A 72,089-nucleotide genomic window follows, 5' to 3' on the forward strand; every position below is an offset into this window, starting at 1 on the left:
CCCCCCCGTGAAGATCCTCCAGTTGGCCGTGGCCGTGCCCATGCCCGTGCCCGTGGCCGTGCCCGTGCCCGTGGGCAGCCCAGAAGGAGCACTCGGCAACGTCATTAAGTTGCAGGGGTACTTTTTTTTTTATGATTTTGTTTATTATACTGTACTTATGATTTGGTTTATGTGTGTGAATGATGTGTGAATGTGGGGGGTGGCATTCCTGATGAAATAAGGGTGTCACCCTCAGTTTTGGTGGAGTAGGGATCCCCAGGACCAGGGAGAAGTCATCCCAGGTTCCTGAATGGTGTATGAATGCACAGTGACATAATTGGAGCCGTGGCGTGGCGTTACTGCTCCCAAGTACCAAAGGGGGGGGGGGGTACTTGGATCTAATCCAATTCGATGTGCATGTGATGTGTCTGTGCTAGGGACCACATTGGTGTGCATTCATGCATTCTCATTGTGAGATAATTAATGTGCGTTTTCTGTGAAAAAATACACATTCTCATTGTGATATAATTAATGTGCATTTACTGATCAAAGATACATTCTCTGTGTGACATTATTCATGTGCATTTACTGTGCAAACATACATTTTCATTGTGACATTTCTGTGCGTTTTTGGTGAATCAAAAAAATTTAATTGTGACATGATTTATGTGCATTTACTCTGAAAAGATGCCTTCTGTAAGGCGTCTCCTGATTGCTGTGCCCTCAGCAGACCGGGTAGAGTGGGTTAGGGGGGGATTGCCTGGGTGGGGGGTCAGGTCAGCACATAAGTCAATATGCAGTCCCCTTCTCATGGCAAAGTTGTGGAGTATACAACATGCCCCAATTATTTGGCACACAAAGTCTGGGGAATACAACAATGTACCCCCAGTCTTGTCCAGGCATCTGAAGCGGGACTTCAGAAGCCCAAATGTGCGTTCCACAACTGCCCGGGTGCGAATGTGCGCCTGGTTGTAGCGTTGCTCTCCTGGGGTTTGGGGGTTCCTGAAGGGAGTCATCAGGTGGGGTCCCAGGGCATATCCAGAGTCACCTGTAAGGGAAAAGACAGGAGGATGTTAGTCATGCATGTGCCCCTTGTGATGTCTGCATCATGGGGGGGGACATACCTGACACCAATGTCACTCACCAATCAGCCAGCTGTCTCCATACACGTTCATCTGCAAATCTCGGGAGATGTTGGTCTGCCGGAAAATAAAACTGTCATGGCACGAACCAGGAAATTTAGCACAAACGTGCCAGATGAGGCCATGGGCATCTACAATCACCTGCACATTTATAGAATGCCAGCCTTTTCGATTCCGGAACAGGTGCTCAGTCTCATGGGGGGGCTGTAGTGCCACATGTGTACAGTCTATCGCCCCGATGGTCCGTGGGAACCCATCCATTTCATAAAAGTCCGTCATGGTTTGCAGACGCTGGTCCTCCTGGGTGGGCTTTTGGAACTGATTGGCCATGCGCCGCAGTATTGCAGGGACCACACCTGCTCATAGAGGACTGGACCATCCCAGACAGACCTCCAGATGCGCGCTGGAAAGACCCAGTGGCCAGAAAATGTAATGTTGCCATTACTTTTTGGAGAGGTGGCAGGGCATGGGATCGTTGGGTTGGGGTGGTGAGATCATCCTTCAGGATTTTTGTGAGCCCCAGGATGTCTTCCCTGTTAAATCTGTAGTTGCCATACACCTCTGAAGCAGGCATGGCAAACAGATCTCGCCGTGGGCGGTAAACCCTCTCCTGTGCCCCCCTCCTCCTCCGTGCCCTCCTCCTTCTTTGTGCCTGTAAAGTGGCGAGTGCCGTTACAACCATTGATGGCCCGGGCATTTTGGCAGTCAGATTGTTGTCCTGCAGAGATGTGTTGTCAGCTCTACCTCTATTCAGTTGCTTGAGCAGACCCTTACACGGCATGTGTAAAATTAGGTCTGCTTTTATAAAGTGTAAATTTGCGCAGGGAAACTAACAGGTGCGCACAGGGCGTAATCTACGGCGCACACACTTAATTTTGTGGATCGCCCTATCTCCCTCATTTGCATCTTTGCCTATCAAAAACAGCGGCGTGACTAGCGTAATTTGCGTCCGGGGATGCGCAGGTGTAATTATTTTAGGTAGGATGGAAAACCCGGATTTTAAGGCGTAACTCGTTTTGAGGATCGGGCGCAAAGATACGCGCCGTGTCTCCTCATTTGTCTGGGGGGGGAAGGTCCCTAGAATAGCCTTGCGTAAGCTCCAGCTCCCCCTGTCCTCAGGGGGATTGGCCTTGCCCTCTTTTAAAAAATATTACTGGGCGGCGGTGCTGGTCACCGTGCGCTGGTGGTTCAAACAGACTAGGTCCAATCCCGCTGTGAATCTCGAAGCTGCTGCCTTGGGCTCATACGCCGCCCTCACGAATCTGGTCTACAGGGGGCCCAGGGCCTCTCCACAGGTTACCCTCCCAATGCGCACCACAGTCCAGGTGTGGGATGAAGTTGCGGCCGCTATGGCGGCCCCTGGCTCCATCTCGCCCCATGCTCCCCTTTGGGGCAACCCGAGGCTCTCACATTTCAGATCTATCCCGGACCCCAGCGTCTGGGCAGGATATGGAATAATTAAAATTCAGCATATCATGCCTGCTGGAACGCTGCTCTCATTTCCGGAGCTACGAGCGGCATTCGGACTTCCGTCACGGATGTTGTTCAGATATCTGCAACTGAGACACGCGGCCCAGGCACAGTTCTCCAGGACAACTTTGGTAGAACCACATAGGATAGAGAGGTTCCTTATCTCCCGGGGGATTGACAGGATAGTCTCATCCACCTACCTCCGACTCACGTGTGAAGACTCAGGAGGGGAGTCCCCCCTTCTCAGAGTGTGGAGAGTAGACATCCCGGGTCTCTCGGATGATGACTGGGAGACTGCGCTGACACATTATATTCCAACAGTCATATCTGCTGGGGACAGATTCATCCAGCTGAAATTTTTACACAGGGCCTACTAAACCCCCCAGCGGCTTGCCCGGATATACCGCACCCAATCGGACCAGTGTCCGAAATGCCAGGGAGAGACGGGAACGTTTTATCATGTGGTGTGGGATTGCCCGGTGATCCGGGGTTACTGGGAGGAGGTGGCGGGCAAAATTGCTGCCGCCACTGGCCTCCGAGTGCCACTGGACCCTAAGGTTCTTCTCCTGGGTATCACGGAAGTGGTCACACAGTCTACACACGCTGGTCTACAACTGTTCTACCTTAGTTTCTACGCCAGGAAGGCACTTTTGCGCCAGTGGAGACTAACGGCCCCCCCAACGGTGGCTCAGTGGCTTGCCCTGGTAGACTCCGTGTTACCTCTCTTCAAGCTGACATACATGGGGCGGAAGTGCCCCCAGAAATTTGACAAGGTCTGGGGTTCGTGGGTGGCGGCTGGGTCCACCTCTGTGCGGTAGTGTGGCTGACGACACCCTTAGACCTGTGACGCCCTACATGACCGAATGCCTGCCCTTATTGCCGTGTCCAACCCCACGCGCTACCCCCTACATGCTGAGAGTGCCCTGCCCTTGGACGGGGACCCCGGGGTCACGAATCGCTAAATGCCATTGATCCACAATGAAAGACTACCACAAACTCTCTCCTCTGTACCACTATAGGGACTTGCGCCTCGCCCCCCCCCCCCCCCCCCGCTCCGGGGGGAAAATGACTATTACCCTGCACTACACATGAGCAATCTTCATTTTATCCGACCTCCCGACCTAGACCCGGCTGGGTCTCATTCCAGTGTCATACTCTGTACCTAAGTTAGTAATCATAATGTATTGTACTTCCTGAAATACTGAATTTTGCTGTACCACAGTTCTGTTAAGCTGTTAATCTAAAACTCTGCATTGTCCTGTCTCAAATGCTTCCTTTTGTATCAATAAAAACATTTCTGTTAAAAAAAAAAAGATACGCGCCGTGTAAATTTAGAAAACTCTGGTTAAGTCGGCGCATCTGCTTTGAGGATTTGGCCCTTAATTTCCACATCTGATATCAACTTCTTGTTATCTGAAATACGTGGATCAAACAGAGATTTTATTTTCTAGTTTGCTATTATACCTTTACTCTTTTTTGTTCCTTCAGTGATTTTTTTTTTTGGAGATTGCCTGCTCCTCCAGATGCTTTTCCTGTCATTTCTTCCTAAGAATCCTCAGAAGAAGAGTCCTCCTCTGTACCCTCTTCCTCAGACTCCTCCTCCTCAGCATCTTCAGATCCCTCTTCCTCAGACTCCTCCTCTACATCCTCAGACTCCTCCTCCTCAGCATTGTCTTTTCCAGACTTCTTCCCCTTTGCATCCTCTTCCTCAGACTCCTCCTCTTCCGTATCCTCGTCTTCATCCTCGTCTTCAGACTCCTCCTCCTCAGCATCCTCTTCTTCAGATTCATCCTCCCCAGCATCCTCTTCCTGAAATGCCTCCACCTCAGCATCCTCTTCTTCAGATTCATCCTCCTCAGCATCCTCTTCCTCAAACTCTTCCTCCTCAGCATCTTCTTCAGACTCGTCCTCCTCAGCATCCTCTTCCTCAAACTCGTCCTCAGCATCTTCTTCCTCAAACTCCTCCTCCTCAGCATCCTCTTCTTCAGACTCATCCTCCTCAGCAGCCTCTTCCTCAAACGCCTTCACCTTAGCATCCTTTTTTTCAGACTCGCCCTCCTCAGTATCTTGTTCCTCAAAATTCGTCCTTCTCGGTAGAGATGCCCTGCCGGTTTGCCCGGCGGTCGTTTTGTGGCAAACTTTGCGTGTTCGCAGCCCGCCAAACCGGCGGACATCTGGCGATGTTCGCGGCGGTCCACCATGTTACATGGGTAAGAACTTCGACCTATGACACATCCATCAGGTGGTGCACTGTGTGTTAGGACTCAGGAATCTGCTGTGGCAGAGAGTGTTTGTGCCTTACCAGAAGCAGCCTCGGGACAGTTCTCATACCATGTAGCAGGAACAGCCTTCAGGCAAAAAGGAGCCGGTGTTCTGACGAGAAATACCCCCTGTCGAATAATGCCCGCCCTATAAGGAGCGGCCGAAAGGCGGCGAACATTGGAATACGCTCCTGATGCTCGTGCAAGGCTCTAAAGGGGTGTAAACTGTTGTAGCAGAATTGGTTGTATGCAGAGCACACCGCCATTCTGCCTGTGCTAGTAAGCACACACTTCATCTTATTGAAATAATCCATCTTTAAGCTAAAAGGTTCACTCACCATGCATTCGGTCTGCCATTCATTCAATAACCAAGCACCACCATCTTGTTCTCAGTTCAGTATCATCCTTAGGCTGCCCAGCTCCTCACGGCTCCTTTTATTCTCACAAACAGGAAGTGATCGCTGCACCAGCTAATCACCTTCCCCATGGGAGTGGTCATCACCAGTGCTGGGACAAGGCCATTTGGTGCCCAGGACGAAGATGGCAAAGTGCGTGCCCCCCCCGTTTTTAAGAAAGAATCTGGTGGCAATTGATGGGGCAAACTGGCAGCACACTGGCGGCAATTGATGAGCACACTGGCGGCAATTGATGGGCACACTGGCAGCAATTGATGGGGCAAACTGGCAACAATTGATGGTTACAGTGGCTGTGTGTGTTGGCACAGTGGCTGCGTTTGATTGGCACAGTGGCTGTGTGTGATGGGCACAGTGGCTGCATGTGATGGGCACATTGGCTGCGTGTGATGGGCACAGTGGCTGTGTTTTATGGGCACAGTGGCGACAATTGATGGCACAGTGGCTGTGTTTGATGGCACAGTGGCTGTGTTTGATGGGCACAGTGGCTGCGTGTGATGGGCACAGTGGCTGCGTGTGATGGGCACAGTGGCGACAATTAATGGCAGTGGCTGCGTGTGTTGGCACAGTGGCTGCGTGTGATGGGCACAGTGGCTGCATGTGATGGGCACAGTGGCTGCATTTGATGGGCACAGTGGCGACAATTGATGGCACAGTGGCTGCGTGTGTTGACACAGTGGCTGCATGTGATGGCACAGTGGCTGCGTTTGGTGGCATAGTGAGGCTGCAATTGATAAAAAAAAAAATTCCGCTAGTCAGAGAAGGCAACTAGGCAAGCATGGCTCAAAAACATTTTTTTGTGCTGGTCACCTCAGTCAGCCACAATCCCCCCCCCCCCCCAATACAGCCATAATTATTTTCTCTAACATGCTGGTTCCTAGGCACTGTGACTGTAGGCAGGCTGGCTCCTCGTGACTAGTCATTGCAGTTGCAAGCTCAGCAGCGCCGACACAGCTCCCTGTGTCTCCGGCCGTGACGTCACGCCGCTCACGCCGCTGGAATGGACCAACTTACTCCTCCATAGGGGGAGTAAACAAACAGAAAAGGGAGCCAGGAGGTGACGGTCGGAGGGTCCCAGATGCAGGAGGCACACAATTTGTACAGTGCCACTGCCGCTGCCCGCGCTGACTAGTCTATGATGACACACAGACACAAGTGTACTGTGGCTGCCTGTGTGTCAGAACTGCGCCCCCCTCCTATACAAAATGGTAGTGCCCAGGGCACTCGGCCTCTCCGCCCCTGCCTTGTACCGGCCCTGGTCATCACAGAATGTCCCCTCCACACAGCAAACACCATATACGGACATCCCTCTAACAGGATGTCCTATACAATGAATACAATACATGAATACAATGCTGGCTAAAGTCTTATGGGCGTGTCCAGGCAGGGAATGCATGTATGCTCCTAGCAAAGTCGTATTGCTTTTAAAACATGGACGCCTTCCCTGACTCTGAAAACTCTCACATGCTCTCATATTACCGCTGATAGGAATTTTTATTTTGCGCCATTCCATAGAATAACGCATATTCAGATTATACCATTATTGTAGGTGGACTGGAGGCGTGCGCTACGAATCCCGACCATGCTGATCAGACACAGCAGAGACAAGAGCGCACATCCGCCTATAACCACTATTGTCCTTGCAGAGTGAGCATATCCCCTCCTCAACGATCGTCCGTGCTAATGCACAGAGGGCCCCTCGCCGGCAGACACATGCCCACGCCGCAAACATCACACTCCAACCTCAAGACATTTTCTACTACCAGACGGGATTCAACCAGTCTCAGACTGCCCCAGTCAGCTCTTTAGAGCGGGTTGCGGAAGTACTAAACACTGGGTGACACTATGACAATACATATTAAATACATCTTGAAATTTCCACAACAAAACTCAAACACATCTCCTAAACTAATATATCTCTGCTATTGTACCTACACGTGTTAAGTGTAGGAAGAATAACAGAGATATATTTGTTTAGGAATTGTGTTTGAGTTTCGTTACAAATTCTGTCCTCTTCTTAACAGCACTGCCCATCATTACAACATACGCCCCCTTCTGTTGTCATCCGCCCCTCACATGTGCCCATCATGAACAAATCTGCCCCTTGCAAACTTGCACAAGCATCGGGAGCGTGTGGCACTAGTCGGCTATAGTGCGCAGGCGCCGTCTACAGCTGATCGTCAATTTGGATGTTTGGAGGCTTTCGGCGGCTAGGTACTGTGCCAGCGCATGCGCAGTACCGGGCAGCATTATTCGACAGGGGGCATTTATCGACAGGACACCGGAGACAGAGTCGGGGGGAGCGGGGCTGGGAGGCAGAGCTGGCAGTCTAAGGTATGGATGACTGCTTGCCTCTAAGCGGGACCTGGAATCGGGGCTGGGGGGCGGAGCTGGCGGTCCGAGGTACGGACGACTGCTTTCCTCTTGCAAAATTGTGGATACAGTGTGCACCAGGCTGGTGGGGTGATGGTAGAAAAACCGTCCCTCCTATTCAGGAGTAGATACATGTGACAGGGAAGCCGCACGGGCCCCCTGCAGCATGGGGCCAGGTTGCAATTGAGACTCTTGCTCCCCCTATAGTTACACCCCTGGTAGTCTTAAAAGACACATTCCAGCTAATACTTTTTAAGCAGTTACAGCAACAGTTTTTTTCCTTAAGAGTAAAGGTTTTACATGAATAAATAAAAGCTGTCTATTAAAAGCACCCAGTTTAGTGGTAAACAGTGTGCCTCAAACCTCTGACTGCCACTTTTGCTGGACAGCTTGGTCTGTTAAAGGTTCTGCTTCTGTCCTTGATGCCAACATCTCAACTGTGGGTACCCTGCCATGACAGCTTGTGGCCCCACAGCCGGGTGCCCACTGCACATGTGCGAGCCGTGTTGTGCATTATGAATGGTCCCGCAAATTTCAGGGACCCGTGACGTGTCCCAGAAGACTCCGGGGAGGGAGGGGGAGAGGAGAACTTCCGCAATATCACAATAGTGCGAATGGGCCCTCTGCATTCGTTAAATGCACTAGATATCTTCAACTACACACAGTGGGCCAGATTCACAAAAGAGATACGACGGCGTATCTCCTGATACGCCGTTGTATCTCCTGATACGCCGTTGTATCTCCTGATACGCCGTTGTATCTCCTGATACGCCGTCGTATCTCTGTTTCTATCTATCTTACGCATAGATATCCATAAGATCCAACAGGTGTAATTGTTTTACACTGTCGGATCTTAGGATGCAGTACCGCGGCCGCCGCTGGGGGGAGTTTGCGTCGTAAACCAGCGGCGGGTATGCAAATTAGGAGTTACAGCGTTCCACGACGGATTTTCGCATTCGCTACGTCGCCGCTAGTCTAGTTTCCCGTCGCAAAGTTAGTCGTCGTTTTTGGTGCCCTAACTTTAGTCAGCAAACGTATTGCTGTCTAAAGTATGGCCGTCGTTCCCGCGTCGAAATTTAAAAATGAACGTCGTTTGCGTAAGCCGTCTGGGAATACGGAATTACGCTCCGCGCGTCGCCGCTCGAAAAAATGACGTCACTCTGCACAAAGCACGACGGGAATTGCGAAACGGAGCATGCGCAGTAGGTCCGGCGCGGGAGCGCGCCTAATTTAAATGGCACACGCCCATTTGAATTGGCCCGCCTTGCGCCGGACGTCTTTACGATACACCGCCGCAAGTTTCCAGGTAAGTGCTTTGTGGATCGGGCACTAAATCTGAAAACTTGCGGCGGTGTAACGTAAACGGGTTACGTTACGCTGTGCCGCAGCTACGTGAATCTGGCCCAGTGTAAGTACCTGAATTTGACTGTTATCAACCTCTTGCAATTCCCTGTATATCAGCGCTCAGACTATGAGAAGGAGAAGCAGCACAAGTGTCCAAACAGATGTTCTTCATGTGTTATGTGCTAAGAAGGAACATGCCGATAAGCAGTGAGAGCAGAGTGACAGAGGGATAAACTCATCAGTTTGCTTCTTCTCCTTTCACTGTCCAGCCAAAGGGTAGGGGAAGGTTACTGTTAATTAACTGTGGCAGAGAAAAATCAGGTCTCCTGCCCTGCCAGAGAGGGCTGTGCTGTGCTTAGTGACAGATCTGTGTAAATCTCAGGACTGAATAGACAGAAAATGCAAATCTTTTGCTTCTGCATATGTATAATGTATATTTAATAGGTAAACAAAATCTAATCTGAGCAACCGAATTAGTGCTTACAGCAATTAAATCAGTGGTAAGATCCTAGTTACTCAAGTAATTTGTTTTGCTGCTCATACTGTAATAATGTGTTTTCCACTTTCACCAATATGTAATGTATCAACTAGTGCTGTGCAAAAAAAAATACAATGAAGTAAAAATAAAATGATCATGAAACAATAATATGATGTTTCTTCTATCAATGACTCCTCAATGTGATAGATGCAATCAATACTAATGGATACAGTGATTATATTGAACAAAAAAAACATAAATACAAGTCCTTGATATATACCATAAATAAAAGTCCTTGATATGTACTAATTTGTGTAATACAGTCTTGTGTTTCTTCTCTTGTTATATCAATGAGCGAGTTCCATCACCACTAACATACTGCACTTATGTTGTAAAAAACATAAAAAACAATATACAACTCCTTAGGATCTGCAAAGGCTTTATATAGTGTCTTCCCACACTCCTTATCCGTAACTCCCAGTGAGTATCAACACCATTTACCCTCTGTGCTTACCTCAATATATTGACCTATTGTGTATAAATAGGTCTCCATGCACATTCCTCTTTAAGGGGTCTCATCCACCTTCTCAGGATGCCCCTAGGATTACCACCTGGACACCTCCTCCTCTCACACTGATACAGACCACGGCTATCCACAGACTGATCCACTCAAGGAAATAAGAGCTCAACACAGTGTTTTAACATTATAAAACAGATGCTACTTTATTAAAATTCATATGCAATCCACTCACATAATAAGTGCACTAAAACCAGAAGTGCACCACCTTAAAAGCACCTGTATCTTGATACATGCCCCCCCCCATTATTTAGAAACCTCAAGGATTTACCCTTTGAAATAGTCACGAGGACGGTGACGAAACATATCAGGGTGGGACCTAGTGAGGTCATTCCCTTACCCGAAAGTAGCCACTGACTTACACCGAATGGTGATGCTGATGTTCCTACCTTAAAGCAGGCATGTATCTAAATGTATACAAGTGCTTTTAAGGTGGTGCACTGCTGGTTTTAGTGTAGTTAACCAGCAATGTACCACCTCATATCTATCAGCTTTCAAATGTAAAATTTTTTGGGGAGAGACTATGCTAATTGAAGTGTAGGGGGTGGTGAGGGATGATGTGGTCATTTTTAATAGTTCTGGTACAACAATCTTTGACATTACAATGATAATATACAGAGATAAGATATTGAAAATACAATGGGGTAGATTCAGGTACCTGCTCTTCTACTTACGGCGGCGCAGCGTATCGTATTTACGCTACGCCGCCGTAACTTACAGGAGCAGGTGGAGTATTCACAAAGCACTTGCTCCGTAAGTTGCGGCGGCATAGCGTAAATGGGGCCGGCGTAAGCGCGCGTAATTCAAATGTGAAAGGGGGGCGTGTTTTATGTAAATGTATGATGACCTAACGTGATTGACGTTTTGTACGGACGGCACATGCGCCGTCCGTGTACATATCCCAGTGTGCATTGCTTCCAAGTACGGCGCAACCACGTATTGGTTTCGACGTGAACGTAAATTACGTCCAGCCCTATTCGCGAACGACTTACGCAAACAACGTAAACAATTCAAATTTCAAAGCGGGAACGACGTCCATACTTAACATTGACTGCGCCTCCTATTAGCAGGAGCAACCTTACGCAGAAAAAGCCTTACGCAAACGACGTAAAAAACTACCGCCAGGCGCACGTACGTTTGTGAATCGGAGTATCTAGGTAATTTGCATATTCTACGCCGAAAACAACGGAAGCACCCCTAGCGGCCAACGTAATATTGCACACAATTCTACGCCGCCGCATTGAAGTTACGTCGGCGGAGGAAGCCTATTTTTTTAGCGTATCTGCCTTTGAGAATCGGCGTAATGATACGCCGGCGCAGATTTAAAATTACGGCGGCGTATCTGGAGATACGCCGCCGTAATAGCTACCTGAATCTGCCCCAATATGTTATATAGAAGAAATATCATGATTGTATAATAGAAATATCATTTTACATATATATATATATATATATATATATATATATATATATATATATATATATATATATATATATATATATATATAATTATTAAGAAGAATAAATACATTACATTCTTTCTTTCACACAAATTTCATAGGCATTCACACATCTGCTCTGCGATTTTTATGTTCATACTGATAACTATTTTTAAATCAGCTGCTTTGATTTGCTCAAATATAATGGTAATTATAACATAGTACCTACTGATACTGCATTTCAGCACTCCCTATATGTAGTGGCTGCATATGTCTTCTGTTTTCAGGCTCTTTTTTAAAGTTAGTAAACATTCATCTTGTTCCTGCCAGAAATTCAGTTGCATAATTTCCATTGCACTAAACTTAAACCTCAGCTCTCCTTCCTCTGTGGACTACAGAACATTTCTCTCCCGAGTTATGGAGAAGAGGAGTGGGGGAGGTGTATGGCAGTCTTGTCCTAGTGATGGTGAACCTTGGCACCCCAGATGTTGTGGAAGTACATTTCCCATGATGCTCAACTACACTGCAGAGTGCATGAGCATCATGGGAAATGTAGTTCCAAAACATCTGGGGTGTCAAGGTTCGCCATTACTGTCCTAGGGTGACAATGCTGCATCTTCATTGTTACAGTATATTGAGTGAGCATTGTCTCCCCAGGAAATTAAGTGTTACTGGCAGGATCGCCTAGTGAAAATACAGGAAAGAAGCCTGAAAAACAAAAAAAAAACTACTGCAGCCACCTTATCTAATAATTGGCGAGCTGCAATATATTACAATTTTGCTTTTGGGCTTAGATAGCCTTTAAAATGCATTTTTACTTTATAGTTAATATTGTTTTCATAATAGTCAAGGAAAAAATAGAAAGAAAGATTTCAAGGTTCATTACAACTTAATGGCTTCTCAATTACCCCTGATTCCCTCCTGATATCTTGATGCAACCGTTCCAAACGCGTAGTGCAGCATTGAGGGGCTCAGTGAAAGTAGCAGTAAAGGTGTAAATGTGTTTAATTTGGTTACAAAACTCATAAAAGGAGATCTGACCAGACTCGTAATCCAGATATATCCTCAGTTTATCGCTGGATATGCTGGTAGGCAGTTCAATCCATTTGCTGTTGTGTATAACCGAATACCAATCGGCACTTCTACGCAAGCACCAGGACTTGTTATTACATTCAGTCTGTGCTTGGTATCCTCCTCGGTCTATACTAGGGTAGCACATCCCGATACTCCAATATTCCGACCCACCAACATCCACTTCCCAGTAATGTCGTCCTGACGAGAAACTTTGACTGCTTAATACCTGTGTGTAATCCTGAAACCTCTCAGTTTTTTTGGGGCGATTCTGGTTTGGTGAATAGGATGCACTTTTCATGTCATCTGATATATGTAGATCATTATGAGCCGTGTTTACATCTAGTAATATATCTGCAGGTTCCTGTAGTTGGAAACATACCGTTAATTCTGTTAGATGGGATACGCCCGTATGTATAACGTGTGAGATCCAAGTTGTATCCAGATCCGCTCCATCATTGGAGAGTTCCTCTGGCCTCCCCCTGTTCTCATTATCTCTGTGATTGGTGTCACACAAGTCACCCAAGTCTGATTCCTGTAGGATAGTCACCAAATCGGACATGTTACACAGCTCCTGGTCAATATCACGCATCTTCCTGGAGAGCTTCCCCTTTTTTATCATCAGCTGATCGATCATATCGGACACCAAGACCAAGACCCGCTCTGCATTTATGGAGATCTCTTTCAGGACCTTCTTTTCCAGGTCTTCCAGCTGTCTTCTGAGGTCTCTGAACAGGGTACTGACTTTTTCTGTTTCACCGGCTGCTTTTTCCTCTACTTTCCTCTTACGATCCTGCAGACTTTGAATTCTATTTTCCATCTCCTCTCTGTCTGTCATGAGATTCTGAAGAGCATTTTTTTGTCTTGCCTTCTTCTTTTCGGAGGCTTCATCCAGTGACTCCATTTGGTGCCCCTGATGTGAATCCTCGGAGCACTTTTTACAGATACAGGCAGCGTCCTGAACACAGTAATACTTCAGGTCCAGTTTGTGGTCGGAGCATTGTTGGCTCTCTAGGGATGGTTTAGATAAGAAGTGCTCTGATATGTTCCGTAGAGCAATGTTCCTGTTTAGCGTGGGCCACTCCTGGGACTCATCTTTGCATTGAGGACAGGAATAACACCCGGAACCCTTCTGTGTGATCAGCTGACGAATGATACAATCCTGGCAGAAGCTGTGTCCACATTTCAGGCTTACGGGGTCTATATAAATTTCCCAACAGATGGGGCATTTCAGCTCCTCTCTCAGATCAGAAGACGCCATCACTTTGGAAGAAAGGAAGGAGAGACAAAGTTCGCAATGACGTAGATTACAGTGATTTAGTTTACAAATTCCTCCTGAAGGAGAGGCTTAGGCTGTGTGACTCATGATATTTGTTACATAGAAACATAGAAAACAGAAGAGTGCTGGCAGAAAAAGACCACATGCTTCAAGCTATGTTTGTCCCAAGCATGTTTAACCCCTTCACTGACACAGACAGAAGACATACATGGGCAGCAGCAGAGGTATTTACACACACCGACCAGCTGTATCAGTTTGGAGTGAGTGAGTGTACACCTGTCAAGCCAACTATTAACATTCTGATGAAAGTGATTTGAGCTGCTCTAAAGGCAACCAATCACTATAAAATGTACAAGGTCGCCTTCCCTGCTTGACTTCTGATGCACATTTTTGCGTGGCCTCTGGCGGGCCCCTGATGAAATACCCTGCCACCTACGTGGTCATGTTGACCAGTGAACTCCTCTTATATTTATTTGTGAGGCATGTTACTTACAGGCACAATGAGGCATGTTACAGCACAGTGAGGCATGTTACTTACAGGCACAGTGAGGCATGTTACTTACAGGCACAGTGAGGCATGTTACTTACAGGCACAGTGAGGCATGTTACTTACAGGCACAGTGAGGCATGTTACTTACAGGCACAGTGAGGCATGTTACTTACAGGCACAGTGAGGCATGTTACAGCACAGTGAGGCATGTTAAAGCACAATGAGGCATGTTACTTACATTCACAGTGAGGCATGTTACTTACATTCACAGTGAGGCATGTTACTTACAGGCACAGTGAGGCATGTTACTTACAGGCACAGTGAGGCATGTTACAGCACAGTGAGGCATGTTACAGCACAGTGAGGCATGTTACTTACAGGCACAGTGAGGCATGTTACAGCACAGTGAGGCATAATAAGAATAAAGTGAATGATGAGCGCAAAAATCAATAGTGTACATAGAAAATTGAATAAATATATATAAAGGTGAAACGTCCACTGTGAAGAAATATCTCTTATATAAAGAGAAAAACACACCAAAGTAATACATTCATCACTAACACTGTGAAAAATTACAGTGGCTAATGAGCGCAATGGATATGAATAATCCAATGTGTATATAGAATCTTAAAACTAAACAAGATTAAATTAAAAAACAGTTGTGACAAAAGTTCATATGTGACAATTCCTATGGCAAAAAGGAGTGATGGAATATCCCAAATGGTGACTGGGTGTCCGTGTACAGTGATGGGACAATCCTCATATGCAGCTGAGCTCACGGAGCGCTTACCTCACCAACATGTAAAGACAGCATGGTATCTCCTCAGATGGGGTATGTCCTGGGAAACAATTCCTCCTCAACTTTCTCCCTGCTATGTCAACAGCTGGGGTCCTGTAGATTGCAGAAACAGCGTCCTTCTCACTGTATATGCGGCTACGGTCTTCACAAAAATGGAGGCTCCGTGTGCAAAAGCACTCAAGATGACCCAAAATAAAACGGAAAAAGCTCCAATAGTGAAGTAATTCTAAAAAGGATTTATTATAGTCCACAGAGTAAAAACAAACAAAGTTCAGCTTAACAGAGCTTGAACAATAACGTGCAGCGAAAAACCGGCTGTGTGGACGGGTTGATACGTCACTTCCGGTCACGTCTTAGATGCCTTACGCGTTACGTCACGACACGTGACTTCATCAGAGGTCTGATGAAGTCACGTGTCGTGACGTAACGCGTAAGGCATCTAAGACGTGACCGGAAGTGACGTATCAGTGTAGAGAGCTTTTTGCTGCCTGGGACCAAATCGCCTGCCAGTGTTCCATGGATATCTCCTCGTCTAGGGCCTTTTCGCACCGAAGCATATATGCATGTTTGCTCCCAGTGTCCGTCGGCCGAGAGTTTAATATTTTATATATATTAGAGATCAAGCCCCTCTGCTCTGTTCCCGCCAATATCAGCCTTTCAAAAGCCGTTGGGGGGGAGAACTGCAAGTTTGGAGCGAACGTCAGTGCATAGTGGCGTATCTGGAGATATCCATAGAACTCCTGGCGCGGCATGTCATGTTTGGCCTGTATGTCCTCGAATGTGCGTATTTTACGGGTCAGGGGGTCTACTAGGTTCCCATAATGAAAGAGGTTCCTCGTTGTCCATGGGGCTGACATTCTATGGGTGAGACTATCCGGGATTTCGGGGTTGCCGGCGAAAGAGGTCAAGAGGGAGCTGTCTGAGGCTAGCTTGTGTTGGCGTTTCAATTTTCGCCACGTGCGTCTGAGCTGGGTCATAGGACCTAACATGCGGCCCGGGTCCACCTCCCCCTTCGCATTCCATAACAAGTTATTTGGATGTACCGGGGCTAGCCACAGCTTCTCTATTTGCGTCCATTTATTGTAGGAGCATAATGTGAACCAGGAGGCTACTGCCTTCAGCTGGGCCGCTTGGTAGTACTTCACTAGGTCTGGATAAGCCAAACCCCCTTCCGACCTCGCCGCCAGCAACACCGACCGGGGGATTCTATGACGCCTATAATTCCAGGTAAACTGGAGCAAGTCCGTTTGGAGTTTTCTCAACTGGGCGTAGGGTACTGGGATGGGCAGGGTTTGGAACAGGTAGAGTATTTTTGGGAGAATCGCCATTTTTACTGCTGCTATTCTCCCCAATAGGGAGATGTGGTGCTTTCTCCACCGTTGTATAAGGGCCCTAATGTTGCTGAAAAGGGAGGGGAAGTTCTGCTGATAGAGGGTGGTGTAGGAGGGGGTAATGTGGATTCCCAGGTACTTCAACGAGGAGGCTTTCCAGCTATAAGAAAAATTGGATCGTAGATGAGCCACCTCCCCGTCGGGGATGTTAATTGGGAGCGCTTCTGATTTGGACGCGTTTATTTTGTAGCCTGAGAGCGCTCCAAAGCGATCAAGCTCCACATGTAGATTCGGGAGGGAGATTCTAGGTTGGGTGAGTGTGAGGATGATATCGTCTGCAAATAGCGAGATTTTGAACTCTTGGTCTCTAACTAAAATCCCTCTAATATCTGGGTTTTGACGGATGGTTGCGGCCAGGGGTTCCACACAGAGCGCGAACAGCAGGGGGGACAGAGGGCACCCCTGCCTAGTGCCATTAGTTACCGGGAACGCGGGTGAGAGGGCAAAGGGGGTCTTGACTTGGGAGGATGGGTCGGAGTAAAGGTGCTGAATGGCCCGCAGGAATGGCCCTCTAAAGCCCACATGGCGGAGCGTAGCGAAGAGAAAGGGCCACCCCAAGCGGTCAAAGGCCTTCTCGGCATCTAGGCCCAATAATATGGACCTTTGACCCTCCCTATTCGCCACCTCTACCAGGTCAATTATTTTCCTAGTATTGTCCCCTGCTTGACGAAGGGGGACAAAACCCACTTGGTCCTTGTGTATAAGGGCGGGTAGGACCGAGTTCAGTCGGATGGATAGCAATTTAGTGAAAATCTTTAAGTCCGAATTTAGGAGGGTGATGGGCCTGTAGTTAGCGCATAAGGAGGGGTCCTTATCCGGCTTTGGAATCACCGTGATGAAGGAGCGTTGCATGTCCCCGGGGACAGATGTGTCCCCAAGAAATGCATTGAACAGTTTACACATGCGAGGTAGTAGCAAGGGGAGGAATGTTTTGTAGTACTCATATGGGAAACCGTCGGGTCCCGGGGCTTTGTGTGAGGGTAATGATTTAATGGTCTGTTCTAGTTCCTCCACTGTGATCGGTTCGTTCAGTGGGGCTAGATCCGAGGCTTTGAGTCTGGAGACACCACTCTGCTCCAGATAGCACGCCATACGCTGAGCGAGTTCAGGGGATGGTGGATTACTGGGGATGTCCGGATTATTGTACAGGGTTGTGTAGAATTCCGCAAAAGAGTGGACTACGTCCTTTGGATGGGAAACCAGGTCTCCTGTCCTATTCTTGACCTGATGCGGGGTCGCGGCTTGTGCGCTGTCACAGGGGTTCCTGGCCAGGAGGGAGTGGGCCTTGTTACCCTTATCGTAAAACAATTGTCTAATCCTAAGCAGTGCCTTCTCCACCTTACCCAGCGCTATCTCACCTAGAGTTGCCCTCAGTGTGGAGATCTTTTTTAGAAGCGTTACCGTAGGAGACAGTTGCAACCGTCGCTCCAAGATCTCTAGTTCTGCCTCTGTATGCTTTTTTTTCATGGCTGAGGACAGGCCTATACACTTCCCCCTCAGCACCGCCTTGTGGGCCTCCCACAGTGTGGGTAGGGTTATATCGGGAGTATCGTTTTCCTCGAAGTAATTCCTCAAGGTGGATTCCAGTTCCATTTTAGAAGGGAGGTGCTGAAGGAGAAATGTGTTCAGGCGCCAGGTGCAGGGTCTGGGGGCTGGGGGGCCTATTGCCAGAGTTAACAGGACTGGGGCATGGTCCGACCAGGAGATCGGTTGTATCTGCACTGCCTTGACCAGCCGTAGGGTAGAATTGTTTACAAAGAAATAATCGATTCGGGAGTGTGTGTGGTGGGGGGCCGAGTAGAACGTGTACTGACGATCGCCAGGATGGAGAGCTCGCCAGGCATCAAAAAGTGCATAGCGTCTGGAAAGTTGTCGGAACAGCCTCGAGTCCCTGAGTATTCGATCCGAAGGTGCCCTGGGGTTCACCACATGGCGATCTAAAGTGGCCGATTGGATAAGGTTAAAGTCCCCCCCGATCACTAGGATCCCATGCTCTGTGCGGAAGAGGCGCGCATACACCTTGGACAGGAACCCGAGCTGGCGTGCATTTGGGGCGTAGATGGCGCAGAAGGTCACCTCTTGACCCTGCCACAAGCCCTGGAGGATGATGTAATGACCTTGTGGATCACTATAGTGGTGGGAGCTGACAAAGGGTGACCCTTTCTTAATGAGTATGGCCACGCCAGCCTTTTTGTGGGGCCCCGAGGAAAGGTACACCTGTGAGTAGTACCGTGTTGCGAAAGCAAAGGAGCCCCCTTTATCTAGATGTGTTTCCTGGACCATAATTACATCCGCCCCCGACTGCCTAAACTCCCTCAGAGCCAGATGCCGTTTTCTATTGGAATTCAATCCGTGTACATTTAGGGATAGTACCTTAGCCATGAGGATGTGTGGTGTCGAAGGGAGCTGTACTTAACTGATGTGGATGGAGAAGAATCAGGCGCCAAAGGTCGGGAGCCAGACACCGCAGGAGGAGATCCACGATTATTCCAGAAGTGCTGAGCAGAGCCACACGGTGATGAGGGATGAGGGGGGGAGAGAGGAGTCTGGAAAAAGGAAGAGAGAGAAAGAGAAAGAAAAACATTAGTGTAAGGCAATGATTACAAACCAATAACTGTAAGTCGCGACCTGTTGGGGCCAACTGGCCCAGGTCTGAACGGCTTCCCGTGGGCCCCTCCAGCCCGGCCCCTAGGGACCGCGCCAGGGGAGCCCACGGGAACCCTGAAGCGGTCACGTCAAACAACAAGACCGCCAAAATTAAAGTCCAAAAAATCTGGAGGCTAACTAAGGACATGTGGGGGAGGAGGGGACATGAGGGGGCTCTCTCTGAAGTCTCGGCCGAGACTTGCCCTTTATGCTAAGCTAAACTAACTGCTAGGGCATGGGGAGTGGGTTTTGCTACTAGATGGGCTTCCAGGGCGGGGGCCTTGGCAGGCGAAACACAGCAGAGCGTCATTCGTGTAGGGGCCCGTGCCAGGAGGGTCGGGTCAGTTCTTCCTGTGCTGTCCGTGTGGGCTCCGCTTGGATCCCTCCGAGGCTCTGGGGCGTTTGGACGATGAGACCTTCTGCCACACTATGGGTGGCGGGGGTGGCGTGGCCACGAGATCCCAATCTGGCAACTGAGGTGTACGAATGTCCAGATCATCACAAAATGCTTGCAGGTCCTCTGGGTATCTCAGGACTGCTGACTTGCCCTTTGTAGTCGCTGTAAGGCTGAACGGAAAGCCCCATCGGTACGGTATATTTTCTTCCTGCAGGGTGCGTAGTAACGGCTGTAGTAGTCTGTGCTTCTGTAATGTGATCCACGAAAGGTCGGGGAAAAGCTGTACGGGGACCTCATCCAGGGTCACCCTCCGGGCCAGGCGGGCCTGGCGCATTATTTCCTCCTTCAAGGGATAAGAGCTTAGCCTGCAAATTATGTCTCTTGGTTTGGAGTTGGCCCCCTTGGGGCGTAACGCCCGGTGAGCTCGGTCCATGTCTATGGGCTTGGTCGGGGGCTCCCCAATTAGGTTATTGAATAGGGTGTGTAAGGTGGAGTGGACATCTTCCGGGCCCTCCGTTTCTGGTATCCCCCGAACGCGAATGTTGTTCCTGCGCCCCCTGTTGTCCAGGTCTTCTAAATGGCGCTGCATGTCTCTGAGGAGAGTACGATGCTCCGTACTTTGCGTTTGTGTTCTGTGAATTGCCAATTTGGTTTCCTGAATTTCCTCCTCCGCCATTTCCACTCGGTCAGCCAGATGTTTAAGGCCCGATTGGAGGTTTTGGATCTCGGTTCTGCAAGTGGATTTCACATCAAGTATAAGCTGTCGAAAGTCCTCCTTAGTAGGCATTGCTTGCAGGTATACAAGCCATTGTGGTGGGATGGGTTGGTTCGGAGCAGTATCCAGCGGTAGTGGAGGCAGGTGGGGGTGCGGGGGAGGGTGTGCCTGAGCCCGCTGTGATGGCCCCCAGATGGAGCTCTCGGATCTCCAGGCCTCCTGTGTGCCCCTGGCCTGGGCCTGCGGGGGTTGGGAGGCCTCCCCCTCCCTGTCCCGAACTAAGGAGGGGGCAGGGGGGCATGTCATATGGGCATAAGAGGCAGGTGGCCCTGGATGGGGTGCAGCCTGGATGAGGGGCCAGGGAGCTGCGTGTGCTGCGGCTTAGTTATCTGGGCATAGGATGCAGGTGGCCCTGGGTGGGGTGCAGCCCGGATGAGGGGTCCAGGGTGCTGTGGCTCAGTGATCTGGGCATAGAAAGCAGGTGGCCCTGGGTGGGATGCAGCCCGGATGAGGGGTCCTGGGTGCTGTGTGTGCTGCTGCTCAGGGATGGATGGTGTCCCTGCTGGCTGTTCCCTGGGGCTGTTGTTCCGGCCTGCTCCGGTTGGAGCACATGGATGGGAGCCAGGGTGGATCGGGCTGGGCAGTGCAGGGAAATCCTCCGCTCCCCCTGTAGACTCCGGGGAGCTGTATCCCAGCCCGCTGATGGCTGGGTCTGAGGCAGTCCTGAGCAGTTGGGGATAGGCCTCGGAGCACTGTGTGTAATGCTCCGGGTGTCCCAAGATGGCGGCGGCCCTCGAGGTAGACTGTGAGGCCTCCGTAGTGCGTGGGGGCCAGGCAGGGGGTGTTTGCTCACCCGGCCAGCGGCGCCTGCTCCCGATCGTCTGCGGGGTGTCCCTCCGATCTTCGGGTGTCCGGAGCAGCGCCGGGATGGAGTGAGAGAGCCGCGGGGGGAACGCATGGCGGCCGCGTCTGTGTCCGGCGCCATCTTGGAGTCCCTGGTCTGCTGGGGCCCGGGCTGTGTGAAAAACGCCCTGAGATCCGTGGAGGTTCCCGGAGGGGGCTGGGATGATCCCCTGGTCGTGGAGGATCTAGTCGCCCTGGAGCGGCCCATATTTGAAGGGTGGAAAGTCCCCAAAAGTGCCTAGATGCTGAGGGCTGGGAGAGAGCTGCAAGGCTAGGCTGGCATCCGAGTCGGCTTCCGGTCACGCCCCCCAACAGCGTTTATTTAAACGCCGTTACTTACAACACTGGTACTGAGTACATATGCATGCTCCTACTTTTCAGAGGTCCGATATTGTTCTATGTACAATCCTTGTTTTATTGATTGCATGTAATGTTCTAATTTTCTGAGATTGTGGATTTGGGGTTTTCATGAGCTGTAAGCCATAATCATCACAATTATGACAAATCACGGCTTGAACTATCTTGCTTTGCATGTAATGAGTCTCTCTCATATATTAGTTTCACCTTTTAAGTTGCATTAGTGAAATAAATTAACTTTTACACGATATTCAAATTTTTCGAGTATCACCTGTATACTAAGATGCTTATTTATTTTGTTCTGTTTTATGCTAAGAAAGAAATTTTGCTTAAATGGGTATCCCCCTCTCCCCCTATGGTTGAATCTCTGGACTTTTCCATAAATGCTGTGTTAACCCTATATAAGCTGATGTACACCAACAGAGGCTGTCCTCAGAAGTTTGACCGCATATGGCTGCCCTGCACTGAACAGTTGTGAATTCCTGTAGCAGGGGACCTGGTGCTTTGTCCCTGAGATCCTTGTTGGGAGGGGCGGCCGCCCCCCCCCCCCTCTCCTCTCCTCACCTATGTCTGACTTCCTATGTTCCGATACGACCCCTTGTATTTACATTAGTTACTTGCACAACTACTGGAGTTCTACTTGTACATTGTTTGCTATGCATATGAATGTCTTTGTACCCAATTGTCCAATATTCCTGGATAGTATTTGAGTGTTTTAATGTCTGCCTTGTGTGATGACATGTTTTTTTCAATAAAACGAACCTTGTTGTTAAAAAAAAAAAAAAAAAATTGCAATGCACGCCTTGTTGATTTAATAAAAAAAAAAAATTTGAATAAAATTTTATTTACCGCATGCAATAATTTATGGAAGTAACATGATACACTTACTGCATGCGGTAAAGCTTAGTAAATTGACCCCAATTACTTTTTAGACAACGGAGATATAGAGAAGGAAAGGGGGATTCAGTAGTTTAGCAAAAGACACTTGGCAGGGCTGACACCACTCAGTCCACAAAAATGCTGTGTGTTGTCAGCCCACAAACAGGACTTAAGTACTGAGTGCAATTCCTAGGAGATCAACAAGTATTTCTCTGTACTTGTAGGGTTTTTAACCACTTAAGACCCAGACCAATATGCAGGTAAAGGACCAGGCCCCTTTTTGCGATTCGGCACTGCGTCGCTTTAACTGACAATTGCGCGGTCGTGCGACGTGGCTCCCAAACAAAATTGGCTTCCTTTTTTCCCACAAATAGAGCTTTCTTTTGGTGGTATTTGATCACCTCTGCGGTTTTTATTTTTTGCGCTATAAACAAAAATAGAGCGACAATTTTGAAAAAAATATATATTTTTTACTTTTTGCTATAATAAATATCCCCAAAAATATATAAAAAAAACGTTTTTTCCCCTCAGTATAGGCCGATACGTATTCTTCTACCTATTTTTTTTTTTTTTTTTTTTTACCAAAATCGCAATAAGCGTTTATCGGTGGGTTTGCGCAAAATTTATAGCGTTTACAAAATAGGGGATAGTTTTATTGCATTTTTATTAATAATTTTTTTTACTACTAATGGCGGCGATCAGCGTTTTTTTTTCGTGATTGCGACATTATGGCGGACACATCGGACAATTTTGCTATAAAATGCATTGTTTACTGTGAAAATGACAATTGCAGTTTGGGAGTTAACCACTAGGGGGCGCTGACGGGGTTAAGTGTGACCTCATATGTATTTCTAACTGTAGGGGGGGCGGGGCTGGACGTGTGACGTCATTGATCGCCTTTCCCTATATCAGGGAACAGACGATCAATGACAGCACCACTATGAAGAATGGGGAAGGTGTGTTTACACACACCTCTCCCCGTTCCTCAGCTCCTGTGACTGATCGTGGGACTCCGGCGGCGATCGGGTCAGCAGATCCCACAGCCGCGAAGCTTCAGACCGGGTAGCCCGCGACCCATGGCTGGGCATTTAAAGCGGGGGTTCACCCTTAGAGGGCACTTTTCCCCCTTAGATTCCTGCTCGTTTTTACTAGGGGAATCGGCTATTTATTTTAAAATATGTGCAGTACTTACCCGTTTATGAGATGCATCCTCTCCGTCGCTTCCGGGTATGGGCGTTCCTTCTTGAGTGACAGTCTTCCGAGAGGCTTCCGACGGTCGCATCCATCGCGTCACGATTTTCCGAAAGAAGCCGAACGTCGGTGCGCAGGCGCAGTATAGAGCCGCACCGACGTTCGGCTTCTTTCGGCTACGAGTGACGCGACGGATGCGACCGTCGGAAGCCTCTCGGAAGACTGTCACTCAAGAAGGAACGCCCGCTCCCGAAGACCCATACCCGGAAGCGACGGAAGAAGATGCAGCTCGAAAACGGGTAAGTACTGCTCATATTTTAATACAAATAGCCGATTCCCCTAGACCGAACGAGCAGGAAGCTAAGGGGATAAAAAAAAAAAATTACAAATGGGTGAACTCCCGCTTTAACAATCACGTACAGGTACGTGATTGTGCCCAGCCGTGCCATTCTGCCGACGTATATCGGCGTTAGTCGGACCTTAAGCGGTTAAGAAATAAAACATAATATGCATGTACAGGATTTTTTTTGCCCTGACATACACTTTACATTTAATTTTAAATAAGAAAACTCAGCAATACAGATACAGGCTATTTAATCAGAATTTGCATCACTGAGATGAGACTATATCAGTTTCTATGGCCACCATGTTTTGTATTTAGAAGTTTTCTCTTGTGCTAATACAGTATATCAAATACGCCTACAAATTTTAGAATTAAAATGTAAAATGAATGCCATTTACCTGCATTTTTCTGTATTTTCTTTATTAATCAATTCACATTTCACAAAAAAAAAAAAAAAAAAAAAAAAAAGCATCTTCAACAACTTCTAATGTCTGTAATCTGGCCGTACAGAGAGACGGGAGCTCCAATAGCAGTCATACAGGAAATCTGAGTCTCTTATGCAGTAGCCCATTTGTATGTATTTGTGAACAGATAATAATCAATTAACAAATATCTTAGATCACATCAGCTCAGAATAACTCCGCCATTTCTGTTCATTTTATATATTAAAGTGTATGTAAAGACAGTTTTTAGAGGATTAGAGGAGAAATAGATTGTCTGTCATGTTTTATTTCATATAATTTTCATTTAAATATAAATGCATAACTGATTACACAAAATGCAATGTACACATTTTACACACCCTCCCAGCTTGTCCTGGTGACCAGAAAGTGATGGGAAATCCAAATTTGTACAGCTGTAACTAGAGGTGGGGGGGGGGGGGGGGGGGGAATCTTCCAACATGAACAAAAGTTACGGAAACAATTGTCCTAAGCTGGCTACACATTATACAATTTCCTTGTACAATTTTCCTTTAGATTTCCCAAAACCATATACCGTATTTATCGGCGTATACCGCGCACTATTTTGCCCTGAAAATCAGGGCAAAATCGTGGGTGCGCGATATACGCCGATACCCGCTTTCCCGCCACGAGTTTGAATACTGCGCCCGCATATAGCGAGCGCAATACATTCGTGAATCTTCGGGCAGTCTCGGCGCCTCTCGTACTGACGTCCTGAGCGTACAGGACGTCAGTGCGAGAGGCGCCCGAGCCTGCCCAAAGATTCACGAGTGTACTGCGCTCGCTATATGCGGGCGCAGTATTCAAAGTCGTGGCGGGAAACGAGCGGGAGGACGCCGCAGAAGGACGCCGGACCCGCCAAAGATGGACACCGGACCCGCCGAAGATGGACACCGGACCCGCCGAAGAGGACACCCGAAGCCGCAGAAGGACGCCGGACCCGACGAGGCCGCAGAAGGACGCCGCGCAAGACACCAAAACTGTAAGTACAAAAAAACAAAAAAATCTTTTTTTCCCCACAGGATTGGGGGCCACTTTGGGGGTGCGCGGTATACGCCAGAGCGCGTTATACCGCGATAAATACGATAATATTAGGTCAAACCTAAACACTTTCAAATTGTATGCAATCACACAGGCCCTTGTACTACATAGTTAAAAGGTAAATCTAAATGAATGGAATAAGAAAATTGTATAACGTGTAGCCAACTTAAAGGGGTTGTAAAGGAAAGAATTATTTTTCATAATAAGCATCCTTTACCTGCAGACATTCCTCTTTTCACTTCCTCATTGTTCGTTTTTTCCTCAGAAGTCGCTCTATTTCTTCTCTGTTCTGTTCACTTCCTGCTTGTCTGATTTTACTGACCACCATGAAGGGAGGCTTTACTGCGGTGGTCAGCAACGTGCTCACCCCCTCCTGGGAACTACATCTGTGCGGCAGGACACTCTACGTGTTAGAGACTTCAAGGAGGTGTGAATTACTGGGCGTGCCGCAATTCATACTGGGAAATGTAGTTCTTACATGAACGAGCGATGCAAACCAGGAAGTGAATGAGAGAACAGAAACTAGAATGCCGGAGGTGATATAGATGAAGGAATTTAATAGGTATTTACTCGTTTTTTAACAGAATCATTACACTATTCTGTCTGTCTACCTTGCAGACATTAATTTTAGGCAAAACATTTTTTTCCTTTAGTGACCCTTTAAGATGGGAATTCCCTTTCATTTTCACTTTTATTTATTCCTTTTTTAATTTTTTTTATTTCCTGTTGCGTGTGCAGGACAGGAAGCAAATCATGAAATCTCCCCAGTGGGGCAGAGACAACAATACATAACAGTACAATACATAAACCTGCCAAGAGATGGTACCCTTCCCTAAAAAGTAAGACGTTTTGGGTATAAATAAGAGCATAGATCAGGAGGGCATGAATATTTGGGGCGATGGGAACAGATTATAAAAGATAGAAAGAAAGAAGTAATAAGACTGAATTGTGGAGGATGTGGCAATAGGAGTGTGGCGGAGGTGGTAATAGGAGTGTGGCTGGAAAGTGGAGGGGAGAGGGTCAGTGAGATTTGACTGTGATCAAATATAATGGCAGTAGCTCTCTTTATGGCTCTCCACATTTGGCCACATGAAATCTAAAGTCGCTTACACACAATTGGAATTTCCGACAAGAAAAGTTTGATGTGAGCTTTCGGTCGAAAATTCAGACTGTGTGTAGGCCCCATCAGACTTTTTCTGTCGGAATTTACGACAGCAGAAATTTGAGAGCTGGTTCTCAAGTTTTCCAACAGGAAAAGTTCTTGATGGAAATTCCGATCGTCTGTATGCAATTCCGACGCACAAAAAAACGTGCATGCTCTGAATCAAGCAGAACAGCCTATTGAACTTCATTTTTCTTGGCTCGTCGTACGTGTTGTACATTACCGCGTTCTTGACGATCGGAATTTCAGACAACATTTGCGCGACCGTGTGTATGCAACACAAATTAGAGCCAAAATTCAGTCGGAAAATCCACGGTTTTCTTGTCGGAATTTCCGAACGTGTGTACGCGGCATTAGAGCCGCCAACTAAATTGGTGCTGGAAGACGGGTACCTAGAATAGCCAGCCGCTGTCACTGATTGTGAGTCCCGTTTATAATCAAGGTCTGAATGGAGCCAGCCACCAGCCCAACATATCTTATTTGCATTTGCCTAGGGCACAGGTATCAAACACAAGGCCCGCGGGCCGAATCTGGCCCTCCAGGCCATTTCATGTGGCCCTCACGCCTCTCCTGCAGCTGCAGGAGAGCTCCAGCCCTCTTCTGGTCCTACTACTTTCTGCTTTCAAGCAATGCATCCAGCTTCTTCCCAGCAGTGGCATAAGGAAAGGGGGGTGCACTGTGATGCAAGGGAGAGTGGGGGACTCAACTTCTGATGGTGGGGTGGCTCTTGACATTATTATTATTTTTTTAGGTACTTATATAGCGCCGTCAATTTACGCAGCGCTTTACAAATACATTGTACATTCACATCAGTCCCTACCCTCAAGGAGCTTACAACCTGAGGTAAGGTGACCATATTTGTAAAATGAAATCCGGGGACATATTTTTTCTTTACTAGTAATGGCAACAATCAGCGACTCTCTGCCCGTCGCCGCCCACCTCACAGCCTCCCAAGTCTTATGCCGCGTACACACGATCATTTTTCGGGGTTGTAAAAAACATTTTTTTAAAAATGTCATTTAAAACGATCGTGTGTGGGCTTCAGAGCATTTTTCAAGTTCTGAAAACCGACAAAAAAAAAATTCGAACATGCTCTATTTTTTGATGATGTTTTAAATTATGTTGTTTTTCGGGTTGTAAAAAATGATCGTTTGTGGGCTTTAACGATGTGGAAAACCTGTGCATGCTCAGAAGCAAGTTATGAGACGGGAGCGCTCGTTCTGGTAAAACTACCGTTCATAATGGAGTAAGCACATTCATCACGCTGTAACAGACAGAAAAGCGCGAATCGTCTTTTACTAACACAAAATCAGCTAAAGCAGCCCAAAGGGTGGTGTCATCCGCATGGAAGTTCCCCTTTATAGTACCGTTGTACGTGTTGTACGTCACCGCGCTTTGCTAGAGCATTTTTTTCCCCCACTATTGTGTGTAGGCAACGTCGTTTTAATGATGTAGTTGAAAAAAACGTTGTTTTTTCTAGAGGCTGAAAAACGTAGTTTTTACAACCCGAAAAATTATCGTGTGTACGCGGCATTACTCTTCGGGCCCCGGCTACTACTGGATGGGGAGCGGAGGAAGATCACTCTGCCAGGGAAGGCAAGGAGATAGGCAGGTGGCCGGCCAGGATTTGAGCCAAGGCAGAAGAAACTGAAGAAATATTCCCTCCGCTCCGACCAGCACATGATCATCAGAAAGGGGCACAGATAATGGGAAAAATACAACCCCCCTATGCCAGTAGGCACGGCGGAGCGGGGGTGTGTAATTAGATTTTTTTTATTTTAATTCTGCACTGACTGTCTTTGAAATTGCCCCTGCCCCCTATTAAATCCAATCCAATCTGGGGACAAAACCAGGGACAGACTTGGTCCGGGGACAGTGTCCTCAATCAGGGGACTGTCCCCTGAAACTGGGGATGTCTGGTCACCCTAACCTAAGGTCCCTAACTCACATTCATATACTAGGGCCAATTTACCTACCAGCATGTCTTTGGATCTAATGTAAAGGGGAGGGGATGCGCTGGACATCTAATCTTACAGATACAACCGGCCCTTTTGAGGGCAATCATAATGCCGATGCGGTCCACGATGAAATTGAGTTTGACATCTTTGGCCTAGGGAGTCCCTTGTTGAGCACCTAGGGAGCCCTAAAATCTGGGTCCTTCTATAGTATAAATCTCAGCCAGCTTCTGTGCTTGGGCCTCTACCATAAGTATTGGCTCTTGGCTAAAGGAGTTGGTCAAGATTGACCTAACAGCAGGTTATAGGACTCCTGAAGTGCCAATGTTTCCATTGGCTATAAATTCAACCCAATTAAATCCCCCTTTCCTATCAGGTCACCAGTTTCAAATGGAAATCTCCCATTTTAATGTTAATTGCCCCCACATATTGTTAAAAAACCATAATCATCCCAAATTAGTAGAGCAGCATGGAGGGGCTCAGTGAAAGTGGCGATGTAGGTGTGCAGGTGGCGAATTGGGTCACCCAGATCATAAAATGAGATTTGCCCAGCCTCATAATCCAGCAATACCCTAATCTTATCACCTGTCATAATATCAGTTAACTGGAACCTTCTGTGATCGTGTATCATAAAATAGTCTGTATTCCACCTCTCCATTACCCAAGACTTGTCATTATATCCAATTTCCTGAAGACCAGACAGGCCTCCTTCACTCCTTTCTCCTCCTTTTCTTTGTATACTAGGATAGCACACACCGATTTTCCAATAATGGGATCCCCTGACGTCCACCTCCCAGTAATGTCTCCCTGAGTTGAAGGTCCCTCTGCTTATAACCTGAGGATAATACTGAAATGCCTCTTGTGTTTCGGGGCGATTTTGGTTTCCCAACAAGGTTGCAGTTTTCATATCATCTGATATCTGAACATTATGGGTAGCAGAGTTTACATCCAGCAAAAGGTCTATAGCTTCCTGTATATAGATCCCCCCAATAATACCAGTTATTACATCAGCTAAACCTTTGTGTAATATGTGTGAGATCTGGATCACATTCAGGTCACCATCGGTTTGTAGCTGTTCAGCAAATGTCTCTGTGTCCTCGTTATCTTCATCCCCCAAGTTGCCTGTGTCCAATTCCTGTGGATCTGTCATGGTACACAGTTCTTCAATTCGATTCATCCTCCTGGACAACTCATCCTTCTTTGTTTCTATCTGCTGGACCATATCTGAAATTAAAAGAGAATGCTGATTTTCCTGCCTGGAGATCTCCCCCAGGACTCTGCTCTCCAGGTCGTCCTGCTGCCTCCTGAGTTCCGTAAACAAGTCAATGACTCTTTTTATTTCAACGTCCGCTTTTTTCTTTACTTTCCTCTGGTGTTCCTGCAGGTTTTGGACTCTCTTCTCCATCTCTTCTTTCTTGGTCATCAGTTTCTGCAGAATATTTCTCATCTTTTTCATCTTCTCAGAGATTTCATTCGGTGACTCCACCTGGTCACCTTTTTGTATTGTGATCAGACAGCAGGACACACGGACAGACTCGGAGTGCTCAGTGGATTTATACTCCAGGACCTTCTTATGGAGGGAGCTTTTTCTATCCTCCGGAGAGGTTGTAGGGTCAGCTAAGACGTGTTCTTGGGACTTGCTGTGGACATTCAAGTGATTACTGCACAGAGAAGCTTCACACAGCAGACAGAATTTGACAGCAGGCACAGCAGCGTGAATACAGTAAGTACAGGGGATACCACACACCTCCAGATCTGGCTGAGTAGACAGGAAATTCTCCACAATGTTACACAGTGTTATGTTTTGGTGCAGTGCAGGCCGATCCTGGAACTTCTTCCTGCATTCAGGACAGGAATAACCTCCAGATTCCCCCTGTGTATCCAGCATACGATCAATACAGCCCCGGCAGAAGTTATGTCCACAATTTAGCATAACGGGATCAGTGTAAATCTTCTGACAATCAGAACATTCCAGCAGCTTTCGTAGATCAGCAGACGCCATCGCTGACAGCAGAGGGAAATGAGGTTTCAAGTTTTAGACTAGAGAGGGTGCGTTTTCCTAGTCGGGGTGAGGCTGGGGCTGTGACTCATGCAGCATTCACAGGATTATTTACATAGAGATCAGTGTATCCCGCTGTCAAAGCTGCCTGTTTAGATAAAGAATAAAAGGTAATGCCATTAAGATTTAATACATTTGTAACAAGCATTATTTGCATAACGCATTTTTAATAAAACAGACACTAACATTTTACCACTCCTTGGTTGTCAGCCCCCTGACAACCCCCTCATCACTCTTTTGGGCCTGTGGTACCATTGTAGCTAACAACATGTCCCCAGTCGCAACCACCGCCTCAAGGACCCTAGCTGACCACAGACCCACCCACTTCTCACCTGGTGGTCCAGACTGACACCAGACCACCGAGGAGGACTCCATCCCTGAAACGTGCCCCCACCGTTTTACCCAACCATCCGTCTCTTTACAAAACGTCAGGGCACCCACCGCCACCCCTCAGGCGCACCAAACCATGGATGAAACAAAAAAAAACAAAAACAACAACAAACCTACCTCCTAAAAATTAGGGCGGGACTTTCCCCTAAGGCTTCCTCTCCCAGACTGCTGCTGACCACTCCTCCTCTCTCCCAACGTATCCAGAACCTCCTCCCTCCTTCGCTGCTCCTCCAATCAGGTAAGCCTCATTCTGCTCTAACACCCCCCCATTTCTTTAACCTCTTCCCCACTGCAAGCTACCTACACCCTGTCATGTCTGTCCTCCACCTACGCTTCACTACGGCGCCGTACGTGTCTTACCTATTTTATTTGTGCTCCCTGTGCTGGCAGGACCTATGAAGTCCTGCAGGAATGCACTCCTGTAGGCAGATGACTACTAGAGGTTAAAGCGGGGGTTCACCCGAAAAACATTTTTTAACATTAGATTGAGGCTAATTACGGGAAGCACAATTGGGTGTTTTTTTTTTTAAATCAATGCAGTACTTACCTTTTTTCGAGATAGATGTTCTCCGCCACTTTCGGGTATGGTCTTCGGGACTGGGCGTTCCTATTTGATTGACAGCCTTCCGACCGTCGCATACAGCGCGTCACGAGTTGCCGAACGTCGGTGCGGCTCTGTACGGCGCCTGCGCACTGACGTTTGGCTACTTTCCGAAACTCGTGATGCGCTGTATGTGACGGTCGGAAGCCTGTCAATCAAATAGAAACGCCCAGTCCCGCAGCCCATACCCGGAAGCCACGGAGAACATCTATCTCTAAAACGGTAAGTACTGCATTGATTAAAAAAAAAAAACACGATTGTGCTTCCCGTAATTAGCCTCAACCTAATGTTAAAAATTTATTTTTTTTGGGTGAACCTCCACTTTAAAGTGCATGTAAACCCAAAAATTTGTATTTTTTTGATGTCACAATGTACAAGTATGTATACGATTTCCTATCATCTGTGCCCAGTCTTGCCACACAGAGTTAATCCAGCTCTGAGCAATCCACTTTTATTGTTCAGTGAAATAAAAGGGACTTACAGAGAAAAACCTTAGTCCGTTCCCCTTGCTGTGAGCGACAGGTTATTTACATATCTCATGCCTGAGACAGGCATTATTTTCTTATTCCCACCCCCACTGCTTTTCTGAAGTCATGTGGTTACTTTACTGGATTTTGACTGGATGTTAGTGATCATAGCAGAATTTAGTGTAAGTAATACATAGGAAAAAATGCATGTTGACAAGGGGAGTGTAGAGGAGGGCAGGGAGTCTACTGACATCACGACTCCACCCACAGCGCTCCAGACAACAGATCCACCCACAGAATCTGCAGTTTCTCAGTTCTTATAACAGACAGAGGGGAGACATTTGACATGTGGGGATACATGCAGGAGGCATTTCTATCCTTACAGATCAGCACTATGGCAGTAGTTTAGAAAGGATGAGAGTGGGTTTACATCCACTTTAATGTTTTTTTCTATCTTAAAGTGAGACTAAATTCTCGTCACCTCTAGACCAAAAAGAGGGACAAGTGAGGCAGAAAGAGGGGGAGAGGGATCTTATTTGAAGGGGCAGTCCCTCGAAATGACGTACAGTTGGGATCTATGCACTTGCAGTGTTTTTAAATAGACAAAGATGTTTATGTATTTCAGAGATGTACTGAATATGTTTTTTTCCCCAATCTTGTCTAAATTCTTATTTCTGTATAACAAACATCCTATACTTATCTGCTCAGTGCAATGAAATGGCCCTAATCCTTCTCTTTTAGGTCCCCCCCCCCCACACTCCTGGCTCCTCCTCTTTTTGGTCCGGTACCATTGGAAGCAGCTTCCTATGATGGCACACCTGCCGGCTCGATCCCGAGCCGCGCTGCCTGCAGCCATTTACACAGACAGAGTGGCTTGGCTCCATTCCCCGCTCCCGTATTACAGGATTTAACTGACAGTAGGAAGAGCCAATGGCAAAAGCAAACCCTGTGAGATCAGAAGTGAGAGGATAGAGCTGATACAGATGGACACAGCACAGAATTGAGTGAGGACAGTCAAGTATAAAGGGGGGGGGGGGGGTGATACTTTGGGCTTTATAACCACTTTAATAACCTATTGAACTACTAAAATGACATGAATAAAATGCAGTCAAAATGTTAAAGCCTGATCACCTAGCTACAGATCTACCATTAGTAATATTGACCAAGTTGGCATCACCTCCGCCTACAGCATTGTATAATTCCCACCATTATGCTATTCTCGGTTGCACAATAGAATCTTCAAGCATAAGACATGACACAAAGCATGATGAAAGAAAACTAGAATTTTTTTTTTAAGTATCACTGACATGTCCCCTAGTTACTAGTTAATACAGCTCAATAATAATAAATATAGATATGTCCGTATCTTATGCCCTGTACACACGATCGGTTCATCCGATGAAAACGGACCGATGGATTTTTTCATCAGATATCCGATGAAGCTGACTTTCATCAGTCTTGCCTACACACCATCAGTTAAAAAAAACGATCATGTCCAACGCGGTGACGTAAAACACAACAACGTGCTGAGAAAAATGAAGTTCAATGCTTCCGAGCATGCGTCGACTTAATTCTGAGCATGCAATGATTTTTAACCAATAGATTTCCCCACAGACGATCGTTTTTTTCTATCGGTTTTGATCATTTTAAAACATGTTCTATGTTTTTTCACCGATGGGAAAAAAAACTGATGGGGCCCACCCGTTTGTGTGTACGCGGCATTACAGTTATCAACATGATTTTGATCAATTGCTTCTCAAAGGGTGAAATGCGTCATATTATTGCACTGTAACTAGTTCCAAAGGGCAACCATTTATTGTTTCTGAATCACAATCTAAAAGGCCTCTAAATATTGCAGCGAGTAAAAAACACATCTTATCTTTATTACATTCAGTCTGATTGCATAGGGTGGTATTGCTGAGGCTGCATAGGGTGAGCATTGCTTATTCCAATTTTCATAGCTCAAGGACACATTAACAGTGGAGAAAATAATTCTTTTATCAGCTGCAGATTTTGTAAGTTTGCCCAATGAGGGGTCTACAATAATTATCATAGGTGTATTTTAAAATGATAAAGACAGAGGGGTAGATTCATGTAGGAGATACGACGGCGTATCTCCAGATAGGCCGTCGTATCTCTGAGTGTGCGGCGTAGTATCTATGCGCCTGAATTATAGAATCAGTTACGCATAGATTTGACTAAGATCCGACCGGCGTAAGTCTCTTACGCCGTCGTATCTTATTTGCAATTTTAGGCTGGCCGCTAGGTGGCGCTTCCGTATATTTACGCGTCGAATATGCAAATTAGGTAGATATGCCGATTCAGAAACATACGTTTGCCCGGCGCATTTTTTTACGTCGTTTACGTTGGGCTTTTCCCGGCATATACAGTAGTTACCCCTGCTATATGAGGCGTATCCTATGTTAAGTATGGGCGTCGTTCCCACGCCGAATTTTGAAAATTTTACGTCGTTTGCGCAAGTCATCCGTGAATGGGGCTGTGCGTAATTTACGTTCACGTCGAAAGCATTGGCTTTTTGCGGGTTAATTTCGAGCATGCGCACTGGGATTCTTTCACGAACGGCGCATGCAGCGTTCGTAAAAAAAGTAAAATACTTGGGGTCACACTACATTTGAATAAAACACGCCCACATCATCCACATTTGAATTAGGCGGGCTTACGCCGGACCACATACGTTACGCCGCCGTAACATAGGGCGCAACTTCTTTCTGAATACGGAACTTGCGCCCTAATTTACAGCGGCGTAACGTATCCGAGATACGTTACGCCCCGCAGAAAGATACTCCATTGTATCTGAATCTACCCCAGAATATCAACCAAAAATCCAGAAAAAACACGATACAAATATTCATCAACTACTAGATCATGTTACGGAAAAAAATGTAGAAGAGTAGCCAAAAAAAAAAAAAGAAAAAAATACACTAGTTAAAATTGTAAAAAGTAATATCAAATGCAATAACAAAAGGGGCCAAGATGGTTCACAAATGCAGGCTGGACTGCAGCAAACTCACATGGAACGCACAAGATTTTGCTTGCGCTACAACAGCCGGAAGCGCATCATCACGCTTGAGGAATGACCCATGTGGATTGACCAATAGAATACTTTGCAGAAAATACAATCAATAACATCCACCAAGCCATGCCAGGGGTTTCTCATATGCCGCACAAGTGTGGGGTAATGGGGTGTATGTATGTATATATTTCACATACACACACTGTTAGAAGGCAATATGAATTAATATAATTTCTGGATTTTGTACATATTCTGTTTTCTTTCCCAACGATCAGGCAAGCGGAGGCTTGCAGTGTCCTGGAGGACAGGATGCCCCCCCAGGTTGGAATGTAGCCTGTTAACTGCTTGCCGACCAGCCGCCGAGGTCGGCTCTGCTGGGCGAGATCACGTAGCTATACCTCATCTCGCCCCCGCTCGCCCCTTACGCCGACGCGCGTGCCCGGCGGTCGCGATCACCACCAGGCACCCGCGATCGCTCATTACAGAGCGAGAACCGGGAGCTGTGTGTGTAAACACACAGCTCCCGGTCCTGTCAGGGGGGGGGGGAATGACCTATCGTCTGTTCATACAATGTATGAACAGCGATTTGTCATTTCCCCATGTCAGTCCCATCCCCCCCTTCAGTTAGAACACACCCAGGGAACATGATTAACCCCTTCCTCGCCCCCTAGTGTTAACCCCTTCACTGCCAGTGGCATTTTTATAGTAATCAATGCATTTTTACAGCACTGATCGCTATAAAAATGCCAATGGTCCCAAAAATGTGTCCAAAGTGTCCGCCATAAGGTCGCAGTACCGATAAAAAACGCTGATCGCCGCCATTACTAGTAAAAAAAAAAATATTAAGAAAAATGCCATAAAACTATCCCCTATTTTGTAAACGCTATAATTTTTGCGCAAACCAATCAATAAACGCTTATTGCGATTTTTTTTAACGAAAAATATGTAGAAGAATACGTATCGGCCTAAACTGAGGAAAAAAATAGTTTTTTTATATATTTTTGGTGGATATTTATTACAGCAAAAAATATTCATTTTTTTCAAAATTGTTGCTCTATTTTTGTTTATAGCGCAAAAACTAAAAACCGCAGAGGTGATCAAATACCACCAAAAGAAAGCTCTATTTGTGGGGAAAAAAGGACGCCAATTTTGTTTGGGAGCCACGTCGCACGACCGCGCAATTGTCAGTTAAAGCGACGCAGTGCCGAATCGCAAAAAGTACTCTGGTCTTTGATTAAGTGGTTAATCACATTTCTGCAGTCGCACTCTCTCTTTTGTGAATCATCCTTGCTGCATCCCATTGGGGAGACTTGTCTTCTCTTCCCGTTCTGGAGACACAACAAGAAGTAAGAGGAAAAATCTTCAAAGTGAGGGGGCAATCCAAACAGTTGTTACGCGAGCAGGTGTCCCCATTGGAATATTTTCCTTTACTTTCTGTTCTGGTGACAACCCAAAATTATTTTTTTCCATCATCAAAGTCCTAGAGGAAAAGCTGAAGGCTGAACCAGCCTTCTTGCACAGGTGTACTCACTCTTCTCCTGAACTGAAATTGCCTGTTCTGATTTCACTGCAAACTGTGAGCTGCAGGAAGTTATATTTATATTAGTAGGTTGATGAGGACACTGTTGATCCTTTCCACTAGCCATGATCTGCCTGCATTGCATAGAGAAGCACAGAGACCCAGTGGCGACACTACAGGGTATAAGATAAGGTATGTAATGAAAACAAAATATTTTATCTAAAAGCTTAATTTTGTCGATGAAGGGGAAAAGAAAAAAAAACAGGAAAAGCAAAACGTAAGCAGAATAAACTTCAAGTGATTGTAAAGACAATCATTTAGAAAAAAAAAGGATGTTTATACTTATCTGCTCTGTGCAGTTGTATTGTACAGAATGGCCCCTTTCCTCCTCTTTTGGGGTCCCCCACTGGCTCTGTCCACGCCACCTCTTCTGTGTGTGCCCCTGTAAGAAGCCAATTGTTATGGTGGCACACATGCAGACGCACTCCAGAGTCGGGCTGTATGCGGCCAGACACACACAGTGCAGCTCAGCCCACCTCCTCCCTCCTCACTGGATTGGATTGACAGCTGCAGGAGCAAACGGCTCCCGCTGCTCTCAGCAAAGCCTGTAGGACCGGGAAGAGGGGAGAGAAGACCTGCAGCTGGGCACAGTACTAGATCAATAAAGGAAACAGGTACGTGTTAGGAAGGGGGGGGGGGGACAGGTAGTGCATTTTATTTTTACCTTAAAGGGGTTGTAAAGGTAATTTTTTTTTTTTTTTTAAATAACAAACATGTTATACTTACCTCCACTGGCCCCAAACCTGGTCTTCTGGGGTCCCTCAGCAGCTGTCTCTGGTCCTCCCCAAAAGAACTAACCACCTTCATGCAAGCGAGCTTGCATGGTGGTTAGTTCTTTCGGACACGCTCCCGTGATACAGCCAGCGGGTAAAGCAGCTCACTGTATCACTCGGGCCAGCCCCCCGGCACGCCGTGTCATTGGATGTGATTGACAGCAGCGCGAGCCAATGGCTGCGCTGCTTTTAATTAACCAATGAATGAGCTGAGAAGCCTGTGTAGGTAAACATAGGGGACTGGGGGCCGCTAAACCTCAGATGTTTTTTCACCTTAATGCATAGAATGCATTAAGGTGAAAAAATGTGTACCTTTACAACCCCTTTAATACCACGTTTAGTTTTAACCCTAGGTTCACATCTATGCATTTTTTTATTGCGTTTTGCAGTTTTCAGAAACGCACTACAGTCAAGTTAACATGTTTCCCTATGGTACACATTCACATCTATGCGTATTTCAGCCAGTGTATTTTTGGGAAGGGTCAGGATTTTTCCGGCATTAGTTTGCGTTTTGCGGGCAATAGACTTAAACTGACCCTTTCTACATGCATTTTTGCATTTTTTTTCTTACTTCATAACAAACTGTGTATAGCTGGCTGTGAAGGAGCGGGCCGGGAAGCCGATCGCTGCATCCTTAACAAATGAGGAGTCCTCAATATTGATATAATATAGTATAAATCATGAAAGTGTCTGTTACACCAGGTTCATATCATTGCAGAGCGGTTGATGCATTTTTCCAGGCACATTTTGCAGTGCGTTTTTAAAACCACGTTTTTTGCATGCAGCTTTCATTTCTTTTTCATGTTTTTTTTTCTCTTTAGGCCCCTTTCACATTGGGGCGGGAGCTGCGTTGGCGGTATAGCGCCGCTAAAAATAGCGGCGATATACCGTCGGATTTGCCGCGGGATTCGGCCGCTAGCGGGGCGGTATTAACCCCCGCTAGCAGCCGATAAAGGGTTAATACCGCCAGCAATGTGCCTCTGCAGAGGCGCATTGCAGGCGGTATTGCCGCGGTTTCCCATTGTTTTAAATGTGAAGGAGCGGTATACATACCGCTTCCCTCACCGCTCCGAAGATGCTGCTGACAGGAGATTTTTTTCTCTCCTGCCAGTGCATCGCTTCAGTGTGAAAGCCCTCCGGCTTTCACATTGAGGTTGCTGGGCAGGAGTTTTTCAGGCGGTATAGCAGCACTATTTTTAGCGCTGTACCGCCTGAAAAACTCCTCAGTGTGAAAGGGGTCTTACCAAACTATGAATAGCTGGTTGTTAAGGAGCGGGCAGGGAAGCCAGCCGCTGCATCCTTAACAACTGATGAGTCATTAGCTTTCAGCGGGCTTCCCCGCTGAATGTAAAAACAAGAACTGCCGGCAATAAAGAAATCAGTAAACAAAACAAAAAAAAAAAAAAAAAAAAAGAAGAAGGAGGGGCCCCTTACTCCTACTCATTCACAAAAAAAAAAAAAAAAGGTCTACTTACACTGAAGGCTCCCGCCATCTGCCTGCTCCATCGTCTGACAGTTCTTAAATAGCTAAGGGGCGAGGGCACCTGGCAACATCACCTAGTGACACCGCCCCCCTGTGACGTCATCGACCGATGCATGCTGGGTCGTGACGTCACAGGGGGTGGGTCACCCAGTGATGTTGCGAGGTCGCCCCCGCCACTTAGCTATTTAAGAACAGTCAGGCAGATGGCGGGAGCGGTGATGGCGGGCGTTGTGATGGACGATGGATCTATCGGGGGGGGGGGGGCGGGGGCATTGTTTTTAATAATGGACTTATGTCGTGCCTGTTCCTTTTTTTGGTGAATACCCCATAATCATTCACATGGGGGTGGGCAGGAACTGGGGGACTTCCAGATTCCGATAAGCCCCCTGCCCGCCGACCCCCACAACCACTGGCCAGGTTTGTGGGGAGGGGGGGGGGGAAGGAACCCTTATCCCCATCAACATGGGGACAAGGTGCTTTGTGGTGGGGCAGAGCCTCCCTGCCAAAAGCAACCCCCCATGGCGAGAGCATGTGGCCCGGTATGGTTTAGGAGTGGGCGCTCACTCGTCCCCTCCCTTTCCTGATCTGTATGCTGGGATAAAGATCTGGATTTTGGGGGGACCCCACACCATTTTTGTGATGTAGGGTTCCCCTCAAAATCCATACCAGGCCCGACCCGAAGGGCCTGGCATGAATGGGGGGGCCCCCCATCGTTTTCTTGTTGCAGAAATTCTTGTTTTTACATTCGGGAAACCCCGCTGACAGCTGATGACTCGTCGGTTTCTAAGGACAGTGCATTCGGCTTCCAGGCCCGCTCCGTAACAACCAGCTATTCACAGTTTGGTACAGAGGAAAAAAAAAATGCAAAAGTCATGAACCGAATGCAAAAATGAATCAAAAACGTGGGTTTAACCATTTAACGACCGTCGCACGACGATATATACGTCGGCAGAATGGCACGGCTGGGCAGATCGACGTACCGGCACGTCGTTTACATCTACCCAGCCGTGGGTCGCACACCCGCGACCCGGTCCGAAGCTCCGGGACCGCGAGACCCGCGGACCCGATCGCCGCTGGGGTCGTGCAATTGTCTGTTAAAGCGGCGCAGTGCCGAATCGCAAAACCTGGCCTGGGCATTTAGCTGCCTAAAGGTCCGGGGCTTAAGTGGTTAAAAACACGAAACGGTCTGGAAAATGCATCAACCGCAGCCGCATAGATCTGAACCTAGGGTAACACACGCTTTTATACTATGTTATTATATCGATAGTTACCATCACATTCTTCCATTCATAAACAAATCACACAACTGTGCTGAGACTGAAAAAAAATGAAACTAAACAATGACACCAACCCCAATTTTCATTTATTTCTCAGGATGGATGATCAAGGCTTGCTAGGAATTGTAGCATAGAGTTCTACATATTACAGCAGTGATAATGGCAGCTCCCAGCAGAAGCGGATTTTCAGATTCACCCTCTTTGGTAATAGGAAGGCGGCTAGCTGTGATACAAGCAATAGAAGAGTAATGCCGCGTACACACGGTCGGAATTTCCGATGGAAAAAGTCAGACGGAATTTTTTCATCGGATATTCCGACCATGTGTATCTGACTTTTTCCGTCGGAAATTCCGACGGACTTAGAAAGAAAACATGTTCTCTTTTTTTCCGATGGAAATTCAGTTTGTTTGTATGGAATTCCGACGGATTTGACGCATGCTCGGAAGCATTGAACTTCATTTTTCTAGGCTTGTCGTAGTGTTATACCCCAAAATATACTTTTTTTTTTGCAGCATTCATTGGCTGTCACGTAACCACAACTCCCCCCCTTCCCAGGCTGGTGGGGTTTGTCTATATATCAGTGCCCATCGGTGCTGCCTCATCAGCGCCCATCAGTGAAGGAGAAAGATAATCTTTTTGAAAAATATTTTTTTTTATAGTTTGTTATAAAATTTTGCAAAGTTTCAGGTCTTTTTTCATTTGTTTAGCAAAAAATAAAAAACCCAGTGGTGATTAAATACCTCCAAAAGAAAGCTTTATTTGTGTGAAATATGATAACAATTTCATATGGGTACAGTGTTGCATAACTGAGTAATTGTCATTCAAAGTGTGACAGCGCTGAAAGATGAAAATTGGCCTGGTCAGGAAGAGGGTGCCTACCAGTAGGCAAGTAGTTAAAGCGGAGTTCCACCCAAATGTGGAACTTCCGCTTTAAGTACCTCTTACCCTTTGACATGCCACATTTGGCATGTAATTTTTTTGGGGGGGTGGGGAGCGGGTACCTGGTTTTGACAGTTACCCAGCTCCCATTTCTGCTCTTAGATGACTCCTTCTCTCCCGCTAAACGGCCCCTCCCTCCCTGCAATCTTCTGGGACACATCACAGGTCTCAGAAGATTTCACGACGCACAGCACTCGGCTGTGAAGCCGCAAGCTGTCACATTTGGGTGCCCACAGTAGTAATGCTGGCACTGCGGACAGACTGGGGAGAGGAATGAGACTTTGGGTGCCCACATCACTGGACCGTTGGACAGGCGAGTGTGTGTTTATTAAAAGTCAGCAGCTACACTTTTTGTAGCTGTTGACTTTTAATAAACACAGAACCGGGTGGAACTCCACTTTAAGCTCACTATACACTATACCAGTGGTCTCTAAACTGCGGCCCATGGGCGAGATGTGGCCCTTTGCTTGCTTTCATCCGTCCCTTGGTGCAATATTTCCCCCACTATCAAACAGTAGCTCCTGCCACTCTATTTATCCCACTGATACCAATGATGGGGCACTACTCCTTCCACTAACACCAACAATGGGGCACTAGTCCTCCCATTGAAACCAACGATGGGGCACTATTCCTCCCACTGACAACAATGTACGATAGCTCCTGCCACTCTATTTATCCCACTCACACCAATGATGGGACACTACTCCTCCCACTAACACCAACTAAGGGCACTATTCTCCCATTGACACCAGTGATGGGGCACTATTCCTCCCCCCATTACCAAAGATGAACTGTGTACTTCCACTCACACCAGGTAATTTTCTACTCCCACTGGCCACAGTCCAGCACCCCCTAAAATTTAAAGGACGGTAAACTGGCCCTTTAGAAAGTTTGGAGACCCCTGCATTATATAATCTGATTGTACTGTCTACTTTAGATCTACCATCAACTATGTAGGGCAAGGGTCTTCCAGACTGGATGCAGATTGGTTGGATAGATTAGGTTTCTCATTGCACATTTTGGTGAATCTAAGGCCCCTTTTGTCGGTGATCGCTCCACTGATCCCCGCTGAGCAGGCAGATGACAGGTCCATCTCCGCTCACTGAGCAGACACGGACACAGTCCCACTCTCCTCTATGAGGAAATTGGGTGAAGATGAACCGCCTGTCCATTTTCATACGATCATATCCGATCCGCCAGACGGATGGAAAATTGGACCACCATCCGCCTGGATTTTGCAGACAGGATTGGATGGGATAGCAGGTCCATCTTAAAAACTGACAGACAGACCTGATTGGACAGTTTGTGTGAAAGGGGCCTAAGGCAGATTTTACAGGGATTGTACAATGCGGTTATATAGTGCAGGGGTAGCCAAACTTGACCCTCCAGCTGTGGTGAAATTGCAAATCCCATCATGCCTCTACCTCTAGGAGTCATACCTGCGATTGTTAGGGTCTTGCAATGTATCATGGGACTTGTAGTTTCAAAACAGCTGGAGGGCCGAGGTTGCCTACCCCTGATATAGTGTAGTCACCATAATATTATGAGAGCCAATCATTCCATATACATGTGTTTAAAGCAGAACTAAACCTATCAAGTTACCTGTAGAAGAAACAGTTATTTTCAAGACATGCTATTAATGCTAACTGGCTCATTTACTTGTGCTCTCAACCGAACTGTCAAACAAGAAATGGCGGGTGTGACAACTGATCACATCTACAGCACTGCAGATCAAACAGTGTCCAAGATGGCAGTTTCCTTGGCTGTAAAGGATAAGGAGGACATAGTTTCTCTTTAAAGCGGTAGTTCACCCCCCCCCCCCCGACACATTTTACCATCGAGACAGGCATTGTAGCGCGAGCTACAGTATGCCTGTCCCGATTTTTTTAACCCCGTACTCACCTTGTAGTCGTCCATCGTAGATTTCGGCTCCCGCGGGGAATGGGCGTGCCTATGGAGAGGGAGGATGATTGACGACCGGCCCTGGCACGTCACTCTCCCCGAAGACAGCCGGAGTAGCTCTCGGCTCTTCACGGCGCCTGCGCACAGGCTATGCGCACGCGTCGTGAAGACCAAGCCTATTTCGGCTATTTCCGGAGAAGCGTGACGCGCCAGAGCCGGCCGTCAATCATCCTCCGTCTCCATAGGCACGCCCATTCCCCGGTATCTTCGATGGACGACTACAAGGTGAGTACGGGGGTAAAAAATTCGGGACAGGCATACTGTAGCTCGCGCTACAATGCCTGATTTTAAGGTAAAATAAAAAAAAAATAAAAATTTCCCGTCGATAGGGTGAACCCCCGCTTTAATACAAGTCCAGGCAGGACAATGGCAGCAGTCCCTGCCCACTGCCTCATCCTATTGGCTGAATATTCCATTCAATTACAATTTTGTTGATGGTCTCTCTGTAAAATTCTCATATTTTCACAATTTCTTATATCTCCAACTTCCTTTCTGATATCTTTATACAACCATTCCAAATACGTAATGCCGCATGGAGGGGCTCAGTGAAGGTGGCGGTGAAAGTGTGGAGATGTTGGATTGAGTCGCACAGGGCATAACATGAGACCAATCCAGCTTCATAATCCAGATATATCCTGACTCTGTCAGCAGATATAATGTCAGGTACCCGGCTGCTGGTACTGTCATGTATCACAAAATACGTATCGCCACTCCTGCGCAAACACCAGGCCTTCTCAGTACAGTCAATCTGGGACTGGTATCCTACCCGGTCTATACTAGGGTAACACATCCCGATACCCCAAAACTCGGATCCTGCAACATCCACTTCCCAGTAATGTCGCCCCGATGAGAAACTCTGACTACTTATCACCTGAGTATAATCCTGAAACCTTTCTGGGGCTTTTGGGCGATTCTGGTTGGGTGAATAGGATGCAGCTTTCATGTCGTCTGATATCTGTAGATCATTATGAGCCGTGTTTACATCCAGTAATATGTCTTCAGGTTTCTGCAAATAGAAACACACGGTTACCCCTGTTATATGGGATACACCTGTGTGTAATGTGTGGGCGATGCCAGCCACATCCAGATCACTTGCTTCCCGTCTCCCTCTTTCCTCACTGTCTCCATCCTCGGTATTACACAAGTCACCTGTGTCAGATTCCTGTAGGACAGTCACTAAATCGGTCAGGTTACACAACTCTCGGTCAATGTCACACATCTTTCTTGACAGCTCCCCCTTTTTTATCACCAGCTGATCAATCAGATTGGAGACTAAGACGGATAGCTGCTCTGCCTCTATAGTAATCTGACTCAAGACCTTCTTTTCCAAGTCATCTAGCTGTCTTCTGAGGTCTCTGAACAAGGCAGCGACTCTCTCTTTTTCACCAGCTGCTTTTTCGTCGACTTTTCTCCTGCGTTCCTGCAGACTCTGAGCTCTGTTCTCCGTATCCTCTCTCTCTGTCATTAATTTTCGGTGAACGTACTTGAGTTTTTCCTTCTTCTTCTTGGAGGCTTCATCCAGTGACTCCATTTGGTGCCCCTGATGTGAATCCTCGGAGCACTTTTCACAGATACAGGCAGCGTCCTGAACACAGTAATACTTCAGGTCCAGTTTGTGGACGGAGCATTGTTGGCTCTCGAGGGATGGTTTAGATAAGAAGTTCACCGATATGTTCCGTAGAGCAATGTTCCTGTGTAGTGTGGGCCACTCCTGGGACTCATCTTTGCATTGAGGACAGGAAAAACACCCGGAACCCTTCTGTGTGATCAGCTGACGAATGATACAATCCTGGCAGAAGCTGTGTCCACATTTCAGGCTTACAGGGTCTATATAAATTCCCCAACAGACGGGACATTTCAGCTCCTCTCTCAGAGAGAGATCAGAAGACGCCATTGCTGAAAGCAGAAGAGGGAGTTAATATAAAAAGCCTTTAACACACAGAGCGTAGTGGGTTTGTTTACACAAGCTTGGATGAGGCGAGGCCAAGATTGTGACTCATTTTGTAGTCACAGGATGAAGCTGGCCATAGATGGATCGAAATTTCATTGGTTTAGCAAGGACCGACTGAATTTCGAGTCATCTATGGACGTTCCTGGCAGGGCCGGATTTGCTCTCCCTGCCGCCCCAAGGCCAGGTGCCGCAATGCACCCCCCTCCCCGCCAACCGAACCCCCCCCCCCTAAATCAACTGAGAATGGCAACCAGGTGGCACAGTTCTAATAGTTTTTATTTTGTAGCTTGTCGTTTACTTTTTTTTATTTCTGTATAATTTTCCTATTATTTTTAATATTGTTTTTCTTATTCTTTACTTTTTAATTACTTTTTAATTTTAATAATTTAATTATTTCTTATTTTTTTATCAATTTTTTTTTCACTTGTTAATAAAGTTATCACACAGGAGAAAACAATTCCCTGTGTGATAGCAATTGGACGTGACAGGTTCTCTTTATTGACTCTGTCACCTCCAAAACACGAGTCCTAGCACTGTGCTAGAACTCCTGTCACAGCTCACCTCAGCTCAGCTCATTGTGTACATCGGTGGCTGGGACAGTCACAGGAGACAGACTCGGCAGCCTGGGGTAGGACGGAGTCCTGAAGACAGAGCCAGTAGAGAGAGGTATGTGGGGGGGGGGGGATGGCAGAATACATTTCCGCAATCACTTAAGGAGCGAGCGGATGCTGCCCCTTGGTGCCCTGTCGCCCCGAGGCCTGGCCTCAGTGGCCTTGTGGGAAATCCGGGCCTGGTTCCTGCTTGTTAGAAATTTGTATTCAATTACAGTAAAACCTTGGTTTGAGAGTAACTTGGTTTGAGAGCGTTTTGCAAGACAAGCAACATGTTTTAAAAACCTTTGCCTTGATATACAAACGATGTCTTGATATAAGAGTAGCGTCATGTCACAACTGAGTATAAAAAAGAAGAGAGGAGCCTCTAAGTGTAGCAATATGATTACATTTAATGAAGGTACAACATTTAGCAACTTATTGCTACACTTATACCTCGTACACACGACCAGTTTTCCAGATGGGAAAACTGCGAGGAGAGCTTTTGGCCGGGAATCCCAGCCGTGTGTATGCTCCGCGCAGTTTTTCCCATGGGAAAACTCCCCAAAAAAAAAAAAAAAAAAAACAGCTCTCTTTTTTCCCGCCGGCAGACTTTTGCCCCGCCGTTGTTGCCAGTTTCCCTATGAGAAAAAATGCAACGGAGCATACACACGGCCGGGATTCCCGGCCACAGCTCCATCGCAGTTTTCCTGTTGGGAAAACCGGCCGTGTGTAGGGGTAAAGACTGCCTGAGCAGGTTCTCTGCTTTTCCCTCGGGATTTCCAACGGGAACTTTTCCCTTTGGAAATCCCGCACGTGTGTACGGGGCATTAGAGGTGCCTCTCTTCTCTTCTCTTTTATACCTTTGTTATGCTTTGGATTACAAGCATGTTTCTGGAACGAATTATGCCCGCAAACCAAGGTTTTACTGTAGTGGCTGCAGCACTGTTCTGTGTCTTATACAGAAAGACACAGATCATACCTAAAAGGATATCACGCAAATAAATGATTCTATTTGGAGAAAAGTAATTCTTTTATAAAAATAAAAAAAAGTGACAGAAATTGCTTTTGTGAATTAATACAAGCAATGTTGAGGTTTGCTAGGGAACATATAATGGTTTTGTATTATTTTCTTTGCTTGTTATTTCAGTCAGTGCTAAAAAACTATTTTTTTTTAATCAGATAAAGATGAAATAATAATTTTTTATGTTAAATATGCAGTTGGCTCCTGGTACCCGACAGTGGGAACCTGCCCCCATCCTTCATGCACCTGAGATCTGCCCACCACTCTTTCCTGCTCAGCATCATTGCAATTGCAGAGCCATCTTCCAGAAGAATGAGAAGAAGGGATCCGCGCTTAGGAGTATGTAATGGTAAGCTGCTGCCTCCCTGACGGGTCTCAAAAAGACCTGGAAATGACAAGAAAAAGTGGAGGGATGATGGCGCTGCTTTGGCTTAGTGATGAGTTCCACAGGATATCGTATGTAGCATGTGATATTTGTAGGGGAGCTTCAGTTATAAGGAGGAACCAATGGAAATGGGTCTCCAAAACCTTTACACTGTTGCGTCCAAGTGTGCAGGTGCTGCCCTCTATTAATGCTTGTATTGGGCACTGGTAACCCAATGTATGTTGGTACTTCCAGTTAGACAATATATATGTATCCAATTGAAACGTGAAATTAGCTGGTGGGTTAAGTTTCCGTCCTGATGATATTCTATATACACATTTCCTGTATGAATGAGTGATCGCAGGGTGTTGTGCAAAGTGATGGTGTGCAGATAAGATTTATCCCCACTATTTAGGGTATGTGCAAAGACAAATTGGGAGAAACTCCCTTTTAGTGAATGACCCAAGACTTAGGTCCACTATAGGCGTGTGTGGGAAAAAAAATATAGGAATAGAGTAAATTTATATTAAATAAGTGCTATAGGCTAGTGTTGTGTGTTCCAGGACACTGTGCAGACAGATAGTGGTTCTGAGCCTATTGCCCTATAGACTTATAATTGCATAATAAACAAGTGCTAAAAAAAAATCTAAATGATTAAGAATTACTAATACGTGCTCCAGGACTCTGTGCAGGCTGGTAGTATGCGGGTTGCTCCGCAGATCAGCCCTAGGCAGATGCGTGCTATTCTGTGAGATGCCCAAGGATAATTAAAACGACAAGAAACCTGAGTAGGTTGTGATCCAATAATGTGTACAGAACAGTAATGGTGTAATTAATTAAAATTAATTAGTGAATAACATCCCTATGTGGGACTTTGGAAAAAATACCAATGGCAATAAAAGGAGACCTGAATTGAGGTCAATTAAATAATGAGTGTGACACAAATCAAAAAAAGAAAATAGATTAGAGCGTCCAGACCAAAACAAATAATGTCAGAAAAAAATGTATATATTCGATACCCTCACAGGGTGTGCTCAGAGTTCCAATACTTATTCTCACAAGAATACCAAAGTATCCTGAGAAAACCAATCAAAGTTCAAAAGTGAAAACAATGTAACAATGTGTTAAACTGGTAGAAAAAAGCATCAAGGGAGAAAACAATGTAGTGACTTCAAGTGCTGTTGCTTTCCTGATGGATTTTATCGTGACTTCTGTGCTCCCCCTTCTGTATCCCCACTCACCAGATGTTGGCACCCAGAGGGGCAAAAGGCAATAGGTGGTGGTACCTCGGTTGATGTTGCTGTTCAGCCTTGTATCCAAAACGACAGAAGATTTCTTTCTCAGCTCTCCAGGGGGGAGGAAAATCCAATCAGCTCCCAGGTGTCCAGTGATTAACACTCAATATAAAAGAAAAAAGGAATCCGCATAGTGTGACACTGTGTTGGTAGGCAAAAAGACCGATCGTCTTTATTAAAAAGTATATAATGTTAAAAAATGTGTGAGACAATCTCACTGCTAATCCCTGATACAGTGAGAAAAAATGGGTAGTTTAAACAGGGAAAGATACTAGATGCTTTAAGACAAGTTATTCAAAAAGCGATTGTTCAAAGAACCAATTGAGGAAAAAAATAAAAGTAGATAAAAAATGATAAAATGAATGCTAGCAGTGGTGCGCAGCCAGCCCTACTAGCCGTCTGTGCTCACGAGCTGTAGAGCGATGCCTGTGCCTCAAGGTAGCGCCGAGTAATCAACGTTAGGCGTCCGTGGCTCTCCGTCCAGGCAGATCGCGGCTCGGATAGACAGCACTGGGATCAGCTGAGAGGGCGTGCGTGCGGGCGTACGTGCGTGCTTGCTTGCGTTTGGGTCACCTCCTGTGGAACTCATCACTAAGCCAAAGCAGCGCCATCATCCCTCCACTTTTTCTTGCCATCTTCCAGAAGCACACCAATGAAGCGCTCCTATTTTTCCCTCCGATACACATATGCTTCAAAGCTCCCAACTGTCCCAGATTTGGAGGTACTGTCCCAGATTTGGAGCAATGTCCCTCTGTCCCTCATTTTGGTCTGATCTATATAGTTGTATATAAAATGCACTTTTTATCTATCAAAAAGTGTTTTCCCAGCGTTTAACCTTTCATCTGATTTCTAAATTGCTGCATTTGTAAATACCAAAAGCCAATTGGTATTGGTTAAAAAAACACTTGTGGGTTTACCCAATTTAGTTTTTTTATACAATTCTCCATTGAGGGGGTGTGGCAAGGGGTGTGTCCTATACCTGCATACTTTTGCTGATAGGTGTCCCTCATTCCCATCTTAAAAAGTTGTGAGGTATGTATGCTTGTATCATTTGGTGGTGCGGCTGAGTGTTCCCTAAAAGCAGGGGCGGACTGACCATTGAGTCACTCGGGCACTGCCCGAGGGCCCCATGCCACTAGAGGGCCCCATCAGGGATGCCAGGCTCAGTAAAACCAGGGACAGTATGTGAAAATTTATGTTTTTTTTACTTCTGTCCCTGATATGTCCGAAACTGACATGCTTTTGATGTGAAAACCCCGAGATTTTAGCTGCCCCGCCTCTGCACTGCCTCCTGACATGGTGGCCATCTGGAAGCCCAGGGGCCCCATAATCTTCTATTGCCCGGGGGCCCCATGAGTTGTCAGTCCGCCCCTGCCTAAAAGTTCACTGATTGAGAGTCCTGGATTTAGAGGAGATTGGAGGCACTGTCTGGATGTTTACATCCACATTTGTTGACCATAGTTGAGCTGCATACTGCATGGCGATATAATCCTTCTGGTGAGTTTGCATTCTATGTGGTACAGTGACACACGGATTCATCAGTTTATCATTATCACGGGTGGTTTATTTCACTGTTCCACCAAATACTACACTATATAATTTCTCACTTTATAATGGTTGGATTTGATTGCATATGATCTGGAGAAAGTGACAACTTTGGACTCCAGACGGGAACTTATATGAAGAAGTACATCTGCCTTGTATTGCATAAAGTGTGTGGGCTGCTCTCTTGATTGAAACTGCATCTTCATCTAGTGAGTGGCTATTTCTTCTATTTGTGTACATTTAAAGGAGCGCTGCACTTTTGTGGCTTATTTTATCTTTTTATCAATAATTTGACTCTTTAGCACTTTATATGGACCTGTATAGATTATTTGATTTGATCTATTTATAGCACTGCAATTTTGTAGAAGTGTTTTGCCTGCAGGGGGGGGGGCAGGTATTTTTAAAATCTGAATCCCTAGCAAGTGGTTGGGGATCCAGATTTTACCACCCCCCAGACCGGCACTCTAAGGTGGCTGATTAGACTGCTTTATGGTGGCACCGGCCCTGTCCAGGAGGCCAGAGAAGTGGTACTGTGCAGATTATATATAGAATATGCACAGATACTGAAAATTACTCCCAGCATACACAACAAGAGAAGTGGTACTGTGCAGCATCCATACATACTGAATATGAACAGATTCTGAGATTTACACCCAATATACTGGACAAGAGAAGTGGTACTGTGCAGCATCCATACATACAGAACATAGGTGTGCGTAGCCTATTACATTAGGGAGTGCACCCCAAAGCTCAAACACACATGCCTTTCTCTCATAGCTTCCAACTGTCCCTGATTTGGATCAATGTCCCTCTGTCCCTCATTCCACCTCATTTGTCCCGCATTTTAGTCTGATGTATATGGATGCATATAAAATGCACTTTTTATCTATCAAAAAGTTTTTCCCAGCGCTAAACCTTTCATCCAAATTCTATATAGCTACATTTGTAAATTCCAAAAGCCAATATAAAGGAATAGTAGTGGTAAAAAAAAAAGCACTTGTGGGTTTAACCAATCTTGTTTTTTTGTACAATTCTCCTTTAAGGGGGTGTGGCAAGGGGTGTGTCCTATGCCTGCATGCTTTTGCTGATAGGTGTCCCTCATTCCCATCTCAAAAAGTTGGGAGGTATGCTTTCTCTGCAGCCTCAGCTGTACTGGACAGTGAGTGAATGGGAAGTGCTCTGTGCTGAGCGGTTTCCTGTTCATTCACAATCTGAAGCATAGTAAACACTGTTTATTCTGTTATGAATGAACACAGTGAGTGTGTTCATTGAGAAAAGGAAGGGGTCGGTAAATGACATATTTACTAACCCCCTCCCTTGGTTTCTATCCTGAAACATCCCCCACAGCAGCTGGGAGGAGAAGAGAGAAACCAGCAGCACTGCAGGGCATGTGGGGGCAACATAGGGGGCAGCCTGGGCAGTGGGGGGAATCTACAACACACTTAGTGATTAGGGTGTGCCCAGGCACACCTGGCAAATCCCCACACGCACGCCTATGATGGTAGCGCTTCATTAAAGCGGAGGTCCCGCGAAAAAATAAATATTAAAAGCCAGCAACTACAAATACTGCAGCTGCTGACTTTTAATAAATGGACACTTACCTGTCCAGCGCACCCGCGATCTTGGCAGCAGAAGACAAGCAATTGCTCGTCTCTCTGCTGCCCCCGCCGCGCCATCCTCGGTGAGGGAATCAGGAAGTGAAGCGTTGAGGCTTCACTTCCCGGTTCCCTACTGCGCATGGTTAGGGTGTGCCCAGGCACATCTGGCACACCCCCGTGCATCAGTGGCGTCACTAGGGTTGGTGTCACCCCCCCTCTGTCTAGGCTGCCCAGCACCAAGCAGGCAGCGCACGGGGCGCACCCCAAACCAGCCCCTGTAAATGATAGTATAGGGCAGTATAGTGGCAGGTTAGGGTAGTATAGAGTGGTATAGTGGCAGGTTGGTGTAGTGGGGTGGTATAGGACAGGTTAAGGTGGTATAGGGCATGTTGGGGTGATATAGGGTAGTTTGGGGTGGTACAGGGCAGGCTGGGGTGGTACAGAGCAGGATAGGGGGTACAGGGCAGGCTGGGTGATACAGGGCAGGCTGGGGTGGTACAGGCCAGGCTGGGATTGCACAGGGCAGGCTGGGCATGTCAGCTAAAAAAAAAAAAAAAAACACACGGGATGGTGTCACCCCTCTAGCGGGTGTCACCCGGTGCGGACCGCACCCCCCTAGCAACGCCTCTGCCGTGCATGCCTAGGATACATAATAAGAACAAATACTGACACTTACATCCAGCATACAGGACAAGAGAAGTAAGACTGTGCAATGTTCACACAAACAGAATAAAAATGTACTAAGAATTACACCCAGAACGCAAAATAAGAGAAGTGGTACTAAGCAGCCAGTGTCCATACATACAGAATAAGATCAGATCCTGAGAACAGGATAAGTAGTACTGTATATCATTATCATCTCTACATGCTAAATAAGAAAGAATTGTCTCTGTACAACCCATACATAAAGAATACAAGCACGTAGAATCCTATCAGTAAGTGACACAGGGTGAATAGAGAAGGCTAATGTATCTTTCAGCAAACCCCCCCATCTCCGATCCTCAGATCTATAATGTCCTTACCAGGGCTGTCAGTGCTGCACCAATCCCTTCCCAAGCTCACGGCTGTCCCAGTCTGGGATCCTCTTCCCTATCGGTTTGAGTCCACAGCTGCGTGTCCTTGTAGTACCGCCCCTACACCATGGTCTGGTCAGGATAATGATCACGTGATCAGCCACAAGCTTTCCCGGAAGGCTTTTACAGCTGTTTTCCTCTCTGCTGTCAGCGTGTAGTCACATGACATAAAATCAGTGCATATATAGAAGCAGCTCCACCTTTAACCTGACCAGGATGGCCGAGTGATTAAAGGGGTTTTCCACCTTTTTTTTAAGTTTATTAAAAGTCAGCAGCTACAAAAAGTGTAGCTGCTGGCTTTTAAAGCGGGGGTTGACCCTATAAAAAAAATTCGAACACTACATCCAGCCCAGTTCTGCAAATAAAATTACACTGACCTTTTTTTTTTTTTTGCCGTAGATAGCGTTTATCGTTAGAATTCACCGCAGCTTCCGGGTAGGGAATCCCGCGGGAGTGGGCGTTCCTATTGACATGCCAATTGATTGACATGCTAAACGACGGCGCACCGGCGCCGAATAGAGCCGAGCCGACCCGAGCTTCTTTCGGGAAGTCGTGACGCGATGTACGCGCCGTCGTTTAGCATGTCAATCAATTGGCATGTCAATAGGAACGCCCACTCCCGCGGGATTCCCTACCCGGAAGCTGCGGTGAATTCTAACGATAAACGCTATCTACGGCGGAAAAAAAAAGGTCAGTGTAATTTTATTTGCAGAACTGGGCTGGATGTAGTGTTAGAAATTTTTTATAGGGTGAACCCCCGCTTTAATAAACAGCCAGCTAACCTTCTCCACGGCTCCAGCGTCGCGTCTTCATTCTTAGTGTGGGCACCCGGCAGTGACAGCTTTTGGCTTCACGGCCGGGCACCCACTGCGCATGCGCGAGCGGCAGTGCACATGCGCGAGCGGCAGTGCGCATGCGCGAGTGGCGCAGTCTGATTGGACAGGCGCTCGCCTACAGGGAGGGGCTGTGAAAAGGCGATTAAGCTAATCGCCTTTCCAGCCCCTCGGCGGAAGGAGGAAGTGGGACAGGAAGTCCCCTTCTCCTGAAGCCCCCACTCCCCCCCCCAAAAAAAATTACATGCCAAATGTGGCATGTAAGGGGGCGAGGAGTGGTTTAAGCGGAAGTTCCATTTTTAGGTGGAACTCCGCTTTAAGGAGTTGGACTTAAAGCGGAGTTCTTATCTCCTTCAGAAAAAAATGAAAAGTCTGCAGCTACAGTATTTGTAGCTGCAGACTTTTCCTTTTTTTCTGAAGGAGATAAGAACTCCGCTTTAACCACTTCAATACCAGACTCTTTCACTCCTTTGCTGCCCAGGAAAATGTTTCGTTTTCACAATTTGAATGGCAGTTGCGCGGTCATGCAACAATGTACCCAAATGACATTTTTATCCTTTTTTTCCACAGAAATAGAGCGTTTTTTGGTAGTATTGAAACACCAGATTAACACAATAGTACACAATGAAAGGTATGAATGGAATCTATTCATTGTGTACAATTGCTAATGTATCTGCTGTGATTGGCCACAGTGAGCAAATGGTATCGGCAGTGGCCTGGTACACTGATCTGTTATCCCCCCCCCCCCCCAATATAAAACAATAATAACAATATGTTAAATGATTACCTAAACAGGTAGGCTTGCATATGTCCATGCTGCTTACCTAATTTTCAGCCATTTTCAGTGTGTCTCTGTGCTGCCTTTGCCCCTGATATTGCACTGTAATTTTGAAAATTAAAGCGGAGGTTTACCCTAAAATTCAAGTTTGTTTTATCCATACCATTATCGTTAATGTACAATCTGTCCTTTTTTTTAAATTATTATTCTGTTTCCTTACCTTGATTCGGCAGCATTTTGTCTTCCTCCTGGAACCTTTCCCTGCGGAAGTGGGCGTGCCTTTATTTTTCCCCGATCAGCGCGATGTCTCTTGGGAGTGATGTGTCGAGACTCCCAGGAGACGCGCTGTAGCGTAATCTCGCGGGTCACGTGACTCGGCAAATGGGTCATGTGACCAGGGCGGATCATAAATCACCATTTTAGCTGAGGGAACACAGGTGTAAATGCCTGCTGGGCTTCAGAGTGCCCACACTGAAGATGGAAACGTCCATCTACTAATTTTATAAAGTATTGTTTGCGGGCCAAACACAATGCGGACGGCTATAACAGTGGGACACACGAGTGGCTGTTTTCACAAGGTAAGAGCGCCCGAGGGATTTAAAAAAAAAAAAAATGAAAACCCGCGGAACCCCCCGCTTTAATGTCATGCCTTGGCTCACAATATTGTTGTGCACCCCATTCACACGAGTGCGTCTTGTCATGCAAAGTCACATGACAAGTCCTACCCCGTGTTATGAGTACCATTAATATCTGTGTGACTTTAAAGTAGTTCCTGCACTCACTTTGGTCTGACTTTCATGTGACTTAAGGGTCATAGACTTCAATGTAAACCCTCAGAAAGTCACACCTGCATGATATACATGTGATTTGTGTGTAAAGAATGAATGATTTGTGTGCGGAAAAAAAATATAAAAAAACGCATGCCCCTTCTTAGGCCTCTTTCACACGAGACGGATCCGTGATGATCCGCCCCTTAAACCTCTGCGGACCGTTTTCATCGGACATGTCCCCTCGTGTGTACGAGGCCTAACACACCTCTGAGGGCTTCACAGAACATACTGAGATTAAATTACACACAGGTGGACTCTATTTACTAGGGGTGCAACGGATCGTCATTGATCCGTGATCCGCACGGATCAACCTATTCGGATCGGCACACATGTGATCCGTATGATCCGTAGATTGTGAGCTCCCTCAGCCTCCTCTCACTGCAGTACACTGACTGACAGGAAAGGAGGAGGCGGGAAACGAAACACTAGCACTCGGCCAATCAGGATGCTTAACAGAAGCGATGACCCAGAGCTGCCCTGCCTCCAAACCAATCAGCGGGCGCGTTACAAGCAGGCAGCGTGTGTGTGTGTTTTGGCCGGAGCTGTGTGTGAAGGGAGAAGGAGATGTGCTGCGGAGCCCGGGGGGGAGGAGGGGGAGGCCGAGTGTTTGTGATTGTATTCCTGGACGGGGGAGGATGCTCTTCGGCATCCCCAGCACTGGACGAGGAGACCATCAGAGAGCAGAACACATACGGTAGTGAATAGTGAATACATTGTATGAGCCTGACACATCCCTCCCCTCCACACCGTGTTCCCTGTCATCACACACTCGCACACACACTATGGGGACACCATCATACCCCACAATAATCACTGACAGGTGGAGGAAGAGCCCTGCTGTGTGTGTCAGATCATATATTTCATCGTTATTTTCAATACAAAACTGAGCTTAAATACAGTATTTAGAAATCCAACGGACTGTTTAGTTTTAAAAGCAACAGCAAACCTTGCATGCTTGCTAATGTGACAGAACACCTCTGATTTTCACATTTAACATTTAGTTAAATGTGAAAATCAGAGGTGTTCTGTCACATTAGCAAGCATGTAAGGTCAGCAGGTTTGCTGCGGCTTTTAAAATGTAACATGTTAACAGTCTGTCGGATTTACATATACTGTATTTAAGCTCCATTTTGTGTTGAAAATAACTATGAAATATAAAACTCTGGTGGGTGTAACATGATTTGTCTTTTTTTTTTTGCTGATCCGAAAATGATCCGATCCGAGACTCCTGATCCGAGGATCGATCCGATCCGTGAGTTTTTTGATCCGTCGCACCCCTACTATTTACTAATCAGTAGACTTCTGAAGGCAATTGGCTCCACTATATTTTAGTTAGGGGTATCAGAGTATCTATTTATTAAAAAAAAAAATGAAAACCATTTATCATTTTCCTTCCACTTCACAATTATGTGCCACTTTGTGTTGGTCTATCACATAAAATCCTTAAAAATGCCTTTAAATTTTTAGTTGTAACATGACAAAATGTGGAAAATTTCAAGGGGTATGAATACTTTTTCAAGGCACTGTAACTGGAGGAAAAGTTCAAAACTAATCTTAGAAAGTATTATTTTACTGAAAGGGTAGTGGATGCTTGGAACAAACTTCCAGCAGAGTTAGTGAGTCAGTCGACATTAAATGGCTTCAAACATGCTTGGGACAAACATAGATCTATACTCAAACAAAAAATACAAAACATGTATAACCCCCCCCCAAAAAAAACAGACAGACTTGATATGTTTTTTGTGTCACTTTTCTATATCCTTGTATAAAACTGGCCATACACTATGCAACCTGATTGTCATATCCCTTTTAGATTTTTCCAAAACCATGTAATAGGAGGACTCACCGAAACAAATCTATTCAACTGGATGCAGCATGGCCCAATTCAGTTGAATGGGTGACGTTTGACATGCAGTAGTGTGGTTATAAGAGGGAGACTGCAGCTCTGGGGTTAACTTGCTCCCCCACTCTCTGTGTATTCAGTTTGGTCTCACGCACATGCCTGGGAATAAGGGCAGCTGCCTCTTCTACTCTCCGGTTATGTGATATGTCACATGACAAGGAGTGGTAGGAAGAATGGCAGTCTGTCCTCATGGCACCTGTGCTAAGAAGGAGGTAATTGTGTTCTCAGCATGAGCGCCAGCCTAGCTGTTCTCGTGCCCACTTTGCTGTTGGAGGGAGGTGAGAGCAGAAAACTCCCACCAGCAGCTATTGCATTATTACTCCTGTCATTCAGGCAGCTGGAGCACACGGCACTGACAAAGCTTTAGGTGCAACCCCTCTCCACACAGCAACACTATGCCCAGGGATGGTATCCCTTCTGCCTCTTCCATGTCCCGGTCCTAGTTGTAAAATCCCATGAGAATGACCTACTATTATAGTTCTGGGGATAGATGGATGAATTCCGGATTGTTCACAATTAATTCATTCTGGAGGTGCACCTCCTTGTGTCACTGCTCAGAGAATCAATGGGCACTGATTGTGAGTTGGTGTCTGGTCCTGGACTCTCCCTGGTTATAAGTGGCTGAAAGTTATGTCCTCTAAGCTAGGGTGACCAGAAATCCCCGGTTTCCAGGCACAGTCCCTGGATTGAGGACACTGTCCCAAGACCAAGTCTGTCCCAGTTTTTGTCCCCGGATTGGATTTGAACAGGGGCTCCGCCGCTCCTACTAGCTTAGGGGGGGTGTATTTTTTTCCATTATCTGTGCCCCTTTCTGATGATCATGTGCTGGTCGGAGCGGAGGGAATATTTCTTCAGTTTTGGGTGCATGCCCATTCAGCTACGCTTGCATGTTTTTTTGCCTTGACTCAAGTCCCAGCCAGTTGCCTGCCTGCCTATCTCCTTGCCTTCCCTGGTGGAGTGATTTTCCTCCACTCCCCACTCAGTAGTAGCCGGGGCCTGGAGAGTTGTGGATTGTCCACTGGCCACATCACCTGGCCACGTCACCTGGCCACGTCACCTGCCACAAGTTGTGGATTGTCCACTGGCCACGTCACCTGCCACAAGTTGTGGATTGTCCACTTGCCACGTCACCTGACCACGTCACCTGCCACAAGTTGTGGATTGTCCACTGGCCACGTCACCTGCCACGTCAACTGGCCACGTCACCTGCCACAAGTTGTGGATTGTCCACTTGCCACGTCACCTGCCACGTCACCTGGCCACGTCACCTGCCACAAGTTGTGGATTGTCCACTGGCCACGTCACCTGTCACGTCAACTGACCACTTCACCTGACACAAGTTGTGGATTGTCCACTTGCCACGTCCCCAGGCCATGTCACCGGGCCACGTTACCTGGCCACATCACCTGCCACAAGTTGTGGATTGTCCACTTGCCATGTCACCTGGCCACGTCACCTGGCCACATCACCTGCCACGTCACCTGACCACGTCACCTGGCACGTCACCTGGCCACATCAGCTGCCAAATCACCTGGCCACGTCACCTGCCACAAGTTGTGGATTGTCCACTGGCCACGTCACCTGGCCATGTCAGCTGCCATGTCACCTGGCCACGTCACCTGCCACAAGTTGTGGATTTCCACTTGCCATGTCACCTGGCCACGTCACCTGCCACATCACCTGGCCACCTCACCTGCCACAAGTTGTGGATTGTCCACTGGCCACGTCACCTGCCACGTCAACTGGCCATGTCACCTGCCACAAGTTGTGGATTGTCCACTTGCCATGTCACCTGGCCATGTCACCTGGCCACATCACCTGCCACGTCACCTGGCCACGTCACCTGCCACATCACCTGGCCACGTCACCTGCCAGAAGTTGTGGATTGTCCACTGGCCACGTCACCTGTCACTTCAACTGGCCACTTCACCTGCCACAAGTTGTGGATTGTCCACTTGCCACGTCACCTGCCACAAGTTGTGGATTGTCCACTTGCCATGTCACCTGGCTACGTCAACTGGCCACTTCACCTGCCACAAGTTGTGGATTGTCCACTGGCCACGTCACCTGGCCATGTCACCTGCCACAAGTTGTGGATTGTTCACTTGCCACATCACCTGGCTACGTTACTTGCCATGCCACCTGCCACAAGTTGTGGATTGTCCACTTGCCACGTCACCAGGCCATGTCACCTGGCCACGTTACCTGGCCACATCACCTGCCACAAGTTGTGGATTGTCCACTTGCCACATGACCTGGCCACGTCACCTGCCACAAGTTGTGGATTGTACACTGGTCACATCACCTGGCCACATCACCTGCCACGTCACCTGGCCACATCACCTGGCCACATCACCTGCCACGTCACCTGGCCACAAGTTGTGGATTGTCCACTTGCCACATCACCTGGCCATGTCACCTGCCACAATTTGTGGATTGTCCACTGGCCACGTCACCTGCCACACGTTGTGGATTGTCCACAATGCAATGCAAGCAATTACAGTTGTTTATGTTTTTTTAATGGTTTTTCATTTGCCATCATTTTTGAGATTTCTAATGTAAAAAAATAGGTCACCTTTAAAAACGCCTATAAACGAAATCGCGGCAAAACGCTGGTACCGCGTTTTGCCGCGTTTAGCAGCGTTTTGCGTCTGAAACACAAAAACGTTTGCGTCTGAACCCAAAATTTTGCTTCTGAAAAAAACAGCCTAAACCCAACTGCTTTAAAACACCAAAAAACGTGAATGTGTGCATGGACACATAGGATAACATTAAATGTGTTCAGGGGCAGTTGAAAAAAATGCCCAAATGCCTCTGAACTTGAGTTTACCAGTGTCTCGTGTGCATGAGGCCTTAATGGCCATACACAGTGTCACTGATTTGACAAAATGTTTGAATCAGATATCAATCTAATAAAACAAAAAATTATCATACATCGCTTGATTCCATTTTTTTTCACTCATACATGTAGATCAATTGTAAGGCCCCGTACACACGACCGGATCTATCCGCTGGGATTGATCCGCGGATCAGTTCCAGCAGATAGATCCGGTCGTGTGTCGGCCCGAGCGGACAATTTTCGGCGGATTAAAATCCAGCCGACGGATTCCCAGCGGATAAAAATTTTGTAGCATGCTACAAAATCTATCCGCTGGGATCCAGTCCAGCGGACTGATCCGGTCGTCTGTACAGACTCACCGGATCAGTCCGTCCGCTCCCATCCCTCGCATGTGTCGTAATGATTCGACGCATGCGTGGAAGTGTTTACCTTCCAGCGTCGCGCACGTCGCCGCGTCATCGTGACGGTGCGACACGTGACCGCGGATGTTTTCCGCGCGGATTTTGATGCGATGGTGTGTACAAGCCTTCGGATCAAAATCCGGAGGAGGAATGTCCGCTGGAAACGGTCCGGCGGACCGTTTCCAGCGGATATCCTCTCGTGTGTACGGGGCCTAAGTGATTCACAACGTTTGCAAAAATTGAAAATTGAAAAATTTAAATGCCATTCATCAACCCTTTATGATTTTTTTTTTTCCAGTAAAAAAAACAATCAACTTAGGTTGATTAAAAGCAGGCATGTCCAAAGTCCGGTCCGCGGGCCAATATACATCTTTTGTGGCCCCCAACGAATCCCCAAGTGCCGCGTGGCGCTCAGGGATTCGTTGGGGGGCCACAAAAGATATATACAGTATTTATCGTTCCTCGGAGGGGATACGGAGGGGGCAGAAAGAGCGCCGCCAGATTACATACAGAAGAATCTCCTGTTTACTTGACGGCCTCTGTAATAGGAAGTCCCGTCTCCTAGGCTGGCATTGGACGACTGTTCTGTCTATCATAGGAGGCGGGACTTTGTATTAAATAGGCCGCTGAGTAAACGGGAGATTCTCCTGTATGTAATCTGTTGGCGATCGTCCATGTATCAGGCTGCACTTATGGCACTTGGGAGGCTGCATTTAAGTCAATCATGAGGCTGCATTCACAGGCTGCATTCATAGCAATAGTGAGGTTGCATTCATGGCAATGGTGAGGCTGCCTTTATGGCAATGGTGAGGCTGCCTTCATGGAAATGGTGAGGCTGCATTCATGGCAATGGTGAGGCTGCATTCATGGAAATGGTGAGGCTGCATTCATGGCAGTGGTGAGGCTGCAGATGGGCACTGTTAAGGCTACATCGATGGGCACTGACCCTTATTTTGCTTCACAGTTCTTTATTTAAAATTTTAGTTTTTCTCCTGAAACTTCCCTCTTAATGTTAAGGTGCGTGTTATACGCGATAAATACAGTATATTCAAATAACACAAGCTCATCCTTAGCCCTGAGTGGCGCTCAGGGATTCGTTGGGGGCTACAAAAGATATATATATATCCAAAAAACACACCAAGCTCATCCTTAGACTCTTCACCACACACAGCCACAAAGGCAGAATTCTTGTTGAGCAGTGTATTAGTTAATTTGCATTTAATTTTAATGGCTCAAAGAATGTCAGGCAAAATGGTCGGCCCTCCCGCATGTTCACTTTATAAAATGTGGCCCTCTTTGAAAAAAGTTTGGACACCCCTGGATAAAAGCATTATTATTTGCTGTTGCTTTTAAAACTAAACAGTCCGTTGGATTTCTAAATACTGTATTTAAGCTCAGTTTTGTATTGAAAATAACGATGAAATATATGATCTGACACACACAGCAGGGCTCTTCCTCCACCTGTCAGTGATTATTGTGGGGTATGATGGTGTCCCCATAGTGTGTGTGCGAGTGTGTGATGACAGGGAACACGGTGTGGAGGGGAGGGATGTGTCAGGCTCATACAATGTATTCACTATTCACTACCGTATGTGTTCTGTTCTCTGATGGTCCAGTGCTGGGGATGCCGAAGAGCATCCTCCCCCGTCCAGGAATACAATCACAAACACTCGGCCTCCCCCTCCTCCCCCCCGGGCTCCGCAGCACATCTCCTTCTCCCTTCACACACAGCTCCGGCCAAAACACACACACACGCTGCCTGCTTGTAACGCGCCCGCTGATCGGTTTGGAGGCAGGTCAGCTCTGGGTCATCGCTTCTGTTAAGCATCCTGATTGGCCGAGTGCTAGTGTTTCGTTTCCCGCCTCCTCCTTTCCTGTCAGTCAGTGTACTGCAGTGAGAGGAGGCTGAGGGAGCTCACAATCTACGGATCATACGGATCACATGTGTGCCGATCCGAATAGGTTGACAGCAGCCCATTGATTTGAATGGGCTGCCATGCCTTCGTTTCCTGCAGAAAAAAGGTGCATTCAGCATTTTAAAAATACAGTTGCCTTGAAATCCATTCTGCTTTTGCACCATGCTACTTACCTGTAGTTCTTGCACACACAAACGCACTGTGTTTTTAAAAGCGTGACCTAAACGTCTAAAAATGCAGCAAGTTTGACAGTGCGGGAACTGCAGATAAGTCACAGCAGACAGCAGAATGGACAGACAGTGCTGTATTTCAGTGCTTGATGGGCATAGGCGTGCCGTGTGCGCAGCCTATTACATGAGGCATGCGCTTTTCTTTGCAGGAAATGCAGGCATGGCGACCCATTCAAATGAATGGGCTGCTGTGCCTGCGCAAATGTGGGCCGCCAAAACACATACATGTGAACCAGCCAGGCCCAAAATAAGCCCATCAAGCAGTTAAATACAGACAGTAATGCCATGTGCTCTGAGGCCTTACTCAGCCTGGACTGCAGGTCTGGTCTGTGATTTAAAGAGTTCCTCTATTTTACACATGGCATGGCATGGGGGTCCCATGGTGCTAAAGCAGAATGGACAGACGGTGCTGTGACCCCCATGCCATGCCATGTGTAAAATAGAGGAACTTTTTAAAACACTGACCAGACCTGCAGTGAATCATCAAATATTATAAAGACTTTGGGCACACTCTACAGAAAACTTCTATTTACAATATAGATTAGCAAACAGTGACATACCTTGAGGAGCAGGACATGAAGAAGTCAGCCTCGGGAAGAGCAAACTGGGGATGTTATAAAATCACATTCTAATTCACTTTTATATACAAGCAGCACCCAGTGGCAGGAAGGGAGAAGTGCACGTCTAAAGGGAAGCCAGGGGTGCTGTACATTTTAAAACACTGGGAAGGGAAGCAGTACTGTCACTGGCTGCGTGCCGCTGATGATTTTCAGCCTGATTTGTGGGCAGCACAGGGGCTTAACGGGCGGCAGGGATCAAGAATTATGGGGCCACTTACACAGCTTCAGGCATGGGCCCCCTGGAGCAGAGAACCGGGGGGGGGGGGGGGGGTGCTGCCGCCTGAAATTCGGAAGAAATAAAGAAATAAATAAAGAAAAATATATATAAAAAAAAGGGGTGTAGCCATCCAGGGACCTGGGGACCTCTGGGCCCTTTAATAAAAAGAAAAAAAGAAATAAAAAAAATATATATATTTTTTTTAAAAAGGGGGTTGCCATCTGGGGCCCTGGGGACCTCTGGGCCCTTTTAATAATTTTTTTTTTATAAAAATAAATTACAAAAAAAAGGGGGTTGCCATCCGGGACCTCTGGGCCCTTTAATAAAAAATAAAAAAATATATATAAAAAAGAAACATTTATAAAAAAAAAGGGGGGGGGGTTGCCATCCAAGGCCCTGGGGACCTCTGGGCCCTTTAATAAAAATAAAATAAAAAATATATATAAACAAAAATAAAAAAATAAACATTTATAAAAAAAATAAAAAAGGGTGTTTGCCACATGGGGCCCTGGGAACCTCTGAGCCCTTTAATAAAAAATAATATATATATATATATATATATAAAAAAAGAAATAAAAAGAAAAAAAAGAAATAAAATAATATGAAAAAAAAATTATAAAAAAAGGGGGGTTGCCATCCGGGGCCCTGGGGACCTCTGGGTCCTTTAATAATAATAATAATAATAATAATAATAATATTATATATATATATATATATATATATATATATATATATATATATATATATATTAATAATATATATATAAAAAATAAAAGAAATAAAGAAAAATATAAAAAAAAAAATGTTTTATAAAAAAAAGGGGGGTTGTCATCCGGGGCCCTGTGGAACTACGGGCCCCTGGGGACCCCCTGACCTCTAAAAAAACAAATTGGCCCTTTAATAAAAAATTAAGTAAAAATATATTAAAAAAATATCTTTTTTTTATTTAAAAATAAATAAAAAAAGGGGGGTTGCCATCTGGGGCCCTGGGGGCCTCCGGGCCCCTTAAAAAAATTGTCCCTTTAACCACTTTAGCCCCGGGCCTGTTTTTCAGATTCTGTGTTTACGAGACTAAAACATTTTTTTTGCTAGAAAATTACTTAAAACCCCCAAACATTATATATATTTTTTTTCTAACACCCTAGAGAATAAAATGGCAGTCATTGCAATACTTTTTGTCACACCGTATTTGCGAACTTTTTTTGGAAAAAATTCACTTTTTTAAATTAAAAAATAAGACAACAATAAATTTGGCCCAATTTTTTTATATATTGTGAAAGATAATGTTACGCCGAGTAAAATGATACCCAATATGTCACGCTTAAAAATTGCGCCCGCTCGTGGCATGGCGTCAAACTTTTACCCATAAAAATCTCGATAGGCGACGTTTAAAAAATTCTACAGGTTGCATTTTTTGAGTTACAGAGTAGGCCTAAGGCTAAAATTATTGCTCTCGCTCTAACGATCGCGGCGATACCTCACTTGTGTGGTTTGAACACCGTTTTCATATGCGGGCGCTACTCACGTATACGTTCGCTTCTACGCGCGAGCTCGTCGGGATGGGGCGCTTTAAAAAAATATTTTGGGGGTTTTCGCATTTAGTTTTATTTATTTTACAATTTTTAACACTGAAATAATAAAAAAAAAAATTATCACTTTTATTCCTATTACAAGGAATGTAAACATCCCTTGTAATAGAAAAAAGCATGACATGTCCTCTTAAATATGAGATCTGGGGTCAAAAAGACCTCAGATCTCATATTTAGGCTTAAGAGCAAAAAAAATAAAAACATTTGGAAATGTCATTTTTTCAAATGACAAAAAAAAAAATGTTGCTTTAAGACGCTGGACGGGACTGACGTTTTGACGTCACTTCCGCCCAGCAGAGCTATGGGGACGGGTGAAGGAGATTTTTCCTTCAGTCTCGTCCCCAGTCACAAGCCGAACGGTCCCGATCGCCTCCGCCGCTACCGACGGCTACGGTAAGCGGTGGAGGGCGCGGGAGAGCGGCGGGAGCCCCTCTCCCTGCCACCGATAACGGCGATCTCGCGGCGAATCCGCCGCGGAGACCGCCGTTATCGTGTACCGGACCGCCCACTGAAGAGATGAATATCTCGATTGTGGCAGCAGCTGCTGCCGTTACCGAGATATTCATCTTTAAAGTGATGACGTATAACGACGGTGGGCGGTCGGTAACTAGTTAATAAAAAAACCTCTAAAAAAAAAATTGGCCCTTTAATAAAAAATAAACTAAAAATATATAAAAAATATATATATATTTTTATTTAAAAACAAATAAAAAAAAGGGGGTTGCTTTGGGCCCCCAACAGTGACAGGGCCCTGGGCAGCTGCCCCATTTGCCCTGTGGTAAAGACGGCCCTGACTAGGCTTTAAAGACAACAGAATACGTTTGAGAAAAAAAAAAGGAATTGCTTGCTGCGCTAGGATGGCCAAGACTGGGACCAAAAAGGTGTGACTTTCCATTTTCACACAAGCCGAATGCTGGGCGACACTGGCCGGTTCAATAAAAAACATTCGGCCTGTGTGTATGGCAGCCGTTCGGTCGGTTTCTGTTGGACGAGCATCGAGTATGCTGGTAAACCAGCAGCCGATCAGTACTGACCAGAGTGTTCTGGTGGGGGGGGGCCTTCCCCCTGTCAGAACTGTTAGTACAGCGGCTCCGTCCTGAGCTGTCAGTTTTTTTTTTTGTTTAAATTGAACGTAAAAAACTGATAGTGTATACTAAGCTTTATTCTACCTTTCTATTCTGTCTACCTCTTTCCTCTAACAAAAAGAAAAAGTCGAAAATTAAGAAATGTCAAATTTCTAAGCCCAGGTTCACACTGGGCTGCGGGAGTGAAGCTGTGCGAGTTCAGATTTCACTCCTACTTGTCAGTACCGATTTGCACAGATGTCAATGTAAATTGCGTCCCGAAATCACAAAAAGTAGTACAGGAACTACTTTTTGAAATCGGTGCAGCGCCGCAGATGTGACGTCGCACCGATTAGGACCGTGCCATTGCCGGTAAATGCTGCCGATTTGAGATATGATTTGACATGTCAAATCGCACCTCAAATCGTACCAATGTGAACCAAGGCTAAATGTTTTAAACCAGTTTCTAGCACTGTACAGCTACATGACAAAGGTTTCAATAGAGTATGGTTACATACTGTAGGACCGGATGTCCACTAGGTATTAAAGCGGTAGTAAACCCCGCTGATTTATTATTATTTTTTTCTAAACCTGTAAGGCAAAAGGCATAATGAGCTAGTATGCACTGCATACTAGCTCATTATGAAATACATACCTTAGAACGAGGCATCGGTATCTCACTTGGTCCACGCCGAGGAAGCAGACATTTTCCCTCAGCGTTTTTTCCGGGTATCGCGGCTCCGGCGCTGTGAGTGGCCAGGGCCGCAATGTCGTTTACTCCCGCGCATGTGAGGGAGACCTCTTTCCAGCGTCTGCCGGACCTTTCAGCCGGCGAATTCAGAGCGCATGCGCCGCTTAAGTCAGCGGCTGCATTCAAGGGGAATATCTCCTAACCCGTACAGATTTAGGAGATATTGGCCCAGATTCTCAAAGGGCTTACGATGGCGCAACGCAATGTACGCCGTCGTAAGTCCTAATCTGGGCCGTCGTATCTATGCGACTGGTTCTTAGAATCAGTTACGCATAGACTTCCATTAGATCCGACAGGCGTAAGGCTCTTACGCTGTCGGATCTTAAATGCATTTTTTTTTTTTTGCCGCTAGGTGTCGCCTCTGTCGTTTTCACAGTCGAGTATGCAAATTAGCTAAATACGCGAATTCCCAAACGTACGCGCCGTCGACGCAGTGAAGTTACAACATTTACGTTAGTTGCCCCTGCTATATGAGGGGCAACCAATGTTAAGTATGGCCGTCGTTCCCGCCTCGAAATTTTAAAATTCACGTTGTTTGTGTAAGTCGTCCGTGAATGGGGCTGGACGCCATTTACGTTCACGTCGAAACCAATGACGTCCTTGCGACGTCATTTGGAGCAATGCACCCTGGGATATTTTCCGGACGGCACATGCGCAGTACGTTCGGTGCGGGAACGCGCCTAATTTAAATGCTCCACGCCCCCTACCCGTCTAATTTGAATTAGGCGGGCTTGCGCCGGGCGATTTACGCTACGCCGCCGCAACTTTACAGGCAAGTTCTTTGTGAATAAAGCACTTGCATGCAAAACTTGTGGCGGCGTAACGTAAATCAGATACGTTACGCCCGCACAGTTTTACGCCCATATACGAGAATCTGGGCCATTCTTTTTACCTACAGGTAAGCCTTATTATATTATAGGCTTACCTGTAGGTCAAAGAGTAAAAAAAGGGTATACAACCGCTTTAAGCCTGGATTCACACCTATGCAGTTTTAGTGCTTTTTGCAGATTTGCACTACAGTCCATTTAACATGGTTTCCTATGGAACACATTCTGTAGTGCAAATCTGTAAAAAGCACTAAAACTGCCTAGGTGTGGACCCAGCCTAAAGCCCCATAAAGCCCTGGTTCACACTGGGTACGATTTGGAATGATTTGAGATGCGATTTGACATGTCAAATCGCATCTCAAATCGGCGGCAATTGTCGGCAATGGCACTGTCCTAATCAGTGCGACGCCGCATCTGCGATTTCAAAAAGTAGTTCCTGTACTACTTTTTGCGATTTTGGGCCGCGATTTACATTAAATTGCGGCCAAAATCGCGGAAGCGAAATCGCGGTAAAATCGCGCATTTTACCGCAATTTTTAATTCGCAGCAGTGTGAACCTAGGCACACACTATCAGTTTTCCTGATGGTTTTCTATTCAGGTTTACCAAAACCATCTAATATGAAGTCAAACCTTAAAGGGGTTGTAAAGGAAAAACATTTTTTTCATAATAAGCATCCTTTACCTGCAGACATTCCTCTTTTCACTTCTTCATTGTTCGTTTTTGCTCATAAGTTGCTCTATTTCTTCTCTGTTCTGTTCACTTCCTGCTTGTCTGATTGTTACTCACCACCGTGAAGGGAGGCTTTACTGTGGTGGTCAGTGACGTGCTCGCCCCCTCCTGGGAACTACATCTGTGCGGCAGGATGCTCTCTACGTGTTAGAGACTTCAAGGAGGTGTGAACTACTGGGCATGCCGCAATGCATACTGGGAAATGTAGTTCTTACATGAACGAGCGCCGCAAACCAGGAAGTGAATGAGAGAATAGAAACTAGAATGCCCGAGGTGATATAGATGAAGGAATTTAATAGGTATTCACTAGTTTTTTAACAGAATCATTACACTATTCTGTCTGTCTACCTTGCAGACATTAATTTTAGGCAAATTTTTTTTTTCCTTTACAACTCCTTTAAGCGTTTCAATTTGAATGCAATCAGGCAGGCCCTTGTACTACATGGTTTTGGTAAACCTGAAGAGAAAACCAGCAGGAAAACTCATAGTGTGTATGGGGCTTAAGGGAATTATATTGTACAATAGTCTGAACTTATCTTTCCTCATTTAGAATTTCTAACTTCAAATGTGCTTTCATGACAAGTATTCTTCTTTTGTGTTTATTTGCATTCTGGATGTGGAATGCTAAACTGTCTTCTAGAAATACTGTATGCTTTGTTTCTATATGGAAATAATGCAAACTGGCTTGTTTATGGAAAATTGTTCTTTATTTTACTTAAAAAAAACAATAAAAACATTAAAATACAAACTGCAGAGCACAGAGCATCAGTGGTGCCTCTCATCACTTTGTAAATGTGTGTTGGGGTGCATGATAAATGGCAACACACACATACAGTGCAATACAATAACAGATGCTATGATGCTTCGTGAGGTGTGGACCAGCTGACCATACATTATACAATTTTCTTATTCAATTTCCTTTAGATTTACTTTCAACTATGTAGTGCAAGGGCCTGCTCGATTGCATACAAATTGAAAGTATTTAGGTTTGACCTCATATTATATGGTTTTGCTAAAGGAAAATTGTGCAAAACATTTGTATACTGTATGGCCGCCTTATTCATATTGATAGTGCAATAATTGATGAATTTATTGAGTTTCTGACATTAAAGAGCAGGGCGTGTTGCACATGTTTTTCACATATTGTTTTACTGTTTAATGATAGGGGCAATATTCTGTGATGTACAATAGAGTTTCTGTCACGTAACACCTTTCTGTAGGGAGACGTCGGATGGGTGATGATGTGATTGCTGAGAGCGTTTTGGAAGGCCAGTGAAGAGGGAGAGTCATCTAATAATGAGGCAACAACAACCAAGTAAAGAACCTAATATCATCCAGAGACTACAATAATGAATGATACATGACAATAGTCTGTACGAAGTAACAACGCAAAAAACAAACACTGTTGAGCCTCGTACACACGACCGGTTTTCCCAGCAGGAAAACTGCCAGGAGAGCATTTGCCCGGGAATCCCGGCCGTGTGTATGCTGCCTAGCAGTTTTCCTGTCAGGAAAACAGCGGGAATCCCGACGGGAAAATAGAGAACCTGCTCTCTATTTTCTAGTCGGAATTGCCGGCAGAGTGTTTCCTGCCGAGAAAACCGATCATCTGTATGCTTACCTGTCCATGGTAAACCCGCGCATGGTCGATACGACTTTGACGCATGTGCGGTAGCATACAACGATAGTGTGGGGTGTAGCAAGATGGCGGCGATGGCATCAAATGTGACGAGCGGCGGCTCGTCGTAGGCGATGACGTCATTGCGTTCTTGCCATTCAAAAGAACGGCGGTTCTTTTGAATGGCCGTCTGTATGCACGGCTTGGCTAGCCAAGCTTGTCAGGAATCCTGTCAGGAAAACCAACAATTTTTTCCTGCCGGGATTCTCGGTCGTGTGTACAGGGCTTCCAAGCAGATTATTGGCCAAACACACAATTTATATGCATATATCACCATCTATCTGCTTACAGATTTGGAATTCTGTTATGCTCCTCATATGACCTAGACAACCCTGACAGACAGTATCATCAATTCATGAAGCTCTACAGCAGTCATTCAGTGACAACACCACTATCTCTATTTTGTTGGTGCAATATTTCAAGATACTGCTCCCATGTATGAGACTATCCGAGGCTTTTGGACATGTTACAGGAGACTGTAAGAGGTACAGGTATTCTACAGGGGACTTCTAGTGGTTACAAACATGTTACAGGAGACTGCTAAACCGCGTACACACAGGATGAATGTCAACAGAAACCGGCCGACATTCAGCTTGAAGGAGACTGCAAGAGGTTACAGATCTGTTACAGGATACTGTCAGTGTTTGCACATACAGTGGAACCTCGGATTACGAGCATAATCCGTTCCAGGAGAATGCTTGTGATCCAAAGTACTTGCATATCAAAGCGAGTTTCCCCATTGAAGGCAATGGAAACTAAAATAATTAGTTCCGCATTGACTTCAATGGCATGCAATACCGCATGTGGCCAGAGGTGGGGGGGTGCCGGAGAGCCTCGATAACACACGAAAATGCTTGAGGACAGCTTGGTTGACTTCGGCAAACCTCGGAAAGGCTTGGTCATTCCGATCATTTCCGAACTGCTCCGATCGGTGCTGTTCGGCTCCACTCGGCTGCCGCGCCCCTCCACCTCAGGCCAAATGCGGTACTGCACACCGCTTTGGCTTGAATCCTGCTCGTTTTGCGAGACGACACTCGCAAACCGAGCTAGGATTTAAAAAATACAGTGCTCGTATTGCAAAACGCGTGTTAACCGCGGTATTCGCAATCCGAGGTTCCACTGTATGCTACAGGAGAAAGCCAGAGGTTACAGACATGCAACAGGAGACTACGAAGAGAGAGCATGCTAAAAGAGACAACTAAAATGAGAGGGATCTATAGCCATTACTGGTACCTTGGGTATTTGTATTATATTATTTGATATAATCTGTATAATCCTCTACTTGTTTAGGCACATATACAGATCAAGTGTTAGTGGCAGACAACAGAGCTTCTGTTGGCCACATATTAGTCGTACGTCGATCCTGCCCTCTAGCTGTTCTGAATTAATTTGCAAGTATTTTTATCACTTGCTCTATAAATTTATCTCTGCTATGTCCTCTCCAAGGCCTTCTCTGTGTACCTTTTTAGTGTTACATAACACAGGAGGATTTTATCCCTTTTAAAACTGAGTTAGGCCCCATTCACACCTCCGCGACAAAACGCCCGACGCCGGACGCTCGTGCTGCTGGAGGGGAGAATTCCCATTGCTGTCTATGAGATGGTTCACATCTCATAGACGCCGTACGCCTGTAAAAAAGTCCCGGACCCTTTTTTTCAGGCGGCATTGGCGTTCGGCCATACAAAGCAATGGGAAGGATTTGTAAAAAAAAAAAAAAGGTACACTATTCGCGGCAAAATACGCCGCGTACGCGGCGTTACTTGTCGCAGCGGTGTGAATGCAGCCTTAGGGCCCTTTCAGACGTGCAGACCGTATGTCCGCATTTTCATCCATCCGTTGCGGATGAAAAAGGGACATACATTGGTCTCTATGTGATTGCGGGTGTCAGCGGATGACCATCCGCTGACACCCGTAATCGTCCGCCTCCGCAAAGATCCGATTTTTCGGACGGAAGAAAATCCTATTTTTCTTCCGTCTGGCGGATCGGATCAGATGAACACGGACATACGGTCTGTGTTCATCCAATCCCCCTTAGGGGAGAGCGGAGGAAAGACAGGGTGGTCCCTGCCCTGTCAGCCGACGGCTCAGCGGGGATTTTACGGAGGATCCCCGCTGAGTTTTTACAGACACACGGAGCGGATCATTACTGATCCGCCCGTGTGAAAGGGCCCCTAATCCTTTTTTTCTGAATATGCCACCAGTCCAAATTCCCTGACCTCCTTTTAGGTGCCACCTCTTTTTGGGCAAATTCCTCACACCTCTCGATTACCCCCAAATATCTTCAGACAACCTTTCCATACACCAAGAACAGCATAAAGGGGT

General features: G+C 46.4%; 3 protein-coding genes across 4 annotated transcripts in view; all 3 read right to left on the reverse strand.

The window, feature by feature from the left end:
* Positions 1–12,030: 12,030 nt before the first annotated feature.
* Positions 12,031–14,005, reverse strand: LOC120932735 (E3 ubiquitin-protein ligase Midline-1-like). The gene has a single exon (XM_040345382.1). It carries the CDS (start codon positions 13,806–13,808, stop codon positions 12,381–12,383), a length of 1,428 nt encoding a protein of 475 aa, XP_040201316.1. The 5' UTR covers positions 13,809–14,005; the 3' UTR covers positions 12,031–12,380.
* A 14,914-nt stretch (positions 14,006–28,919) lies between these two features.
* LOC120932736 (E3 ubiquitin-protein ligase TRIM21-like) lies at positions 28,920–52,705 on the reverse strand. Of its 2 annotated transcripts, none has more exons than XM_040345383.1 (2): positions 52,510–52,688; positions 28,920–30,703 (listed from the first exon to the last, which is right to left on the reverse strand). In XM_040345383.1, exon 2 carries the CDS (start codon positions 30,556–30,558, stop codon positions 28,969–28,971), a length of 1,590 nt encoding a protein of 529 aa, XP_040201317.1. In that variant the 5' UTR covers positions 30,559–30,703; positions 52,510–52,688; the 3' UTR covers positions 28,920–28,968. The 2 variants fall into 2 exon arrangements, with proteins under 2 accessions (XP_040201317.1, XP_040201318.1); XM_040345384.1 differs by lacking the exon at positions 28,920–30,703 and adding an exon at positions 43,468–45,016 and having other exon boundaries at positions 52,510–52,705.
* Positions 52,706–71,947: 19,242 nt separating this feature from the next.
* LOC120932737 (E3 ubiquitin/ISG15 ligase TRIM25-like) overlaps positions 71,948–72,089 on the reverse strand; it is a 1,742-nt gene continuing 1,600 nt past the window's right edge. Inside the window, exon 1 of the mRNA XM_040345386.1 lies at positions 71,948–72,089. This exon is cut by the window's right edge and continues 1,600 nt beyond it. Coding sequence (XP_040201320.1) covers positions 72,020–72,089 — 70 coding nt within the window. The 3' untranslated portion in view covers positions 71,948–72,019.

The sequence above is a fragment of the Rana temporaria genome, chromosome 3, assembly GCF_905171775.1.
Source record: "Rana temporaria chromosome 3, aRanTem1.1, whole genome shotgun sequence".
In the NCBI taxonomy this organism is placed as follows: domain Eukaryota; kingdom Metazoa; phylum Chordata; class Amphibia; order Anura; family Ranidae; genus Rana; species Rana temporaria.

Bases quoted from the DNA above. Each gene is read 5' to 3' on its own strand.
- LOC120932735 (XM_040345382.1), bottom strand. From the start codon at position 13,808: ATGGCGTCTTCTGATCTGAGAGAGGAGCTGAAATGCCCCATCTGTTGG.
- LOC120932736 (XM_040345383.1), bottom strand. From the start codon at position 30,558: ATGGCGTCTGCTGATCTACGAAAGCTGCTGGAATGTTCTGATTGTCAG.